This window comes from Lonchura striata, chromosome 8, assembly GCF_046129695.1.
Source record: "Lonchura striata isolate bLonStr1 chromosome 8, bLonStr1.mat, whole genome shotgun sequence".
NCBI lineage: Eukaryota > Metazoa > Chordata > Aves > Passeriformes > Estrildidae > Lonchura > Lonchura striata.
In genome coordinates, this window is record NC_134610.1 from 3,442,997 (window position 1) to 3,515,085 (window position 72,089).

The following is a 72,089-nucleotide window of genomic DNA, read 5'->3' on the forward strand; positions in this document are numbered from 1 at the left end:
ATGAGTCACTCTGCTTGGAAACCTTTATATATTAAGAAAAAAAAAATCCCCAATCAAAAAAAAAACCCACATGTTAAAAGTATCTTAGCCAAGCATGTTATTTCTGTTAAATATATAACAAAACACAACCGTCCTCAAGGTAAATATCCCCTGTTTTATTACTTTAGATCACTTTTCAGTGCTGTAATCATGTCATTAGGATTGCAGTTACTGGCTCCAGAAGAAATAACCACCTAACTATAAAATTCTGGTTTCCCAGTCTATTTTGAGGGGACAAGCAGAGGTCAGTGGGTCTGAACCCCTACCACTGAAACCAATGGCAGTAAGTTCAAGTCTCCTGCTTCATGGGGTGTCCCAGGGAGAATATTTCTTTTTTTTTTCTTTTTTTTTTCTTTTTCAGCTGCAGTTTCTAGCAGATGTTCAGGCAGCTCATGTCATTCTTCTGAACTGAATTAGAGAGCTGTGTCAGGAAAAAAAAGTGTGGACAGTCTGTGTCACCCATAGATGCACCAGGAACACTCTGCTGGCACCACTGGGGGCTTCCATATTTTTGGTGTTTTCTTTTGCAGCTAAAAAAAAAAAAAATTGAAATGGGGGAAAAGCAAAGTTTATTCCTTTGCCTTATAGGTGGAATTTGAACAATAAATCATTGAAATCAGTCTTCTACAGGTCTGTGTGAGGCCACCACAGTGATTCCGAGGATCTTAGCTTTTCCTTTGAGACTTTTTTACCTTACTGTGCAATATCCTTGAGGATAAGAGCTCAAAACCTTTGTTTTCAGCCTATTATAGCTAGAACAGGCTTGCATTGTGGGAATTGCTTATTTCATATTTCATAACATATCGTAATGCGTTATGCTTTATTTTCACTACCTCTGGAGCCAAGAAAGTTGCATCTGTCATTAACTTCTGCAAAAAATAAGATAGGGGAGACCAAAGGACAACAAAAGATGATTTCACACTGAGAGGCCTCTTCCTGCAGCAACAGCATTCATCAAAAATGGTAATAGCAGGTGGCAGCAAGACACAAATGTCCTTAAACTACCTTTATGCATCTCTATGCTGTTTTCTTGTCCCATCCTGCAGTCAAGATTTGGACCTGCCCTGTGGGAAGGTCCCTTCCCACATGGTCCAGAGGGGCAAAATCTGCATCAACAGGTGCTAAATAACATGTCCAGAGACCAAATCAGCCCAGCATAACCCCAAGAGATGCTGAAAGCTACTTTTAATCCCAGGCACCTCAGCTCCTGCTGGGCCTGACCTACCATGGGTGTGCAGATGAGGACTCCAGTGGCCCTTAAATAATGAATTTATCTATTCTTTTTTAAGAGCAAGATTTGGGGTATTCTTCCATCCCCTTTCAAGATGATTTTTTAGCACTCCAGTGTATATTTGCTGTGTTTCCTGAGGTCAAATCAGTGGCAGCTTTAATTGCACTTACAAGGAATGCTGCTAAAATGGGCACAGAGTCCTAAACTCAATGTTTTCTTCATTATTTTGCAACTTTGGGAGCCTGCCAACATCGTTGCGAGATTTGGCATGTACTTACCTGGAAAGAATGAGGCTTAATATTTCATTTGAGCTTTGCAAGGGTTTCTCCTCTCGCCAAGAAAAAAAGAGCAAGCAGAGGGATCAGGAACACAGTCAAAGGGCAAGGCTGGTCCCTCTGATGCTGGCATAGATCAACACGGCTCTGCAAGGTTCTGGGGAGCTCTCCTGGAAATCAAGAGCAGCTCCACCACAAGAGGCTGCACCTTTAGCAGCTGCTTCACCACTCTGCACATTCGTGTGCACAGGGAATATTTTCACCTCCACACTCCTGAGGCTGGATTGGTAGGTCAAAGAATCATTAAGGTTGGAAAAGATCTCTAAGATCATCAAGTCCAAAAATTAAGAGGTGAGAGGTTTGTCACGCTTGGAGGTGTGAACTGCAAAGGCCAAGCTGAGAACCTCACCTGCAGTCCTAAAGCCAGATCTGTGTTTAACTCCTGCTTTAGACTTTTAATACAGAAAATAATCCTCTGACAGCTGTTACTTGGTGCTTGGAACCCACAGACTGCTTTTTGTTGATTATTTTAATGTAAATTGTTTTGACAGCCTCAAAATGGGTGGAAATGAAGGTTACCACCACCCATATCCCACAAGAGCTGCTGTCCACCAACACATCAGCAAGTTAAGGCCAGGTTGGACAGGGCTTGGAGAAACCTGTTTTAGTGGAAGGTGTCCCAGCCATGCCAGGCAGGATGGGACAAGATGAGATTTCAGGTTCCCTTTAGTAGGGAAGGGGTAAAGGTTTTCCCTTTTACTGGTTAAATGGTTTAAAACATGGGCTCCATAGGGCTGGGGCCCCTCTGGAAAATCCTGGCAATGGAGCTGGGTTTTTTGTGGGCTGGGATGGTACTTACACAATACACGTGCTGCTTGGAACCAGCTCCTGAGGAGAGCATCAGGACAGGGAGACCCACTGCAATGCAAGGAGTGGATGCTTCCTCTGTCACGGTGCTTCAGCTGTTGAACAAAAACATTTTCCTGATTAATTCCCAAAGCTGTGCTTCCCCCATCCATAATGTCTGACTTTCTCCACTCAGGATGCAAAAACTCCTGATTCGAGCTAAAATAATCTACCAGGCCTACAATTTGAGCATAGCTTATGTCAAAACCTTTCTGTGGATCTGGTCTTCCCTCTGCAGCCACCCCACTGAAAGGATTCAGCTCCTTGGGAAATGAAACACTCTTCAGTGGGAATAAGGATGTCAGGCACCGTTTCCAAAGGAGCGATGCCTCGGTATATTTTGGTTTAATATTCTTATGTCAATGACACTGGTAGGAAATGGGAAAAGGTAAAAGCTCTGTGAGGCATGTAAATCAGGAATGGGAGTGTGACAGCAGAGGCTGGCACGGCTGTCACCAGGGCCGGCAGGAAACATTCCCTAAGGACCTGAATCCCCACCAGCACTCCCGACCGAGGAGTTAAATTTTGCTGTTCGCCTCAGCGGCATAAATCCGCAGCATTTTGACTGAATCCCATAAAAGTAAATCAGCGTAAGTGAGGCCAGGCTGCAGCCCCACAATCCTGCAGGACCAACGCTGGGAACAGCGATCGCAGCTCCCGCCACGCTGGTGGCAGCGCCCGGAGCCAGCCAGGGAGCAGCTGGGAGGCAGCCAGATGGGCAATGAAAGGGGCACAGCCAGAGCCTCAAAAAAATAGCTTTTTAATCGTAGGAAATTTTTGCAAGACATAAAGTTGAATTATTTTAATTTTTTTGCTCCAGCAGCAGAAATGTAAATGCTGCCGTTTGCACAGAGAGAGTTGTTTGTTTGGTTTTTTAAGTTGTTGAGAGGCTGTGCTTAAAAAGGGATGGTATTAATCATCTCTACGTCAGGGAAGTCTAAAGGGGCACATCAGGCAGCTCCTTGGAGGAGCTGATGGGCAGGGGTCTGTTCTGCTGGCTGGTGTTTTTTTTTCAGAGCGGGTATCAAATGGGTCCACGTGGCATGAACAGAACATAGCTCCAGATGGGAGAGCAGTTCCCATCTCTTGCAGAGTAAATCTGCTGTTTGAGACTATATTCTATGACTGAAATTTTATACATATGACTTTGTTGGAGCTGGGATCTCTTCCTTTGAAAATGTGCTACAATAATAATTGCATTTACCAGTTGCCAGTCCTTCTCGCAAAACGTGTTTTTTTTTTTTTTTTTTTTTGTTCGGATTGTGAAATTAATTGTCTCTAGCTAATATAATTAAAAACAAACACTTCGGATTTCAGCAGAGGGAAAGGGGAAGGGAGAAAGAGAGGGGAAAAAAAAAAAAAAGCAAACTGCAGCCCTGATTTTTTTTTTTTCCTATTGACAAGAAGAAAGCCCTGCCATCCCTGAACTGTTTAATTATTGAAATGAACTGTAACAGCACACTGGATTGTTGCCGAGGTCACCGAGCAGTACTGGATGTCGAGAGGAAAGCAGCAGCTCCAAGAGCCCTGCAACGCCCCAGGCTCCGGGTGAAATCCCACACACTTTTTCTCAAGCATCCAGGCTCTGATAGGTAGCCTGATAGCACGGCTGCTTTGCTGCTGTTGCAGAGGTCCAACGGTGCTTGCTTGTTTTAAGACGAGCCAAACTATGCTCTGGTGGCCACCATGACGCTGTGATTCCCATGCCCTATCACATTCCTCTTTCTCAGATCCCAGGCATTTTTTTTTTTCCCCCTACGTGCAGTCCAGGATGTAGACAAATGAATTCCAAGTGACCTATGTGGGGGTGGACTCTTTGGAAACAAACAACAAAAATAAGATATCTCCTGTCCTCACTTTTTCATTTGCTCGTTCCCTGGATACAGTTTATTCGTGGCAATGAAATACACATTGTGTCTCTGGAGTTAGATCCAGCAGCAACATCTTTACCACCCCCTAACCTTGGCTTTTTTTTCTTCTTTTATTTTTTTTTTTTCTTTTCTTTTCCTGATTTCCTATTTAAGCCTTTACAAAAGACATCTTGTTTAACATTATCTGCTCCTTTGGAAGTCAGGCTGCCCTCGAAAGCCTATCATATCAAAGCTTGCTATTGATTTAAACAATGTTTTTACTGGAAAAAGTTTAGGAAACTGGAAGTTTTGTAAAAAATTTTGTATCTGCACTGACAGGAGAATCTGTTGGACAAATAATGACTGTTTGCAGGGAAAAGGAGAAACTTCTTTTGAATCTTTCACAGTTAAGAAAATCCTGTAGATACAAAAACCGCTAAAAAGAAATAAAAACTGCAGTTGAGGAATAGACAGTAAACATTTCAGATTGCTTTATGGTGCACTATTACAGGCAACTATGTTGCTTAAGTAGGCATAACATTTTTCACAGTATATATTTAAGGATTTTTTACGGGGTAGATTAACAGCAGGGATACATAGCTCTTAAAGGGAGGGCAGAAATAATTTCTGCCACTCCAGTGGCCTGATAGGTCACAAAAAAATCTTTTAAAAAAGCAAGAAAAATGCACTGCATGGTCAAGCAGGAGCAGCCTCCAGCCTACCCTGATGCTCATGGGCTGCACACAGAGCAGGAGTGACCCCTGGGACCAGTTCTGGCCCTGGAGGCTCTGGAGAGGTTTCCCAGAGTGTTGCTGGCACACCTGTGGAAGATGCAGCTCTGCAAACTGGCCAGAGCAGCACTGGGAAGAGGTTCCAGCTGTGAGGCATCGCCCCTCTCCCAGCACCAGCACTCCTGGAGCATCCACGAGCCCACTGGCACCAGCCCCTGGCTCCTGCTGTCAGTCAGCCTGTCCTCCTCACCACAGCCCACATGTCAGACCCTCTGGGCCACCACAGCCCCTGGTGGACCTCAGCTGTGCTCCAGAGTGGCTCTCAAGGACAGGGAGCCATGCAGTGCCATCCCCTTGCAGGCTGCCAACCCTGCGAGACTGAACAATGGAACAAAGAATAATGGGGAAAGAGCAGCATTGTGTTGGATTCCCCTTGGCTTCATTAAAATTAGTGATGGCCTTCAGTTCTGGGTGCTCCAGAGCTCTCCTGGCTGTGCACAAAGCAGAGATCAGAGGGGCAGCATCTGGCCTGGCAGAGGTTCTCAGCGCTTCTCCCCTGCCCCTGACTCCGTGGGCTGATGGGGGGGGTTTGCCAGTTCACAGAACCCCAGAAAGGCATGGAAAGGACCTTAAAGTCCATTTCCTTCCACCCCTTTCCATGGGCAGGGACACCTTCCACCATCCCAGGCTGCTCCAAGCCCTGTCCAGCCTGGCCTTAGGCTCTTCCAGGGATCCAGGGGCAGCCTCAGCTTCTCTGGGCACCCTGTGCCAGGGCCTGCCCACACTCCCAGCCAGGAATTCTTTTCTAACATCTGATCTAACCCTGCCCTCTGTCAGTTTAAAACCATTCCCATTTGTCCTATCGCTCCATGCCCGTGTGAAAAGTGGCTCTCCAAATATTTAGCTAATTTTTTAACAGTCCAAAGGAAATGAGAAAAAACTGATTTTTATTATCCCCCATGGAGTAACAACTTGCTCTGTTCCCCAGTTTACTTTTACCTCCTTGGAAACACACACTATTTACTCCAGATGCTCCCACCAGTGGCTGGGTCCTCATGGGACCTTCTTCACCTTCCCTGGAATATGCAGAGTTTCCACAGAGGCAGAGGAGCTGATCTTTTTGTAAATTATGTGCACTGAACTAAGCAATTTTACAGTTCATTCTCCCAGGTAGCCAGGAACCACTGTATGTCTATCTACTTAATTTGACAATTAATCTTTGGAAGGCTGGTAGTCATTTTAGATTAGCTTTTTTTATCTTAAAAAATCAGTAAGCAACTTCCTTCTGGTTAATTTTTCTTTTTATTTTTTAGTTTTTCTACATATTTCCAGTGGTCATCTTGTCTACTAAATTTGTTTATCCTTTTCCATGCATCACTTTGGGAATCAGAAGTGGGGGGAGGAGGGAGACATGCTAAGGAATTGGAAAACATCTTACATTTTTTAAGTAGGTGAGATTAAGTGTTTGCGCCATAGTTTACAATTATAATAAAATAAATCTAGAAACTATTTCATGTATGAGAGCATGTGCATTAGAAAACATATTTTTGTAACAGATAACCATCTTCTGAACACTAGAATGTTGGTAATTTGTCAGTTTTTCTTTTAATTAAAACTGTGTATATAGTTCATGCTCTGTTTGATTCAGTGTCAACATTTTGGATGGGGGCTAAAACTGATTTCCTCTTAAATCTTTGCATTTCTCAGGACAACTGATGAAGTGTGCCTCAACATTAAGCTCATAGCCCATGAGGTTTTGCCTGTTTCAAGATCAGTAAATCAAGAGACATTAGAGCAACAGCCCTGATAACACCCAAGACTTCCAACACTTCTGTAAATGCTCTCTTTACCAAAACTGCATCAATTTTTCCTGTCAGACAACCTGTTTTAATTCATTGCATCATAACCAAGCTGGTCCACTGTAAAATGAATTAAAACTATGCTAGTTAGGAATTCAATTCTGAATATGTTTCTCATTGCAACCCATGAAATGTTTAAATTTTTTTTTTTTTTTCTTAACAACAGAAAAATTTGCCTGGTGTTTCTCTAAATAATTTTTTTAAATATATGGGGTTTTTTAATTTTCAGTTTTCCTTTTTGAAAATATGAAAACGTGCATGGTCTGGGTTTGAATGGACCTTAAAAATCATCCAGTTCCACACCCTGCCATGGGCAAGGATACCTCCCACTGTCCCAGGCTGCTCCAAGCTCTATCCAACCTGGCCTGGGACACTTCCAGGGATCCACAGCTTCTCTGGGCACCTTGTGCCAGGGCCTCACCACCCTTATTGGGAATTATTTTTTCAGGATATCCAACCTAAATTTCTCCTCTTTCAGTTTGAACCCAGCACTCCTTGTCCTGTCACTACATTCCTGATGAAAAGTCCCAGATCTGGGTGAGTTTGGAGCCCAGCCCTCCTGGCTGTCACACACAGAGTGAAAATAACCACCACATTTCTTAAAAATACACCATCTCACCACATTTAGCTCCAAGCCCCAGTTCCTTCCACCTTGCCTATTTTAATAAATACTCGTGGCACTCAATAAAATTAAAACATCAGTGAGCAAAAGAGATCCATATGAATTTTCCCCCAGGGATTAGCAATGGAGAGGAAGAACATCTGGCACAGGAGAGTCGTTGCTAACTGTGCTCACTGATAGGTGAGTACAGTGATAATCTCATTTATCTGCAATGTACCTGAATGCTTCTTGGATCAAAACCTGGGAAAGGCAAAGGAAAAGACTGAAAAGTGAGAAAACCTACTCAAAAAAATGGCAACTTCCAGGTGTAGTCACGATATCAGTGAGGTGCTGGATTCCCTGGGAATTACCTCAAGACAAACACGGTGAGAATTACTTTGGAGAGGATGTGAGGAAAAGCACACCATGAGAAAGAGGAGCAGATGCATCTTTCAAGCTCAGTATTCCTCATGCCTCTAACTTTACATGCCCTTTTACTAATTTTCTACGCTGATAATCTATAGAACCTAATTACACAAAGTCTAAGAAAGCTCCTTCCACGAAAGGCATAATGCTGATATCTGAGTCACGAGCACAGTTAATGTAATCTAACACATATTGCGGGAACCTACTGCACACAGATATTACCAATTAGCACATGATTTTAACAATCAACATTCATGCAATTAATAGAACACTTCATATTCCTTCTAATTTTGAGCTCTGCATGAGCATATGTTATCATGACGGAATGTGGGATCATTTATTTATACTGGAAGCAAGGCACCACACAGAAATCAGAGATGCTGAAAGTTAGCCTGAAAGTGAAATAGGCTCAGCTTTGCATTGAGAAAAGAATATTATTAGTCTGACTTCTAAAAGTTGAACCTTTGCCTTACCTTCTTGTTGAACCTTGCTGCTGGTGAACTTCTGGAGAGGAAACTGTATCCTGATTACAGCTGGGGAATACAACAATGTGTTCTTCAGCAAGCACTTCTCTCTAAAATTGAAAGCTATGACATAATCGTTACTCAAAAAAAAGTAAATAAATATGTCTTGCTTAGATATTTATAAATATATATATATTAAAAGATAACAATAGACACCTTGTTTTCCACAATTATGTATTATTTTTCTTTACTGTGAACAGGAAAGAATCATTCTACTTATAGGACAGGTGAGGCATACAGAGATTAAACCCAGATCCCCACAGTGCTTAGCCACTCACTTACTTTGAATTCCAGCCACTCACTTACTTTGAATTCCATAGGATTTAGGAATTTAATACCTTTAGGAACCAATGCTGTCTATTTTTCTGGCAGCAGAGGAAGCAGAGAACCAAACATCTGTTCCCCAGTGATGTTGCCAGCCTACCTTACCTGTCTCTCCCCTCCTCCTTGGTGCTGACATCACTAAGAAGCAATGACACTAATTACTGAAGTCCTAGCTTGTCACTGGCTCATTAAGGAGATGAGATTCTCAGTAAAGGAGGGGTTTTTGCATGAAGGCTGCAAAGACTGACACGGCACTGCTGCAGTGGCTGGAGCTGCTGCATTCCCTGTCTGGCTCTGGGAAGGAGAACACCAAAATTCGGGGACTTTGCTCCAGAACATCTTCACATCCTCAGCTGCCTGGTTACAGAGATGTCCCTGATGTGTTTCCTGCCACTGAAGACATTCCAGGAGACCTCCCCAGCCAAGCACACCCTTCTGGAGCTCCTCCTGGGAGCTTGGGCACACACCTGTGCCAAACCAGCATCCCACCATGCCGACCTTCAGTTCAGGAAGATGTCTCCTCTGATCCCTGTCACCAGGGAGTCCCTTTCCACCTGCAGTGGAAGGTGGTGGCTGTCCCCTCGTTACCTTTCCAGTGGGTTAGGAGCAGCATTAGATCCCCTTGGGCTTCTGCTTTGGGAAGAGCCCTAAGCCCAGCACGGGGAGGCTTTTGGTGCAGGCACCAAAGCAGCTTAGACTGCAGATGTAGACTCCAAATCATTGTCTTTCCCTCTTTTGGGACAAGCTCCTGGGAGAATTTGGTTTACCAAACATCTGATGTGTATTTATCAACAGGAGAAAAGCAGCCACTCTCTGGGTATAACTGTATTTTTAAAAAATGCCAGGGGAGTATTTATGTCTCCCATTACTGCCTCCCGCCATGGAGGGAGCCTTCACAGAATCACTTTTTGGACTGTTTCAAACAAGAGCAGATTAAAGCAATCTACAAGTTGATAAAGAAAAGAGAGATTTCACCTGTGAAAACACCTCTCATATTTATCTCAAGGGCTCTCTGACCCAGTAATGGTAAAAATGTTGGTGAACCCCCTCTGAAAGTCAGTGTCTGGCTGTGCAATATCCACACTTGGAAACAAGGATGCAGTTCAGTCGCTCCAGATTTCCATGATGATCAGGGCAGATGTACAGCTACAGACAAATGAGGGGGGAAAAAAGGAGTCTCAAACTCAGTTTGTCCGAGGTAACTTCAGTGAAGGTAATAGAGCAACATCAGTGTTACTGACAGGGAGGTAAACAGAGCCTAATGGTTTTTACACTGAGTAAATGCATTAACAGTGTCCTTCCTGCCAAAAAGAAATCAAAAGATACTTTTCTTCACCAATATCTTCAGTAAACTTCCATTTTTCTTAACCATTATTTTTATTGAAGGCTTTACTGCACAAAGAATCCAGGGGGAACACGAAATCACATAATGGGGCAGGTTGGGGAATTCTCTAAAAATACGTAACCATGGCACCCTTGTCATTACCAATCAAGTGTTCTTGATAAAAAGTAAAGTAATTAGCCTTTGAGAGGAGCATAAAGCTAATTAAAAATGACAACTTAGTCATCTCAACAAACAACAGCACAGAACCAGTCCAGAGTTCTAACTATAGCACAATGTGATAACCTGACCTGCCACAACCACTTGCCTTCAACCCCTTAAAAGAAAACACAGTTTGTGAGAGGGAAACTTTGGTAACCACTTCCTTTGTTGTAAAATCTAGATTCATCTCATCTACCATCCAATATTTCTCTTTGTTCTCAGAGTTTCTAAGACAGTTTTGCCCAACTATCAGACATTTTTCCAAGTGAAATGATGGAAATTTGTGTAGTCTCCTAAAAGGAGATGACAAAATGTGAAGCACGAGCATATGCATTGTCAAAAAAATTCACAAGCTGCGAATGAGTTGAGTCTCATAACAAAGTTGCTTGCTCAGAATTTATAAATAATAACCAGAAACAAAAAGAAACCACTGGTCTCTCACTTACAGAGCAACTGGGGTTCTGTCCTCTCACAGGTGGTAATAACAAGGTTTTAGTTCAGTTCTTTGGAGCAAGAATGAGTATTTCTTCATTTCTTGTCCTACAAAAACCCTTGAGGAGGACACATTATCAGAAAATTATTACAATTACCACAATTTTTTCTTAGCAGGTGTATTTACTCACATTGCAGGTACTGAGTTGCTGTATTTTCATGGAATCATAGAATGACTTGGTTTGGAAGGAATCATGAAGATCATCCAATTCCACCCCTGCCATGGTCAGGGACACCTCCCACTGTCCCAGGCTGCTCCAAGCCCTGTCCAACCTGGTCTTGGATGCTTCCAGGGATCCAGGGACAGCCACAGCTTCTCAGGGCCTCTCCACCCTCACAGGAAGGATTTTTCCCAATCTCCCATCCATCCCTGCCTTCTGGCAGTGGGAGCCATTCCCTGAGTCCTGTCCCTCCATCCCCTGTCCCAAGTCCCTCTCCAGCTCTTCTGGAGCCCCTTCAGGCACTATTTTTAAATCTTCCCTTTTCAAACCACCAGATTCAACTAAATATTTCCTAACATAAACACACATATATATTATATATGTATAATTAAATACATTTACTGCAGCCAGCAACCTGTGGCACTACATTCCTTAGAGCTGAGAGCTCATTCTCATTAAGGATTAGAGCTCTGGAATCACAAAATCATTGAGTTCAAATCCAACATTACCCTAACAATGCTGAAGTGCCCTAACTTAAAGTGTGTGCATACAACAGTCTCCACAAAGTTTTGGCACAGCTCCTAAGCCCATACTCACAAAATTAGATTTAAAAATGATAAACCAGTGACACGCCAAGCCCAAACACTGGCTCCTCAACAGGTCCTGCTGAGCAATGCTGATACTTCATCATGCTGACAGACTTTCCTCAAGCATGCAGGAAATACAGATTTGATCCTCAAAACAAGGATTGACTGGAATAGGAAAGGAGGTAGAAGAGATTATGGTTATGTTTTGAGTATCTCACACTAATCTTTCAGTATAGTTTCAGTTCCTGCTTGCTGGGAAGGTCAGAACAGTGACTTAGAGAAGGCCTGAGGCTGCTGAGATGCAACACATCCGAAGCACCCCATGAAACAGAGATTGCAATGCAATGCAAGCAGTGAAAACTTAAGCTCCTTTGACTTGCAGCATATATGAATATATGAGAGGGTAAAATACTTACAGATGTGTATCTAGACCAAATAAGAAGGCCTTGTAGAGACAGGGAAATATGTATCTTGTGCTGCACTGCTTGCAGTCCTAGGAAAGCTTGAAGCAGAAATAAAATGTTTGCTTTTACTCTGAATAAATGCGGGATGAAAAGAAATTCTGAGCAGCCATGAACTAGATAAAGACTTTGATCCTGCTTGGTAAGACCCAGCTCAGGAAGGCCAGCTCTGGCTTAGGAAGGAGAGTCTCCCTAAGCCTCCTCCGCAGCCGGTGCAGAGCGGGATCGTCCATCCCCAGCTGGAGCAAGGAGGCACTGCTCCCTTCCAGCCCATGGAAACAGACCAACACATACAGCCTGAACATCTTAGGCTGGGATCCCAAATCTACAGATCTGCACCTCTTCAGAATTATTCACACGCCAAGCGTAACAACGTTGGACAGCCCTTCCTGAGCCCTGCTTTACGAGCTTTTCATTGAAAACCTTCTCGGGCTGAAATGTTTCCTCCAGCTCAATTCTGTATCGTGAATTCAGTGCAATTCTGAGCTATTCCAGTTTGCTTTTTCAATTCTTTAAAGTGTTTTCTCAAAGATATTTGTAAAGGCTTGTGTCTAAAAACGTTTTAAAGGCCCTAAAGGAAATGCAGTTTCTTTTCATACGCCTACAGGACAAGCAGGTGTTCTGGTCTCAGACTCTTAGATGTTATAGGACATAAGGGAAGATAAGAGAAGTGCTGCTTTTCTCTTCCTTTTCTTCTTTCCCCAAGCAAAAATTAAAGTTTTACAGGGATGAGGTAGTAATCTACCACACCTGCAAGGAGCAGACATCTACTTGATCTTTTGACACGCCATTTCCTTGTGTAGGGTGGTGGAGATGAAAATGAGGTATTTTTCTTGTTAGGAAAGCAGAAAAGAGTGAAATCACTTACTCTTGTACCTCTCCTTAGACCTATAGGCTCTAAACTTAATTCCAAGTTTAACCTGGAGAAAGAAATGGAAAAACTACTCTGTAAGGAACAGGACTGTGCTGGCAGCAGAGGGGATTCAGTGATCTAATAGTTCTTTTTCCAGCTCTGATTTCTTTGATACTATTTATAAAAATTGAAGAAAACTGATGGACCACTCCAAACAAATTGTTACCATAAACCAACAGCAATCAACAGAATTGGCCCATTAAGAGTTGTGTGGAGAGAGGGAGAGGACTAATAACGTACCTTTCCTGGTCCTGGGCTATGTTTATCTCCCATATTTATTTAAAAGCAAATCAAAATACTTTTAAACAAGTCGGCTGGTTCCAAATTTAGGAACAATTGAACAAAGAGGAATCTGCTAATTCCAGATGGAGTGCATATAGTCCCTTGGCACTTATTACTTACCAAATGTTTCAGAAAGCAAACACATGACCTAAAAGATTTTGTGAGTGTGGGGTCCTCAAAAAGCTTTTAACAAGTCATGTATTTCCAGCCATATTTACTTTACCCACACACAAAACCCCTACTTCGTTTTCCTTTCCATTTTTTTTTTCATTTTCTTTTTTTTTTTAGGCAGACAATGCTGCCTTTAAAGACTATTTATGGATGATTCAGTTATCCCATAAGGGCAGGAGCTCTAAAGGTGTCTCCTTTGAAAGGCTTCAGCTGTGGAGCATCTGCTGCCTGCCAGGGCCACCTTCCCTGCTGGGTGCAGGTGTTTTGCTAAAGTGGGATCCTCCTGCCCAACCCTGCAGGAAATGGGCACCCACAGATGGTTTCTTATCTCAAAGAGACGCAAAATATTTCTCTGTGGTGGGTTTTTTCTCCTTTTAAACCTGCTCCTTCACACACCAAAGTTGTCCTCCAACATCCTGCGAGGCAGTGCCAAGCCATGATGCACCTCCAGGCAAATTAATTGAGATTTTTTTTCTTTTTTAATGCATTTCATATTCATTGCTGAAGTGTTTAAATTAATTTCATAGGAAAATTAGTCTTACGAATGCAACTTGGAATTTTTTAGGGTATATTATATTCCGTTATTATAATTGTTTCCTCCCCAAATGAGATACTTCAGGGGAAGAATAAAGTAGAAATTCTTGATTTTTGAGGCAGTTTGATGGAAGTCAGTGATTTTTCACCAGCCCCCCCACCCCAGGAGAACAGAGGTGGCGGTGACGTTGCCAACAGTATCTGTCCCAAGCCTCTGGACCAGCATGTGCAGGTCCTTGAAGGCAAAAATCCCACCTGGGTGACTTCTTTGGGAGACCTTCACTAAACCCCTTCAGTCTGAGAGAGCAAAAAGGTTTCACTTCTGTTCTAGGTGACAATTTTCATGACACAGGCTACAAAAAATTCAATATTTCTGCTGTTCATACACTTCTGCTGGAGGGATAAGCCCCGTCCTGCAAGAGAGGCAAAATCAATGTCAGCAGAGAAAACTACTTAATAAACATTTAATTCTTCACTGAGGTGATTTTTTTTTTCTGTTCCTGCTTTCAACATTCTAACATGTCTTTTCTTAGAAACCAAGCCCCTTCCATGATTCTCAAAGGGAAAAAATCTAAAGGCAGTGAATTGTGACTACGAGACTGAAAAGAGAAATTTTTCATGATAGTATGAACAGGTAGATGTAATTTAGTCTTGAGTTTTTGATGAGTTATACCTCTTCTCTTTAAGCTTTTTCATCTTTTTTTTTTTTCCCTCTATCTCTTATTTTAATAACCTTCTTTCCAGTTATGCTGCAACCCTTTCCTTCAGGTTTCTATGGCTGTCATTTTTTCATAGCCACAGAGTCAGCCCAGAAAGAAACTGAGGGCAAAAAAGTTGTTTTCCAATTGTTATTCCAATTTGAGTAACTACAAGGTGAAATTTATCTGCTGACAAAGACTCTTTGTTCAGTAACTCTTCTCTGACTGTGTGCAGTGTGATAGTCCCTAAAGTTTCCCCACTGCAAATCCTTAAGCTGCACCAGCAAACTCAGGCAAACACGTTATTTTACATTTTTAACTGAAATGCTTTTTGTTTTTATTTTAATGAATCCCCTAACTCCAAGTTTAATTAAACTCATGTTTTTTAATTAATTACCAACAAATGCAAATAAGGCAAACTACACAAACATGTATTCACCATTCCCTGATAGATACGTGGGTGGGTTTTTTTAATCCTGAAGTGTCAGGATTTAAAAATCTCAAAGTCTTGAGGGTTGCAACCCAAAAATTCTTTTCAACTGGGGCTTTATGAGAATATTTTAGTAGTGTGTGACAGGGAGCTCATCTGCTTAAGGAAGGAGAAAGCAAACTGCAGGTTCTTTAGCTTTTACCCCTTTTATTCTTGCTAAACAACAGTGACACTCAGCAGATTTAGGCCCATGCATATATTATTATAAGGAAAAAAAAAAAGTAGAATACAAGAATTTCATAGAATCACAATTATGTTCAATTTCCTTAAATGCTGACAAGTGTTGATTCAGAATAATGTTCTCTCTAGTTATTTAAGTGCAGCTAAACCAGAAATCCTAAATGAAACACATAAGAGTTCAAGCATCAAACTCAAATGCTCAAAGCCCAGGAACCCCAAATTTAAGACATGCATTATAATCATGCTTAAAAATTAGAAACTTTCTCCTGTGAGGACAATACACAGTTGAATTACTTTTTTTAACTACATAAGTACTATTCTCAGGAGGAAAAATTTCAAGATCTCATGAAATATTACTCTGAAGAGTTGCTTAGAAATTTCTTGGCTTCTCTGATCATTTTTTCAGCCTAAACTTTGCAAAAGCAGTCTGTCCCTAATATGTGGGATTATTTAAATCATTCAAGCAAGCAGGAATATTTGTTTCTGCTCCCTTCCTGGGCTTGCCATGGATGAATTTGGCTGTGTCCACATGTCTAGTTCAGCTCGATCTCACAGTCCCAGGATGACCTGAATCCACACACAGAGATCTTGAGTTTGCTTAAATCCTGAGCTCAGTTCTTGAGCTCTGGCCCTCCTGGATCCCAGCCCAGAGTCCTGGCCCTCTAAACCCTGGACATGAAGTAAAGCCAGCACTGGAGTGCTCAGCAAGTTCCCTGGACAATGCATTTTCCCATCAGTCAGCAGGTAAGAGATGTTTTCCCAACTTGGCAAAGGGTTTTCTTATTTGCAGCAGCATTACACACCTTTGGGGAACATATTCTGCAAGTGTTTGCAAGCACTCATGTTTCCACTTTTTTTAGAGTCATTTTTAGGTTGTGCTTTGAGTTTTATACATCTCTGTACTTATATATTTTACATATTTTCATAAATTTTGTAATTTTTTATGCACATACACAACTCCCTGTATACACATCCACAGAACCTCTTCTACTTCTCCCCATCTAAAATAACAGGCAGATTTCTCCATCGATCACCATGGGCTGGAAAGAAGAGATTAAAGGACTGACACTAAGCCACCTTTACCTCCATAAAGAGGTCTTCTGCCCCCTAAGATGCCAAATGTGAATGCACAAGTTTGTGGGGCCTCTTTCCCCACCAAAAAAGGAAATAAACAACTTAAAAGGGAAACTACCAGCTTTGAGACCTGACTATATAGATAACTTCTGGGCTAGTAGGAATTTTTCCAGCTCTCTGTCCCTCTGTTTGCCCAGATGAAAAATGGGAATACACTGCCCCTAATGATCTTATGCAAAAATTTAATTATGTTTGGCTTATCTAATCGATGTATTTTGAGGAACTTGGCAAAAAGATGTCATATGTGCAAAGCTATTTGTTGTGTTTAAAGATATTTGTGCTCCCATCCTTGGGAAAATTCCTCACGTTCCCTGTCCTGCTGCACTTAGCAATGATCCTATCTTGATTGTGTTCCAGCTACCCAGTGTCAAAAATAATCAGGAATAGGCAAGATGAAGCACAAGAGTGTTCTGTGGAAGGCTGTGAATCCAGTGGCTCCTCCTTCCCCTCCTTGTCCACTCTAAACACATGCAATCCTTTGGAAACAGTAAATAAATAATTAAACCAGAAGGGCAATGTCCACTCGTCTCCTGAACAGCTCCTGTAACATGATAGTCCTTAGGCAGCCATGCAAGATTTATCATCAGAATTTCAAGGCTTGAGAAAGCCCTTAAAATATCCCCCATCCCCCCAGACAGCTCTTCCAAAAAAATGAGGAAATAAAGATCTTCCCTCTTTTGCTTTTTCCCGGTTTCCTTCCAGCCCACAGGTTGGCGAGAGGCGCGGGGACCGTCAAAACCATCTTCAGCAAAAAGGGGTTTTCCTTCCTTAAGAAATATTGCAAACAGAAGATTCCCATGTTTGAAAGGTCAGAGGAAAAAAACATAATGCACTCATGAAGAGACAACCTCATTAATCCTGTTGTTCTTGGCCCAGTCAATAGAAGAAACATAAATGCTGTCAACACTGCGCTGCTAGATAAAGGATAAAAAGTGGGAATGAAATGTTTTACTGCAAGGACCGCTCTTATGGTTTGAGAACATTTCTGGAAATAACCTGAGCTGAGAAAATGTTCCCTAGGAGGAATACATTCTGTGGGAAACTGTGTGGAAGATAAAGTTTGGTCAGTGACCTTCTCACTATCCTCTAATCACACAGCACACACTGCTCCAAAGAGAAAAAAAGGGATACTGTGCAGCTAGAGACACTTTACCTTCCCCACATTACATGAATTGAAGTGGAAAACACAAGAGTATCATAAATCTCTATTTCATGCTTTCAGATACTGTAGTGAAATAATAATCTACTGTAACTCACCGGGAAAAAAAAGTGACTTTTGGTTTAGGGCACTGCAATAACACCAACCGTGATACACCTTCGGTGAGCATAAAAACAAATGACTGGAAGTTGCTAAAAGGGGAACTTGCCTTTTCATCTGTGCAACGTTAGAAACGGAGAAAGAGCCTCACATTTCTCATCCAAGAGCAGGAATAACAGAGAGGGGGAAGGCACGAGGTGAGACCTCTCCTGTGCAGGCAGCTCCCAGGGATGAGACAGAAGAGCTCAGTTTAAACTCTCACACATTAATGCAGCAGCAGCAGCATTTCAGATACTGTATCTGTACCGACAGAGAGAGTAAATATTGGCTTATGTAGTTACTCCTGGGAAGATTAGGGAGACATCAAATATGGATGTCCCCAGCACTCCACACGCAGGGAGGGTAATGGAAAACTCCCATCTTTAGATATTTTTGGGGAATATCGCTTTTCCACTTCTTTTTTTCTTATTTTTTATTTGTCCTTTGAAAGCAGAATTACTGTAATTACTGTCTGTAAAAGGTGGTTATTTGAAGACTGGTGTTACACGCACGGAAATGTCAAAGCTTTTTTGGTTTCTGCAGCACGAATCTCGGGAATGCAGTGTGATCTTCCTGAAATGGCACTGCTGGGGTAATGCCACAGCACAGGAGTTGGGTAAATATTTTCCTTGTGCTCATCAGTTCCTGGCTGTTGACAAATACACTACCTAGAGCAGTAATGCAGGGTAATGATGTCATTACTGGGGGATAAACATCGCAGCTGTCGTGCGTGCCTATAGTTCTTGCAAAATAGAGCTGAGGGTGAATTAGTTTGTGTACTCCACATCTTTCAAATATTTCACTAATCACCATAGAAATAATGAACTAAGTCAGACACAGGCAAATCTGAAGTGCTCCAGTTCAAAATTACTGTTTTGTTTTTGTTTTGTTTTTTTTTTTTTCTTCAGAAGGCTCCTTAAAGATAAAGAGAGTGGAGTGGACAGAATGAAATAGCTTTATGTCGCTGTCCCTTGCTGGTTTCCAATGGGACATGAAACAGCAAGAGTGCAATGATATATTCTCTGATTTTACTTCCATCCATCTGGAACCAAGAACTACCAGAAGTCTGACAAGACAGCCTGATTTACAGCCAGATTTCTAGAAATGTTAATAAGAGTTCCTTATTCAAAAAGCACCTTCAAAACTTTTTAACTAGCAGGAAGAGAACCTCAGATGTCTCATCAGCCACCACAATTACTCCTGGAAAAAGACCAAGAAGTGCCCTGCAGAATTCTACTGCATGTGAATGTCTGTATGTAATCAAACCTGCATACATCAAAGCACAGAGATACCTCATCCATGTACAAGATAATGCAGGTAACTAGAGGTCAGGAAAAAACATTTTGTAAAACCTTCAAGGAATGGACAGAAAGGAGCAGCATTTTAACTGATGCTCTCTTGAGAACTTCATTCAAAATAAATTTCTGTATTTAAGTGTATTAATTTATGTATTAAGGAGATCCTTCCCTTTGCTGAGAGCTTTCCAAGTGTAAACAGAGACTCACAGAGGATGGAGCACCATTTCCAGTGCTTTGGTCAGGTACATAACAGCTGCAAAACAAGCTCAGGACCACACAGGACCTGCAGAGGCTCTGTGGGGTGGTTTATGGCAATAGCAGAAAGTCACCAGCAGAATTTTCTTGCTCCGTTTTGTGCAGTGTAACTTAATGGCATTATCGACATCTTCTGTGATATACATCCTGTGATCAGTGCAATTACTGCATGTCATCACCACTGTAAATTTACCCAGCCTGAAACCATTTTAAACTTAAACTGCATACTTAAGAACTACTATCCACCTCCTCTTTGTAAATTAGCTGTATGATTTATCTGTGGGAACCATTTCAAAAAGTATACATTCAGAAATACATATACCACATGATGTCTTTTCCATATGGCATCTCATAATTATTTTGCTGTGTGTGAACATGATGAAAACAGTTTCATAATTCTCTAAGGGTTAGGGTAAATTATTTCAATTAGACATATTTCAGAGCAAACATTACCTTAGGGTTTATTAATAATAGTACCTGAGAAGGAACAGCTGCCTTTTAAGCAGCGAGAGCTGTCAACTTCTCACTGCCCCCCTGTAGCACCCCTTTTGTGACTCTAAAAAAATGGTAGATTTTCTCATGCTTTACCTAAACAGAGAACTTGGCAGCAGAGACCTGGTTGTAATCCTCAGCAAGGGAGCTGGTGGGTGGATTTTTTTCTCTATAAACTCTTGTATAAACCACACCAGTCTCCTGGTATTTATTTTGTGTAATGTTGGAAATCATACACAGATCCAACAGGCCATGTAAAGGAGTTTTGTAACTTCCTGAAACTCTTTCAGGCAAAATCTTTTCTCCAACAGCAGTCCCAGGCTGTCAGGATAATATCGTCATTTTTAAGGGCAAGGTTCCTCAGCTATTTGTAATAGGACAGCTTTGAAAAGACAAAATGCAAATCTAAATTAGATCAGCTAATTATTAGGAATTGCTGTTGGAATTATTAAAAAGAAAATTAGCTCCATTGTCAGAGCATATGGACTGTTTTGCAAGCTTGCCTTGCAGTTTTCAGTGTTGTGTTCCTTATTTAGTTGTTTTTATATATCAAAACTAAAATTCTGGGGCTTGATGTTGAATGACCGGTTGTCTGGGAATACCCCTCTGCTCAGATCAGCCCACCTGCTTTGATGTTCCACACAAGTTCTTCTCCCTCTTTGCAAGGAACACTTTAATTCCACTCACAAATGCCTAAGGATCCATGTAAACCCCCAAATCTGAAAGGGAAGTGTGCTGAGAGCCAGCCAAGGAGCAGGCATGGAAAATCTCTGCCTCTCCTCACCCTGCCCAGCGTGCAGAGGGGTGAGTGAACTGACCCTGAATGCACAGTCACTAAAGCTGGGTTGAAAAAAGGGACAGAGTTACGTCTGCTGGCTAATAAATAATGCAGGTACAATTCACAGAGGGCTGCTGGGACCGAGCACTTGTTACAACCTGTGGGCTGCAGGAAAAGAGTCGTGGGAGCTGCAGCTCTCAGTCAGAGTGGGAGGTGAGGGCATCAGCCCTCCCCAAAATCCTGCTTATCCCAGCCTCACGCATGGAAGAGGGATGAAAGCACCCAGCACGAGAAAAGCAGAATTTTAAACTGAAATACCTCCAGTAAGAGTTGAACTTATTCAGTTTTAAAATTAGTGTGTTGAGAAATCAATTCTCACCTTGGCTGCCAGTCTTTGATCCAGCAATGCTTGTGTGCCTGTGGGGAGTGGATTCTTATTTAGTTTATCAATTCCACCACAAATATTTACACACAGACAGACAAAAATAGCACATAAAGTGAGAAAGAGCATGTACTTATATGCAGAACTGTAGGTGTTGCACATAGAATTGCAGACTGGTTTGGGTTGGAGGGCACATTTAAGATCATCCAGTCCCACCCCCTGCAGGGACACCTTCCACCACCCCAGGTTGCTCCAAGCCCCATCCAGCCTGGCCTTGGACCCTCCCAGGGATGTGCAAACCCATGAAAGCCAACTCCAGGCTATCAAAAATGCTCAGTTAGCACCCAGACAAACATGATTCTTCCACGACATCATTATCATACTTTCATCATTTCGTCTCAACCACAAGAGGAAAAAAGCATTTCCAAACAGAAAAGAAAAAACTGATAGGTAAAAGAAATTTGAGCTATAAAATATTTCTTTTTGATTCAGGTCCTAGTATTTTTGCCTGGCTCAAGTTTAGGAAGATCTATAACTTTGTTGAGTAATTTCCAAAGGCCCCTTGCCTGTGTCTTTGGTCAGGAACACCTTTAGCTCTGAAATTGCCACTTTAAATATGAGAGAAGCCATTTGCTCCTCTGCCATCTCTGGTGCAGCCAAGCCTGTGCATTTCCACAGAGGTTTTTGCCTGTCCCTTTTCCAGGGGGATCCAGGCAGGTCCCAGCCCTGCAAGAACCTTCAGCACTGGGTGCTCCATACCCAAAAGTTCTGGGCCAGACTCTCTGTGTCCTGCTCCAGTGTGTAGAAACCCATAAGAAGTGAAGGAATGGGAACTCTGAGATCTCTTTAATAAATTGAAATAAAAAAAAATTTTGTCTAATGTTTGGACTTTGAAACTGGTTTTTAGTTTGGGGAAGAATATATTCCAAATCATGGAAAGTTCTAATCTCTTTCCCCATGTCCCCAAGGAGGGCACTGACTTCTGGCCTTTGCTTTCCTCTCTACTTAATTCCTTTATTTTTTCTCCTTCACTCACTCACTCACTCCCTAACCAGACAATCTGTTACAGTTCACGTGCTGCTGTACTTTTCAGAATCCCACCCTTTTCTGGGTTCAGTTCTTTTTGGGCAGCTCTCCTGAAGCCATGAAGCTTTCACACTGGTCCTGTCTGCCAGACCTTTCCTCCCTTAACCACTTGCCAATTCATTGGCTTATTTCAATCCAATTTAACAGAGAGGTAGAAGTCCTGAAGATAATTAAATTCCTGTAACTTCTGTAAACATTGGCAGCTGGAGGCAGGTAGGGGAATGAAAAGAGGGCCTCTGCCACAGCAAAAACTGCAGTCATAGGTTTAGCTTGGATATTAGGAAAAATTTCTTCGCCAAAAGGGTTGTCCAGGGCAGTGGTGGGTTCTCCATCTCCACAAGGGATTTAACAGCCACGTGGATGTGGCACTTGGGGACATGGCCTTGTGGTGGCAGGGCTGGGGAATGGTTGGGCTCAATCATCTCAGGGAGATTTTCCAACCTAAGCATTTCTAGGAGGTTCTACAGGAACAACTCTGCTGGTCTGGGCTCAGACAAGAGGTAAAGTGAGACACAGCACCTGGGGGAAACTGAGGCACTATGGTGAAGGATGGCCATGTTCAGATCCTTCATACCAAAAGATGAAGTATCCAAATACAGAATCTGCAGTGGCAATGAGACTTCAGGAATTCTGCATCTCAGGCTACAATATTAACTTTGGTCGTCCTTCCCAGAAGTGCTGATTCTCAAGACCCAGTTTCACCTAGTTTCTGCAGAAATGTAGAAGAGTTGATGTGGTACCTGGTACTCAGGGAGGAGAATCTAATTCCAGATTCAGATTCAAAATGTTGTCCTCAGCCTGTAGTTTTTGAATCTGAAAGCTAATGACAGCAAGACAGTGAGTACTTGTATTGTTATTTGTCTTTACAACCACTTCTGGTGCAGGACATGGCTTGTGCTTCTCTCATACCTGTTCACAACATCATTGCATGAGTGACTGGGGTATAAACTCGTGCTCAGCAGTTGCACAATATCCTTTATTGGCAATGGGATTCGTCTGGGAGTCAGGAGACAAACTTCCATCTGTTAGTTGTGGGGCTGTGAAAAGTTATCCCTTTTTTTTTGTCCTTCTCTGTCCTTTTCTCTCCCACACTTTGTCTTTTTCATTAGTTGGAGCTAAAACTCCTTGAGCAGAAAGGCCTCTTTTTGCACCAGATGTTTGCATGAGCCTAACACATTGGGAGCATTTCCTAGTTCAGGTCCAGATGGGCTATTGCAAAGAAGATAATATCAAGACTAGCAAATACTAATGTTCTTATGTCTATATGACAACATCACCTTTGAAATGGGAACACTTGTCTGTATACGTTATGAGAAAACATTTTTACTTGCATATTTAGCTGTTACATTCCCACTGAAGTGCAAACATAAGATCTTAAAAGTACCTCCATCAAAATTAATGGATAGCCTGACAGAGATCAAACTTGTTTTCTGCAAAGAGATTAATAATCTTATGACATCTAAGATTTTGCCATGCCTGTCTTGTTTCTATTTCTCTTGCTCTGAGAGAAAGGCTGGATCTCTCCTGAATGTTGTCTACCACCCATGAGCTTGGCTCAAGACCCATCTGTAAATTTCATTTTCCTCTTAAACGGACAAAATTTTCCTTGACGAAGGTGATTATCAGGTATTAAAGGCTAATCTTATAATAAATTTGTGAATTAGTAAGCTTATTTCTTAACTAGTCAAAAGCAAATCCCTCTTGCTCATACCTTGTTACGCTGGCATCGTGTGCTATCGTATCTCTGGAATTTAATCATTTGTCAGGGTAAAAATATCCCAAGCAGAGATATTTGCCCACTGAAATGAGCCAGGGTGGCCAAGTTACTCCCCATAACGTGGGGTTCTTTTAAGATTTTTTTTTAAAATTTAATCCCAAAGGGCTTTTATTTTGTGTCAACTCGTACAATAAAGTTCTCTTTTATGAGGCTGACTTCGCTCATGTGTTGTTAGCGCACTTAATTAAACTCTGAAATGCTCAATTCTTTCTGGGGCCCTAATTCTGTTCTATACAAACATTGCTGTGTGCCCTCAACGAGGGAAAGTCAATGTAATTCAACACAAATTTCAAAGACCTCCGCAGAGCGTTTGTTTGTGTGTTGGGCAAAGGAGAAGGGAGGGAAGGAGTTGGATCCTGGCTTTGGAGTTGCCCCCGTTTTGAAGGTGAGGATCGTCTGAAACACTTGGACCCGCTTCTAAATCCCTCTGCAGTCTGGAAGCACGGCTTGACTCCGGTCCAGCTGTACCCAAAAGCAGGGATAAATTATGCATGTGAGGGGCTGCAACAGCCTTCACATTAAATATTGATCTGCTGGTGCTGTGCCACGCTGCGAGCCCGAGCATCTCCAGCTCCACCTGTCTGCTCCGCGGTGACGGCCGCTCCCGCAGGACCGGCTCTGGCGTGGCACACAAAGCCTCCCGTCTCAAATAGGTGGGTCCAGAGCAAATTTCCTCAGCTTAATTTATTCCACACCCTTGCTAGCATAACAAGTGTTCCTCAGCCTCTGTGGATATGTATTCGAGAGGGAGCTGTCTGTCTACATTTGATTTTACATTTCCTTCGGCTGGTTCAGAGATCCATAAGCAAAACCTGGCACCCGGGGACGTCCAAGAGGATTGTGAATTCATAAACAATAGATGGGTTACAGCCAGACATACCTTAACATTTTAATCTCTGGCAGATAGGGTTTGGATTAGTGCTTTTGGGAAGCTCTGTGTGACAGATTTATTCACCTGTATATGTATTTTACTTGACCATTTCTGAGCAGAAGGATGTCATAGGGGTGAGGAAACAAAAAGTGTCCTCCAAGGGTGGACACCTGCACCCTCCCACTGCTGGCCTGGCAGAGCTACCTTTCAGCTAGCTGGACCACTAGAGCATGTGCAACACCATTTTCAAAGGAGAGACCAGGAACATCATCCAACAAGAGTAAGGAAAAACCTCTTTCCAATCCCACCCCAGCACTTTTTGATCTCAGTCTCCTGAGTAGGGGCCATATCTTGGAAATGCCTCAGCCTAGGGGACAGACCACACCCTTACAAACCTTCCTTCCCACATCTTTCCCCCAGCCTCCAACATAAAATGGCAATTTTTTGATCTGGAGGAATTTCTACAGCCACAAACCACCTCTGACCTCTATGGGTACTGCTGCCCCAAGACATGGGCAAACTACACCCAATATGACCTGGGTTTCAGGCACCAAAAATAAAAAATATTATCCTTCCTGAGCTCTACCTCCCATCCTACAGCACTTCTCCTATCTCCAGACACAGGTCTTCGAGATCCATCAAAATATTGGAGGCAGATTCTTCTCCAGCCCACTTGCTTGTCTCATTCACTTGTCAATGTGCTCCTTGTAAAGGTGCTGACATTTGTCTGAGACATCAAAACTGTAAGACTGAATCAGATCTGTGAAGAATACAAATAACTGTGTGTTAAGTAATTTTCTTAACATGAAATAACTGTAAGCAGTTTTCCCAGCATTCATGCATTCCATCCAAATTTCTAAGTTATTGTGAGTCATCAAAACCATTTCCAATTATTTTATTAGATGCTCCAAACAAGAATCTGAGCAGCCTGACCACATGAAAAGCTGGAAGGGTTAAAGTAGGGAACTTAATAGCTCACTTTAGTTAAACATTTCCGGTTAAGCCACATATTGAAGTTTTTCCACACCTGAAAACATAGAATCTTTCTGAAAATTACTTAGTAAAGAATTAGTGTGGCATGCCCATTGACTAGGTATTCCAACCAGATGGAAAACTCTTACATGCTCAGCCTTTACTGGATTTCCTTTCTTTCTTTTTTTTTTTTTTTTTTTTTTCCTAATTGTAACAAAGCCAAGAAGGCATAAAATTGGAGAAAACAATGCAATAAGGAAAAAAATAGGAGAATCATACCTTCTTATTATTTTTACAGGAAGACTTGAGTTTAAATCAAGGAGGAGGAGACTCAGCTCAAATGACATTTCCACACAACCAGTACATCCTCTCCTATCTGCTGCACTGAGCTGGGTTCAAGATAGCTGAATAGCAATAACTACCAGGCCAGTTGTGGATCTGACATTCAGAATTAAGCAGATGGCAAGCACAAAAATACAGTCTGGGTTAAATACTGACCACATTTGCCAGAGGAACAGACAGAGAAACCCCAGCCACATCCAGATCATAGGCAGAGCACATCCAGATCTACCAAAACAGTGAGAGCAGAATTCAGTATAAATTATTCTGTGCTAATAGTACACGGACATCTGACAGTATTTTTCTTTTCATGCCCTGCTTTTTTTTTTTTTTTTTTTTTTCCCCTTCAAAAGGATGGAATTTCACTCTGTACCGGACAGTTTGGCCAAGAGTTTTTTCCCAAATGGATGCAATCCCCTTTCTGATGTGAGTGCCTAACACCAGTCTCCTGCCACTCCATCCAGCCACGCTGCTGGGTAGGAGGTGATATTTAAAGCCATGCCAAGGGAACACAACAGGGGATAGGCAGAGCACAGGCAACAGAAGGAGGATTTTGCAAGAGCTCGCTGGGTCATGATAAACTCCTTCTCTGGCCACATCCAGTGTCCAGCCCGTATGTCTGAATATCTTTGCTGGAAAGCCTTTGTTATTTGTTTGGAAATTTACTGTGGCTGGGGTTTAACTCTGTGTTTTGGAGCTGTTCTTTCATTGATATCGGGCGCTTCATCCTCCATAAACAACAGTGAAAGGAGGACAGCGAGGCAGGTGATCAACACCACTGGATGACCCGGTCTCTATAAGAATGTTACTTATACATTCAAAAATTTCTGCTGAAGAAGAGAAAGCAAGTGCACAAGAGCTGCATTTATGAGGTTAAGAGAATCCTACCTTTGGCTAAGCATCAGTAAAAGCCTCGCAGAGAAACTTCTTTGTTTCTGGCACAAATAAATATTTATTATTGCACTGGGGAAAAAAGTGCTCTCACAAAGCCTAACTATTTTAATAAAAAATTTAATATGTTTATTTCTTCCAGACAGGAGATAAAAAGCTGTCAGAGAAATAATGGTTTAAATTACAGTGAGATGTTTCTTTGCCTAATCTTTCTCTTTCTTCTTTCCCAAAAATCTACGTGGCATGCTCAGAAATTTTATTTTTAGTGAGAAATGTCAAGGAAACACTTTATAGTAAGTGGCTGCTCTCTATTAATTCTTTTGTTATTAAATGTGGGAACATTAATTACCATTAATCATTTTGGCTCTAGTATAGATTTCCCACAATAAATTCTTTAAACACATATACAAACCCTATAATCTAATCAAGTAATTTTCTTCTACCTACTTGGAAGGGAGAAAACAGCAAGAGTGTTATTGTTACTTCTATTTTTTTTAATTCTGAGGAGGCGGAGGAGAAACTGGCAATGGGACCTCTATTGGAACAGAGAAAAACCCAATAACTATTCCTACAGGCAGTGTATGTGCTTCTCAATAATAATCATGCCTTAGTAGAGGTAAAGTGCCTTAATAAAATGCAAAGAAATTCAGCAAGCAAGAGATTTATGCAGCTCTAAGTCATCAAGGAAATATATTTCTCTGCAAAAGCAAAGATAATAATGAAACTTTGTTTTTCCTTGAGAAAATAAAAAGTAATACTTGAATTAATTCTGCAGCAATTAACAAGATGCTTCCTAATGTAGCTGTGATACAGCCCAGTACTGACAATAAAGTTCACATTTAGTGATGTAAACATAAGTTTATTGAGATAAAGAAGAAATGTAAAGTTACAAATACAGGTTGCTGTTGTCCAGGTAGTCACGGGAGCTGTGCTCCCTTGTTTTTCACAGGGTAACACTGGGCTGCTGAACTCCTTTTAAACCTGCCATCACCAGATTCCCAGATTTTCACACTGGCAGGTGCATTTTTTAAACCACAGCGGGTAATTCTGCACAATAACATTGTCATTACTGTTCAGAAGCCCTAATTTGAATAAACATGATGAATGAATACACTGCATTTCTCAGAACAAACAAGCTGCAACCTCCAGCTTAAGCACAGAAGCCACGGTGTGACTGATTAAGTATGGATGCTGCTTGCCAAATCTCACTTTCACTTTTAAACTTGTAATTGTTCTCAGAATGAAGTTTCCATAATGAACAGTTAAAGCCATTTACCTCAAATATTGATTTACAGCTGGAGTCTTTGCATTAGAAAGTGTCTTAGGTACTTTGGGCTGTTACCACCAGTCAAGGTCTGTGCGGGCAGAGGAGAATAACTCCATGAGGATTCCCTTCACTGGGATGTGATCCACAGGTTACACTCCAAAATCCACAGTCATTCATCCAAAATCCAGCAGCTAAATAATACAGCCACATCCCAGCAGCTCCTCAACTCCTTTCAGCTCATGTTAAACTCTTTAATCCATCCTTGCAGAAATTTAACAGACAGGTTTTAGTCTCTCCACTCATGCCTTTTCCCACTCCAGATACTGGTTCTGCCTCTAAGCTTCATCTTTTCTGGAGTATCTGATCTCCTTCACAAATTTCCTTTTGTTCCCTAGGACTCTGGTGTCCTTTCAGTCTTCTTTCAAGGTATTCTAGACACACAACATTTAATATAAAACTCAGCCTTCTAAGAAAAGGCCTTTTAGTCAAACCTTACTTCTCTCTTTTTTACTTTTTCTTCCAGAAACTCCCTGAACTGATATAACACTTCACAGCTGGGTCAATTTCTATATCATATCCTATTTCCTTTCCTAAATCTGTTGCCTTTACAGACTGCAAACCACTTCTTCCAGCAGGCAGCTCAAAAGTATTTTCAAGTAACCTGCAGCTGCTGAGCTGCTTCAGGGGGTCTAGACCATCTATGTGAGATGATACACGGATGTTCCCACTCTTTCCTTAATAAAATCCTCTAGAGGGGAAATAATGAGGGTCATCACAGGTTATATGAATTCCTTACTGATGGAAATAAATTCAAAAAGAGTAATTACTCCAGTAGTTCCCAGAGAATCTTTGTGGAGAGCATCAACAGAGGTGCAATCCTGGTCACCGGAACAGCCTGCCCAGGGCAGTGGTGGACACCCATCCCTGGAGGGATCTAAAAGCTGTGTGGATATGGCCCCAGGGGACATGGCTCAGTGGTGGCCTTGGCATTGCTGAGGAATGGTTGGACTCTACGACCTTCGAGGGCTTTTCCAACCCTAATATAACAATAAACCCCACGATTTTCCAAAGCACTGCTGGGAAAACCTGACTTCCCATCTGCTCGGCAGAGAAATCACACCGAGGCCCCTCCAGTAACGTGCCGGAGCGTGGATCTAAAAAGGCAGGAACGTGAAAAACCTCCTTTTCACCCCGTCCATCCACCAGCAGAGCTGAGGGTTACCTACTTTCCCCCAGGAGTCCCTGTGCCTGCGAGGAGCACAGGCACAAAGGCAGGGAGTGCACGGCGCTACCTCACACACATCGTTTGAGAACGTTTTAGCACCCAAGGACCCGGCATCCCACGGCTTTCCCTCCTCCCAGGATGCCATGGAGTTATTGACATTGACAGAACCAGGTTAACAGAGACTAAAGGAACACTACAAATTCCTGCCCCTAGCAGGAGGGATTGAATAAATGCTTTTTTTTTTTCCCCTTTCTGCTTGTTTTTTTGTTTTGTTTTGTTTCTCCTGGTGTAAAAGTTCTCAAGCTCTGGACAACAACAGGTAGCATTACAGGTTGTCTCCCACCATGCTGAAAATGTGCTTTGCATTTTTCACCCCTATCAGGTAGCCTGGACCCTTCTCAAAATGACTCAGTAAAGAGGAAAAATCTGAGGTATCATTTTCTTCAGCTGTATAAGCCCCAGAATTTCGAGAAAGTATAAGCTGAAATCACATATCATACCTGTGTTATAAGAAAAAGAATGAAATAAAATCCAGATTTTGAAAATAAATACAGTTTTCTTAATTTATCAATTTATCACAATTTATGCCACAGATACTGAAAACTATCTTTGTCTCAATACTAGTCAGACATATCCAGAAAACAAAAAAAATAAAAGAGCTGTAATATTTACCAGCACTGCATTTTTAGTAAATTTAGTCATCTTTTTCAAATCTTTTTCAGTAGATTATTGTCACTTTCTGAGGAAAAAAAAAAGAGAAAATAAAAATGAAAAATCCAAACATTTCCAGTTTCTGCTGTAGAAAAGACAAAATGCCTGTGACTTAGAGAACCTGTCACAAGTTATAAGCGTAAATAGCACAGTTTTATATCTTTGGGAATAACTTCAAATACACAGAACACCCCCCTGGTTTTAATCTTATTTTTTCCCTTAATAATTGACCTACATAAGCAACCAAATCCTTGGTAGATTGTAGTGGCATAATTTAAATTTCTCTTACGTGTACTGTAGAGTTGTCACTGAGGTCTCTAACCAATCATTATGGAAGACTGAGGGCTGGAGTGATGCTTTGGTTGCCGCAGTATTTAGGGGGGGAAAGAAAAAAAAGGGAAAGCAGTAAAAAAAAAACCCAACCAAACCCTCTAGAAATGAACAACCTGGTGGAGGTTTCAATCCATTAGCAGCATTGAGCTTGCCAGTTCTGTACTGCAGCATTTGACAAGGCTCTGAGCCAGAGATTAAGGCACGTCTCCTGAGGAAGGAAAAGAACAGGAGCTTCCACACTTCATTAAGGATATGTTTTATTTGCAAACTGCCAACCCACAGAGTGGCACTGACTTTTGGGTCATGGAAAAGGTTGCAGTTGTGCACTTGAGCCGTGCCAAGCTGACTTGGATAATACTCCTAAAAAAGCAAATCAAAGAAAAAATGATAAGGAAAATAGGGAAATCCACTATTGCAAACCACCTAAAATAGGACTTGAAATGTAGCTGTGCTCCAGTCAGGATTTTCCTCCTCAAAAACTGTGTTAAAGCAGGACAAGAGCCCAAAACAACAGGGAGAGGTTAACTACAAAATGCATATTTAGGCTGTATGTTTTTTTTATAATTTAAATATACATTCTCAGATTTATTTCACAGTGATTGCTATAAAAAATGCTAATATCCCTATAGAATTGAGCCTTATCTCTATTTGATGCTTCGCCAAAGACTGTACTAACATTCCACAACTGTACACTTTTTTTTTTTTTTTTTTTTTTTGCTAAGCTATTGTTGTTTTTTTTCCCGGCTTGTTTTTCAAAATCCAAATAGAAGTACGTAGTTTATATGGTTTAGAGCATAAATCATAAATCACTTGTCATAAAGGGCCAGTTCTTGGAGTCTTTATTTGTTGTTTTCACTGGCAATTTCCCAATCATTTTCACAAGGAACAGCATTTGAATAAAGACAAAGTTGCCAGTAAAGGTAAATTTCCTCTATTCCAGGAAAAAAAGCTTTAACAATAATATTCTGGGTTAGGTTCCAGATCCTCTGCACTGACATCAACAGGATAATTTGAAATGAAAGGTGCTCACTGGCTAAAGGTAAGAAAGAAGAGTGCCCATGGGACCATCACTGGGAAGCTTGCCTAAGAAGACATAAATAATATTTCTGGAATGTCCATGACCTATTTCCTTGGATTTGAAACCTCCAATAGTGATCACCAACAAAGCTGTGATTTGCTCTGCCTGTGCACCCACCTGCTCCAGTTACAAACACCCCTGCAGACACTGCAAAAGTGGCAGAGGTGAAGGTGTGGCTCTACCAAGACCAAAGCTTATGTTTCTGTATCACCTTTGGTGCCTAAAGAAACCAAAGCAGTTATTTTTAACCTTTAGCTGAAAGAAAACCATTTATGACAGTAAATGCTTTTGCTGTGTGTCCTTCAATACTTAAGAAAATATGAATTTGATTATCTATTGCTGCACAGAGCAGCAGTAATTTTTAAGGTACTTCGAGCTCAATCACCTTGGTGGAATTTCTCTTTCTCTTTTTTTTTTTTTTTTTTTTTTTTTTTTTTTTTTTTTTTAAATGCATGCAGATCTGAGGGTATTTTCATTTAACGGGTCCCCACATGCATTTAGCAACCACAGTTGACTGGTGGTTCTCCCCTGTTGAGCTTCCTGATTTTCCCCATTTCACCACTTTTAATGACATTTTCAGCTAGAACTGGTACTTTCTGTGTAGCCCAAAATGACAAGATGTCATGGGAGCCATAACTGGCAGCAAAAGCAGCTCACTGGCTCAGCCCAGGCAAAAGCTCAGGGTAACATCTTTAATGAGATCAATGGAATTTTTGCATTGCCTCTCCTCTCTGTTAGAGTCATGCAGAGCAGGGAAAGTCAACAGCTGCAAAGATATTGGTCTTTTTTGGTCTTCTCCATTCAGGATAACCAAATTTGTGACTTTTGAAGGAACAGTTAAACTATTTCTAAAGCTGAAGTGGATAAAATCATCAGCCAAAATGAAATGTTCACCCAGAGCAGAATCATGGCATCTCCTCAGTCTTAGGAGCTGAGAGAGAATCAGTGATTGGGAAAAATATCAAAAGCTTACAAGAGAGAACTTTTGAACTATTGGCCAATTTTGCTTTGCTCCTATAATCTTTCTTCACTTGCCATGTTCCACTTGCATGGAAAAAAAAAAAAGAACAAACAACTAACAACAAAAACACCAAACCTATAACCATTAGTTAGCTCTGTGGTGAGGTGTTTGTCTGCCAACCTGAGGTCAGAAGCAGAGCTGGGATCCCAAAAACGATGCTTTGTATTATAGCATTGTATTTTTGATGCGGTATTTGCGAGTCAATTACTGTTTCCATTATAAACCCTGTTTTCCAAGGGCTTATACCTCAACCATTTTCATTTTCATCATGCTGAACTTGGCATACGAGCATTATGGGTTCACAATATTTAAATAAACCAAATGAGGTTGGCCCATTTTTAGATACAGAGTAGTCAGAAACTGTTTGTCAGTTGGTTTTCATTTTTATTCTTTGAATTTCACAAACTGAACTGCAGTTTCCCTTTTAGAACTACATTACTTCAGAGAATTAGTCTCTGTGGCTGTGTCTGATACCTCTCAGCACTTCTAAAAAAATTTTTAATTGCATTTTTCTTGTAAATAAAAAAGCCTTTTGACAAAATTCTCCCTTTAAGAGCTGATTTTCTTTGTGTAATTTCAGATGCCGAGGCTCCCAAGCCATATGTCCCTACAGAGGCTGGTGCACATCAAGCCACTTTTACAGCTGAGAGGTGGATTTTAGCCCAGTAGCTTACCTCATTTTGGAAAACAGGGGGCAATGCATCAATTCAGAGGTCAACATCTCCAGTCATAATCTTTCCGGTGACTTCAGAAAGCTTTGGACCTGAGAGACCTGGAGGAATTGTCTCACCATTTCCCCCACCAATGACTCAAGGTTGACTGTGCAACGTGGGGCAGAGGGAGGGCTGTCTCCTGGGCCAGGTGAAGCCCAAAACAGTGTACCCTTGATAGAAACCAAAATCCAGATGGCCACTGGCTGCTGAGCCCTCCATCTGGGGCTGCGTGTCACTCAGTAATTGCACACAGCAGATGCTAATTGCTTAAAAGCTACTTCAGCTTAGAAAACTCACTTTGCCAAGGCCACAACGAATATTTTTCTTTGACTTCAATTTCCATGCATTCCTTCCACCTGAATTTCCTGCATTTTTTTCTATTAATTGAAGATAGCTGGAATCACAGGGCAGTGACACAAAAGTTTCACAATTTGGCTGTAGAACTGTTGGACTGACTCATAATCTGTTCATCCCTGTGAACGCCTATTTCTGGAGAAAAGGTTTGTCTCATCTGAAGTGCAAAGAATTCAAACTTCATTCTTACTAGAAAGGTTTCTGGTATTTTTCACCAACAGAACAGCTCTTAGTCTAAAATCAGAGCAGAGTTTGCTCTCTATGAGCCAGATCTCTACTTTAAGTTGACCAATAAAACCTTTAACTTCTAAAACACAATTCCACATACTTTTTTTACAAATCATTCTTAGAGTACACCGGTAAGATCTACGAGTTGGATCCCACTAATTTGCTTCATTGGGAAAATGAATCATAGCAAAGTTGTGATTCACCCAGAGCCACTCAGAGGATCAGGGTCAGAGACAGGAGGAGAAAAAACATTCCAATTCCCACTGCTCTGGGTTGCTTTCCCAACACAGAAACTGAGCAGAAAGCAATTCGATTCTAGTCCAAACTTTGCCATTGGCAATCGATTTCAATAAGTTCTAGGACAAACCACTACTTCTCACTCATTCTGGAGCAAGTCACACAATTTTGTCACCTCTCCTTACATCCCCCATCACAGCAAGGTGAGGCACAATGCCAGTAGGCAACACGGAGATCCATCACTGCTACAGTTTACATCATACTGTCAGGTGGATCAAATTTTTCCCACGTGTGATTGACAGGATGCTTTTCAGGGGTGGAATGCAGAGTTTTGGGTTGCCATCTTTCCTTTCACCATCTGTGTAGGATCACCATGGGCTGTATGCGCAGAGAGTGCTCGCCCAGATCATGTTTTTGTGAACACTGACAAGAACAACTTTCTTGAAAGCTATCAAAGGCATCCTCATTATCCTTTATGGGCTGTGTAGAAAATGTCTCCACTATTAGACATTTAACTGGAGTGCAGCAGAATGATTTTGCTGGCCCCCTCCAGTTCTTCGGGTAAAAGCTCTGTTCATAATCAGTTTCTGCTTTTTTTAATGACCCTCAAGAGGTCCCTTCTGGTACACTTCAGTTCCCTTTCTAGTGTCCCATTGATTTTACAGACTTTAGGAACTTGCTCTTAACCTTCTGCTTTTTCCCTGGATCACTGCTGAATGATTAGGCACTACACAGCCCTTTGTTACCCAGTACACTGAGAGTGATATCTGGAGAATTAAAACACCAGTTACAATAACATTTGCTGGGGAAAGAGACTGTTCTTCTCTCAGGGCTATTGACCCCATTTATGTGCATGATTTTCTAAGAGGACAAGAATGACTTCAGACTAAGGGAAAAAATACAGGACGGTCTGCTTGAGTACAAGATTGAAATCCACTCAAGAGGCTATGCTTGTACTCTGAATTTCAGCAGCAGAAGTGAAAGCATTTAGTGTTGGGAAGGATAGGCCAGAGCCTGGAATATGGTGGGCAGTGTGCAAGAATAAAAAGTAGAGATTAAAGAAAAGGATTTTAAAGGATTTTCCAACTAAAGTGTTTCCAGTTATCTGATTTGATTCACATGGAGCCACAGCAGTGCCAAAAATGCATGCTTGTTGGTTTTTTTTGAAGTTGGAGAAGTTTGAGAATTACTTCTTAAGACATGCCAGGTAAATTCAAAGAGAGGGATGCTTGATGCAAGGACATCCTCCTAACCACAGAATAGCAGTGCCACAGGCTGTGATTAAATGTGCTGTTCCTCCCAGAGACACTGATCCTTCTCAGATGCTCTCATTCCACCCAAATCCTGGTGCAGGAATCATAGAATGGTTTGGGTTGGAAAGGACCTTAAAATCATCTGGTTCCAACCCCCACCATGGGCAGTGACTTTCCCATGCAATTTTAGGACTTTTTTTCTTTACCATGCCCTCCCCCAAGTTCCACATCAAACTTTCTTCAAAGTAGATCAGTTCTTTGAAAAAGATAAAGGACCGAGATCTGATATCATCCTGCAAACTTCCTCATCTCCCCACAAGATTTTCCCAGGAGGGTGAAGTTCAGGAAACTCCATTTGCATCAACAGGTTTGAGCCAGAGTGCAGAGACGGCTGCAGCCCAATTACCGCCCAACCTCGGCTGGCTGAAAGATGCTGGGAGGGGGGCAAAAATAAAAAAAAACAGCCAAGCTTAAAACCAGAGAAAGAAATCTCATCGTTGTTGTGGTTGTTGAGATGCCAGCTGAAAAGGAATCATTATAAAGAGGCTGATACTTTAGGGGGAAACAGAGGACTCACCCGAATGATCCCAGTTAAGGGCCTTAACAGAGAGGCGGCTTTTAACGCTCTTTGGAACTGGTGAGTCTCCCTGCTTGGCTGGGTTTGAATCGTGTGTTACTGCAGTAACATCTCACAAACAGGGACACCCCTCCTCTTAAAAACTGTTCGCTCCTGAAATAGCAACGCAATTTAGCAATATTTTGCATCAAGACAATTACATTGTAGTATTATTGTAGTCTTAGTACCTCATTAAAACAAAAAAATGTTAAATCCTTGTTTTGTTGAACACAAGAGATGAATAGTAAATATTGATTTAGAATGAATGCAAACATTTCCCTAGGAGTGGATAATTACAGCCTTTCTATGCAAAACACTTATATTTGAAGAAGCACTTCACTTACTTTGCCATGTGGTATACATTCTTTAGTACATTTTAAATTATACGTTGTCCTGGACAGTGTCTGCTCTATAATTTCTTGTGTCTCTACACCAGAGTCAGTATGTAATTTTAAACTGCAAACTTTCTGCCAACGAGAAGGGGAGAAGAAGCTTAACTCTTTCCCTTAGCTGGGCTCAGAAATCAGATCAGACTGCACACATAGTGTAACGACCAGCGAGCTCAGGGCTCGAGCAGCAAGGAACAAGTTTGGAGTAGCTGGAATTTAACAAAGATGCTGCTCCCAGCAGCCTTCGTTTTCACAAGGCATTTTCTGATTACATCCGAGGCTCCATGTGCTCCAGTTTCCAGCCAGACAAGGAGTCCAAAAGTTTGAACAAAAAAACTCGACTTCCAGAGAATTCACAAATGAGCAGAACACGTGAAAAAGAGCACTGAAGTTAAGCACATTTGAATGTGTATCTCAAGGAAATCTAATCTAAAAAAATTTATTCTACTTATTTTGGCATTCAGATGGGCAGTTCCTTTGCAGACTGACATGGGAGAGGCTCAGCTCTTTCTAAGGAGGGTCAGGCATCCATATGGTGCTTCGTGAAAGTAGAGGACAGAGCTAATACTCCAAAACCTATAGCTCTTGACATGTATATCTATGAGGTTGAAAAGCTGGAATATAAATTCATAATTAGGCAACAAGAATGTGAACACAATATGCCCCTAGTAACTTGAGAGATTAATCCAAATTAGTTATGAATTTTGTTATCTTATATAACCACAAGCACCCTCACTGCATATATTTCATGGACCAAGTTTTCCAAACCTGGGACCATGCACCTAAATGATTTTTTTTTCATAAATATTCAAGCCCTCATCTCCTCATCCCAAAACAGAGACAAGCTTAAATGGATATTTAAACTCATCCTAGTTTAAGCAGCATTTAAGGATGCATTTAGAGCCCCTAGACACATCATGCAAGGAAAGGGCTCTGTGTGCTGCTGGATGCAGAAACTTCAGGCCCCACAGAAGATTAGAGACTGTGGTTAATTCGCTGTAGTAATGAGCAGAGCAATGGTACTCAAAGGAAGAGCAAACAAACGTTGAATGTGATTCCAGACATTGACCACAAATTGCATTGAGTAACCCAGCACAGCCCTGGCAGGAGGCTCTGACATGTGCCATATACTCTGGATATCTCCAACTTTTTCTGGAAAACTTACAGAGCTGCCTGTATCTACAGGACAAGAGGAAACTGCCTCAGGCTGTGCCAGGGGAGGTTCGGGTGGAACATTGGGAAGAATTTCTTCACTGAAAGGGTGGTCAAGCTGCACAGGAGATGGTGGAGTCACCATCCCTGGAGATGTCTGAGGAATGACTGGATGTGGCACTCAGTGCTCTGGTTTAATTAATGAGGTGGAGATCAGTCAGATGCTGAATGCAGGGATGCTAGAGGTCTTTTCCAAAATTAATTATTTTACGTTCTATGATTCTGCAGGTCTTACATGCACACATGTACACTGGTACACTCATGTTTGCTCGCAAAGCACATCCCAGTGTTACTCCTGTTGGATTTTTAGCCAGGGAACCCACTGAGTATCCACTACAGTACAAAAGAGTTAAATACAGGTTTAAGAAAATATTGTTGTATTAGGGCAGAGGTGGAGAGAGGGGAAAGAAACTAGATAAACTTGAAATAAAATATTTCAAAATAATTCCCTGGACTGGGGAAAAGGGGAGAATGAACAAAAGAAAAAAAAAAAAAAAAAAAAAGGAGCATATCAAAATACAGCAAGTTCTAAACAGAAACAGCAAAAGGTTGCTGGGAAAAACAATGAAATGCTGATGCCCCTTATTTTCTCCAAGATCTTTCTCATGAGCCTCACACTTCACCCACCACCAAACCCTATCCACACCGAAGTTTTATCCAGCAGCTGATCATAAGGAGATATATTTCCCTAACGTGTGCTTCCTTAGGCACAGCTTTGTACTTCCCAAGAAGCTTAGCAGAGCATTAAGGCAAGAGACTTCGATCCTGTGGGCAAAGTTATGCGTCTACAAGGAAAATATTCAACCTCTCCACTTGGCACCTACCCCTGTGCTATTTGAAGGCAACCCCATCTCCATAGCAGCACCCAGGATATTCCTGCTCAGAGGGAGTGAGGAACCTTCCACTGGAATTTACTGGCTTTAAAATTGCCTCTTCCCTTTGCCCCCTATTCCATGGATTTTCATAACCACAGGGGGAAAGATGACACGAGATAAAAATAAATGCGGCCAATGTGGATCCGAAATCAAGGGGAAAGTGTCAGGGCAGTGTTTTGCTTTGGGTTTTAGTGGAGACAAAATAACTGAAACTACTAGGAAAGATAACGTATGACTAAGAAAATTCCCTGAGCAATCAGAGGATGTGTTTTCAGCTTTTTCACATTCTAGTTTTATTTTCTCACAGCAATGAAATAGGATGAGATTGGAGTCCCATGACCAAGCTGGCGCAATCCACGCACCCTACCTGGATAATCACGGACTGTAAATCACCATTTTATAAGAATTTAACTTTTCAGCTTCCAACATAATCAAACGTGGTGGCGAGGGGGGCCACTAATCATGACAAAAAATATACTTCAGCTTCTTTCTTGAAGTGCCAACTCCAATAAGTTCTCCGAGCGAAATTAAATGCATGCTCTTATTCCAAACCACAGTTTCCCCCTGGGATGGCCCGATCTCAAGTGGCGGCTGAAAGGCCAGTTGAACCACAGCCCAGGGTTACACCCATTTTTGCAGTTTTTTTTAACTACTGCATGTAGTATAAATTGTATCCCAGCCCACTCAGTGACTGTGCTTTCCAGCATTGGTAATAAAAAAAGATGTCTTCATAGTTTCCACATTCCAGCACTAACGAGTGGGCCAGTCCATATCTTCCCTCGGTTTCTCACAGTTTTGTGTTTGTTTGTTTTAAAGGCTTCTCTGCAAAGCTAAGGGCAGGAAAGAAAGAAAGATCTGGTGTGTGGCGTGACGGTTGGCGCCGAGTCTGAGAACAGTAACAAAGAGTCGTTTTAGAGTAGAAATTAAAGTGGAAAAGACCCATTAGTCCATGTGCTGCGTGTCCCTGCCAGTGCGAGCTCCACGGAGCGATGCTTTTCCGCAGGCTCAGCACCGAGCTCCCCGCTCCTGCCACCGACGCCGAAATCGCGACATTTCAGTGCGAAACGCAGCCCTCGCCGTGCCAAACCCTCAGAGAGGGCGTTCCACCTCCTGAAGCCTCCCAGAGACCGAGCATCTCCTCTCCAATGCAGGGGGCTGGGAGGACCCTGGCCTGGCCTGTCCTCCAGCAAAGGAGCCGGTCGTGGTGTCGGCGTGCCAGCTGCTGCCCTGCCACCACACCGGCCAAAGCAAACATCACACCATGCAAATTTATAACAAAAAGTGGAGCAGAGGCCAAGCACAATGCCCTCCTGGTGGGAGGAAGTGTGGAGACAAGACTTTTCCTTTTTTTTTTTCCTCCCCTTTCCTCTTGGAAGGGAGGAGAAATGTTTTTTGGCTCCTCACTGTGAAATGCAGCAGTGGCAGGGGAAAGGGAACAAATCCAGGCACTGGCTTCTGCAGATATCGATCTCTGTGCACTCTGAAGTGGATTGTGACCTTTGGCAACCTCACCCCCAGCCAGAGAGCAGGGTCAGGGAAGACTATCTGAGATGGAAATAGCCATTTTAGTCACTTTTTAACCTTGCAGTCCCTCAGCGGGGTATGAAATCCTGGAGATCATGCAAGTTCTTCAACACAAGGCAAGTGCTGCAGCAGGGTGGGCAAATTGGAAGGAAAGAGTGGAGTGGGGTCAAGTTTTTCCATCCCAGCTCCCAGATCATCTCCAGAAAGCTGATGGCATGTAGGGGAGTTAGAAAGGGTGAAGTCCTTTGCCTGTGGCATGAGTCAAATGTAGAGGCAAAAGAGAAGAGTGGAAGCACGAATGGGTTCACACTATTGCAAAAAAAAAAAAAAAAAAAAAGAAGAGTAATTTTATGCTTTAACAATACTGGCACTCAGGAAAGATGCAGTTCTTGAAAGCTGTCATGTGTTTGGGACTCCAGTATTCCCCTCCAGACACATCCATCCTCCATTCACAGGACTGATGGCCAACTCATTCAGAGCTAATTCGGTGCATTCCTGATCCCTGGGACCCGCTCTGCGTGTGCAGAAGAACTTCTCACAATGCAGGCAGTTGATCTGCACACACTGCAGGCTTTGTCCAGGACTTCTCCATGTCAGGCATCCAAACTGGAGCTGCTGAAGTCCGGAAACAGCCCAGACAAATAGCAAAAACACTATTTCTCTGTGTGCAGAATATTTTTAAGCAGAATAAGGGCACTTGGATTATGCCGGCTGTGTAGGGGAACAACCTTAAAAAGTCCACTATGAGAATGTAAGCACTCAGCAGACAGGCCAGCCAGGGAACAAGCCTCTGTATCAAATGATAATCAAGGCTAGGAGAAGGAAATCCAAATTTCCTAAGCACGGAGAGGGCTCACAGGGCTGGTGGAGACGGTACTTACCACACGAAAGTGTTAACAAGCAGTGAAAGAACTGAAGCGCATCTAATTAAAAATGCATACCAAGGCATAAAGACAGAGTATAAGAGTAAACAAATGGCAGAGACCAGATTTGTTTGCAATAAATGAAGAGGAAAACACCACACAATGCAAACTCATCCAGCACAGAGGATACAGAGGGAGGCAGGCAGGGAAAGGCACCACTCTGCAAAAACCTCCCAGAGCAAAGTACAAGGCAAGAGAAAAGCACGTGGTGCACTCAAGCATGGATGAGGGGCGACAAAAGGCTGGAACTAGCTCCAAGACACCATCCCTGGTAGGAATATTTGCCGTTTCCAAACAGGTACCACACTGCAATATGGTTAAACCAAAGGATGCTGCCAAGCAGAGCTCCAGCTCAGCATATGAACAGGCCACCGCGGGACACAAAACAAAACAAGGCCTTATGGGAAAGTGTACATTTTAGTATTTCTGCTGTAAAATATCCAGAAATAGGCAGGAAGATACTGATTTTGTTGAGGAGGTTGGGGATGTCATGAAAGAGTCACTTCTGTTTTACTGGCTGGATGCACAGAGTTTGTGGATATTTATATGAGTGGCACTGCCCCATCTGCATTGGATTTTCAGAAACAAAAAATACCTTCAAATTTTAGAATTATTTGAGTTGGAAGGGACCTTAAAGCTCATCTGTTCCCACATTTGCCATGGATGGACACATCTTCCACTATCCCAGGTTGCTCCAAGCCCCATCCAATCTGGCCTTGCACACTACCAGGGATCCAGGGGCAGCCACAGCTTCTCTGGGCACCCTGTGCCAGGACCTGCCCACCCTCACAGAGAAGATGTACCATTAGAAGAGCTCTTGCATCCAGGAAATACTGACACCATCCACTGTTGGTGTGTTCATCATTCCTGATTCTGCGCAACACTGGAAAACAGAGCCCAGACACTCTGCCAAGACTTGCTATGTCACACCTTAACCACAAGAAAAACATGGGCTTCCAGGGCCAGCAGGAGCTCAGGCCCATTGGCAGCAGCTTCTCCTGTCTTTCCTCACCCCACAGTGACAAGACCACCTTCCTTTATTCAATGATTTTCTCTCTTTGGGTCCTGCAGCACTGAACAATGGTGGTCACACCATTTCCCAGAAGCAGTGCTTGCTTGATTGCTGCAGAGCACTGTCATCTGTTTGTTTTTTCAACACATGGTAGGCCACTGCCTTCATCCCCTTGGGATTCCCAGCCAAGCGCAGTTCCCATCCAAATGGGGATAAAAGTTCAATTTTATTTCACGGTTTTGTCTTCCTTACAACAAATCTTTCCTGACAGTGTTTTCTGACTGCTAAACTGTTCCGTTTTGAGCAATTGATCTAAAACATCTGTCTTTGAGATTAAAAGCCACATTGAAGGGATACTGCGATGCTATTCCAAAGGTGTGGAAGTTTTTGACCACCAAACCAGTAAGCAACAGGAGGGAACTTTTAGGAAAACTCACGCACCTCACCACTTGGGTTTGCAGCATGCATCTTTCCCCAGAAAGTTTTGCCAACTGCCACATAATACAGGAAGTCGTGCTTCAAAATATTTAAGGTTGCATTTCTCACTATTTCCTCCTTATCGTTTATAAGACCCACATTTTAAAATGTCAGCCTACATATGGGAATGTTTAATCTCAAGGATGCTGATTCTTTGGGAAACTTGTTTAATCTTCTCCTAAAGTTGGGGGATTTGTTGGGGTTTTTTATCCCCCCTTTGCTTCTCTCTTCTCTTAATGTTTCGCTTCTGTTTAGGCTGTACCTTGTTTTTTAGCTGCTTTTAAACCCCCCAGCCTCAAGCTGTTCTTCCCATAAAGAGGACTTATATACACCTTTTGTAATACAACTGAAGGCAGGAATATTACATTCCCCTGATATTTCCGTTTTCCAAGAAATACAACAAAATGATAAACCAGCAAATTTAACTCAGAACATTTAAACTGTGAAAGTTTGTGTGCAATGTATGCATGGTGTTAATTCTGCAATGGGCCTGAATGCCAGTCCCAATGTTTGGCATTAAATTTTAGTTTAAATTCCATTACTTCCGCTTGCCCGTTACTGCATTTATTTTTAGTGTGTGTGTTCCTTACTGCCAATTGAAATTCATTTAATGTTAGGCACACAACAGTGTTTCAATACCTTTCTGTTATTTGGCTCTATAATTAGCTTTCCAAAATATGATTTATTTTATTTTAGTTAAGTTTTGGCAAGAAAGCAGGGGGCATGGGGGGTTCTTCAAGAACAAATTTACTACTGGCAACACTGTTATGAAGGGCATGGAGACCAGCATCAGAAATCCATCTTACTCACAGAAAGAGCAAATCCACTGGGGATTAAGTGTAGCCCCTCTCCACCCTCCCTTTCCCTGTCCCCCTTGGCTACCCTCCATTTACCAGCTCAGACATGGAACTAGGACTTATTCCTTGATTCAGAAAAAGGAGCTATTAGAAGGCAACACCAGTTCCGAGTGTGCTGGACCCCGTCCAGGCAAAATTTGTTCATTTCTTAATAATAACAACATCACATCCTTCTAGGTCATTAATAAATAAAGGGTTTGGAGGGGCAATAAAAGGATTTTTCTTTTTTCATTTACTAAATGAAACTATTGCTATAAAGGCCCTACATAATTCGCAGTAACCTGTGGTATCATAATAAACTGTATTCTTTGGCCCCGAGCTCATACAGTGCTTAAGAATATGTTTAACTGAGGCAGTGAATATGACTCCCATTTAGAAAAATAAAAAGAGATATTTCCCTGCCTTTCAGGAGAACATATGTGCCAACATTTAGATATTTGGGCACCTGTGCACCTTGACTCCTGGAAACAACCACAGTGAGGTCAGTGACAACCAAAAGTACCAGATTCTGCTTATTGAAGAAGATATTTTATGCAAAGTTTTCTTCAGCAAGCTCCTAATCACATGAGGAATGGACTTGAGATACCTTCCCCCAAAACACCAGTGGACAAAAAGAAGCAGCCACCTTTGACAAGTGTTTTAGACTTTCTCCTTCGGGCTAAAGGATCTGTCTGTGTGGATGGGAGCAGTCCTGGGCAGCAAACAAAAAGCCAGTATCACACAAAGAAATCCATCAGCAGCTCCAAAAGCTATAATGAAATAAGTTCTATTTGCTATCATGAAACTGAAAATTTATATAATGAAGAGTATGTATGTGTGTATACACACACACACACACACACATATATATATATATATATATATATAGGCTGAGCATCAACAGATACCCATCTCACATACCAATGCTGTTGTCTAGAACAGATCCTTTCAGAGTAGATTGTTTTCTGGGAATAATGTTCTATATCTTCTGATAAGGACCTTTGAAGGCCATCTAGTCCAAAATCCTTCCAACAAACAGGGACATCTTTAACGAGACCAGGAGCAGGGCAGCCAACCACTTCTCAGGACAACCTTCTTCACTGTTTTATCTCCCTTATTAAAACTTCCTTATTTCCAAGCTAATCCAACCCCCTTTCGTCCCCCTATCACAACAGGCCCTGCTAAAAATTTGCTCCCATCTTTCTTACAGGGGAAAATATGCACAGTCTTGACCTTTTGGTGTCTGGCAGCCTGAGGATATGGTGGACCCCATGTTGATCCTGAGGTGCCTGCTCTTCCCTTTGTTTCTTCCTCTAATGGTGCACTAATGAGTGCAATTATGTGCCTTTTGGATTATTAATCTACACACAAGAATGCAGTCCTGAACCTTCAGAAAAAGCCATCCCACTCATAGTTTTAAGATACAACATGACCCTGATGAGTCCTGCCCTGCATCCAGCTCATCAGACCCTCCAGGTAGAGGTGAGGTTTCAGGGTGGCAGTGTGGCTGTGGAATGAGGTCAGCTGCTGCCTCTCCCAGTCTCACCTTTCCTGTGTGGAAAACAGGATGTCACTCAGTGATGTCTCATGCCTTTCCCCCAGTCAGACTGAGAAATGGGGACACTGCACATCCTCTTACACCACTCAGCTGCAAAACTGGTGTGGGGCTTTGAATAATTAACAGCAACGACCAGCCGTGGCTGCTTACAGGAGTCATCAAGAGAGATTAGCTGGAAGCAAGTACTGATGCTCTTAAACTTCTTATGTCTACAGATGGCCTTGTTTTTTTCCCTCCTGTTTCATTTAGCACCAAATTCTCCAGGTGCTTACAGGGCAGAGCTGTACCAGGGGCTGGTCCCCACTGCAGCTCTGCTCCCCACGTTGGCATAACTGCCCCAGCTCGATGCCATCAAGTTCAAATTCCCTGGATTTTGTTTGCTGTGCCATAAAAAGAACATGGTAGCTGCAGTTCATCATGCTAAATCATTTTAGCACCTCCTTTACCCTACACAGACTTCCAGTGCTGAGAGCACATTTGTATTTTTCTCCTGCTACTTTGGATTTGTACAAAAAATGCCCCAATTTCCATTTATTTGTGACAGAATATTGCCTGTCTTCTTGTTTTATCTTTTCAGCTTAAGAAAAATAACATAGGACATGATCACCACTAACAAGACAGCACGTTCTATATAACTTCTCCTGCTGTGTTGTTTTATTTACTAGCTTTCAAATCCCTAACCTTCCTCTCTCCAACTTCCTTTTAAATGAAAGGATCCTCTTGTCTCTGTGAAGTTCTTATCATCTGCACTGGTTTGCGTGTTAAAGTTTCAGCATCCATTTAATCAGTGATGGTTATTCTGCCTAATGACTCCTATACCCCTGCTAATACTCTTTTATCTGGCTCTAATATTTTAAGATCTTGTCTAATATTAATGCTAAATGCTAATATTAAAGATTTGCTACTAATATTTTAAGCTCTTTCTGGCAGTGTACTAATGTTTGGGGAGGTTCTTGGGAGTTCATTGTATTGGAATGGATACCACTGGATAAATTCTAACAGCCCTTAGGAGTATAGCATAGAAATCTAGGCAAAATAACTGGAATAGAGGGACAGGTTTTAGCAATTTATTTATGGAGTATCCTGCCAGCAACGAGCTCAGAATCAGGTTGAAAATGTATGTGTGTGTGGGCATGTGAGTGTGTGTATCTCTGCATCTCTCCAATAAACCAGGATAGGGAAAAATAACCCAAATAAATCAGGATAGAGGAAAAAAAAAAAACATTGTGAGGCAGGGGTGGGGGACACCTGCAGCCTCTCCCCCACTGGGTTCCAGGCAGTGCTGCCACTCCAGGTGATGCTGCAGGGACAGGGAAGGAGGTGGCTGCTGTCCCACAGTAATCCCAGCCCTGCATGACAATTCCTTCAGTATTGCTACTTCACCAAGTTTTTCTATATATCTACAGACAGACACGTTTATCTCTTGGCAATAGAACATCCTAAAGGTTTACAGAGGACTAGGAAAAAAAATATTTTAAAAAAAATTAAACTAAAACCTCCCTAAACCTCCCTTATTTCAATATCAGTTTATTGACACGAACCTCTGCCACAAGCAAAGGGAGAACAGAATCCACTCTGCCTCTGAAGAACAACCTCCTCCACTAAAAATAAAATACAGTGCAGCATTTATTTCACCACGGTTTAAGAGTTAATGAAAGATTTGCACCTGTACAGCTGTTGCAGACTGAAACGAGCTTGTGGAGAGAATGTGTTTTCTGGTTGAGACAGTTGTAAATGCCTTGAGTAAAAACACTGAGGACTGCTAATGGATAGGTTTATTTTAAAGCATGCCATCTGCTATCAATCATAGAGAAGTATAGGAAGCAAGTTTGGCTGTGCTCCCTCCTTGTGAGCCTGATAAAGATAGGGCTGTGGTACTCTGGAACATTTAGTACTCAAGAGAATAAAACATCAAACCTACTCAGCAGCTCCACTAACAATAATAAAAATGCCTCTGCCTAAAGGTGACATTCTGAATTTACGATTATTTGTGTCTATAAAGTGTATTCTTTGGCTCCTGACTCATTCTGACTGTCTCACTACAAGAACAATACATTAAGCCTGCCTGAAGTAAATGGAAATCCTATCCTTTTATTAAACCAGCAGCCAGTACCTGAGATGTTCTTATGCCCTGTAGGACCCAAAGAAGGTTTTCTGCTCTGAGTGTTAATTCTTTTGGTAGGATTAAAGTCAACTGCAGAGAAAATGCTTATTTTGTGCACTCAGAACTAAGCCCTTCTCCAGGTAAATGTACTTTTAAAACAATAAGAATAACAACAAGAAAACCCAAGGCAGATTCTGAATATTCAAATACACCAAGCAAAGGCTGCAAAAACTGCAATTTACCCCAATAGCTCATATTTTATGCTACTTAGCATCTGAGGCAGGAAAAGCTTACACTCTGACAACCTGCCCAGGAAAACCCTGCACAAAACTCCCAAAAGGTGTGTGCCAATCTTCCTCCCTAGCTCTGAACTTCACATCTGCTGAAATTCTCCAGAACTGAATCCAGGGAATTTTTTTTTAATATATTTTTTTCTCTTTTATTTTTTTTTTTTTCCTACCCTGCATTTTCCCCAGAAAAGGCAATTGGAGGATGCAGAGCTACTTCCCCGAGATACACAAGCATTTGGTTAACTTCAGAGGTATGAATCATTCCCCTGGCTAACACCACATCCCTCTTCTCTCATTCACTCTGGTACCCCACTGATCAGGGGCTTTTGAGCCTGCCTGCTTAAAAATAATTAAATATATAACACTTCTTGGCAAATTCACCAGATATAAAAAACACTTAGCAATGGAGCACACCGGATCTGATCACACTGGCCTCCTATCACCTATCTGCAGATTAACAAAATTCCCTTGCAAGCCTGTTGCTCATTGGAAAGCATTGCTGTGGAAGCTTGGGGAAAACCCACCTGGTGATCAAGCTCATGAGCCTAATTAAAGTTAGTAGAGGAATTAAAAGTGGGAAAAAAAAAAAAATTAGAACAGCAGCATAGAAAAAAAAAATTAAAAAAAGGAGTAAGCACTAGGAAATAGGGAAAAGATAAAAAGCAATGGGAAAAGTGAGCTTTCCTTTGAAGTCTGCTCTGGAAAGGGACGGTGATTTCTGTCAATGCCCCCCACATCCTGAATTCTTTATACAGCAGGCCATACATCCAAGGAGAAAATCTGAAAGTGGAGGTTTAGACTTACAAAGCACAAAATATTAAATCAAGGCTGATTTTGGGCAGTATTTGCCATTTTGGACCTCAAGAGCTTCACTGTTTTTAAAGTCCATTGTCAAATGACCACTGGTTTCAAAAGATATCTTAATCCCTTTGTCTGAGGAGCAAAAGAACTGAGAAATAAGTTTCTAGGGGAGGATCAAAACTAGTATATACTTGGAATGAGTAAGATGAAAGATTATGAAAAAAGAATTATGAGACTATAGAGACAGAGGAAAACCACAAAGATAGAGAAGATTGTTCTACAGGGAAGTGAATAAACTCTGAGCATGTTGGGAGCAGTCTGCATGGTCACTTGGCTGCAGAAACACAGAAATACTGGAAACAATGCAGGAATATAGGAAAGCAAAGCTCAAGTAACAGGAAAAACTGGAAAACAGGCAGTTATCAAAAATTCCATGCTCAGCAACACCTGGGGAATAAATCCCTGTAGGTACTTCTCACCTCTAAGAAAGGAATTACAAATTACTCCCTATCAAGAGCAACACCCCAACTCATAAGGAAATAAATAAAAATTACCATCTCTTTACTGAGCTCTGTACCAAAACCAGTCTGTTCCATGCTCCAAGAGGGACAGCGAGTCACACAAGGGCACATCATAACACCAAAGTCACAGACCAGTCACAAACATTAAAACCTCCAGCAAAAAGAGTTCACCAAAACTCCAGCTGATCAAAAAATTACTATAGCATTGAAACTTTCACAGAGACCTAGTGTTTTCTCAAAAAATGTCATTGCCAGGATTTTAAGTCTGGGATGAGGGGCTTGGATAGCCAGAGGAAAGACAGAGGAAGCCAATCCAGACTCACCCATAGCCTGATGAACACGCCCAGGGATGGCGGGAGGTCCAGGTCCAAATCCCAACTCTGAAGACATTCCCAACATTGCTGACAACATCCAGAAGGAAAGATGTGTTCCATAGCCTTGCTCCACGACATTATGCAGGGAAAAAAAAAAAAAAAATTCTCAAAGTTTTCTTTTTTTCTGTCTCACAAGAAATGGAAACAAATTTAAAAGCTTGAAAATTTTTCATGGCATAGACTCCTGTCTGTGGCCAGCCCTAGCCCCATGCTGCCCAGAGGTTCACAGGCACCCTGCTCCTACCAGAGCTCTCATGGTGAACTCCCCATCTTGTGCACAAACTTAACAGGATCATTTTAGACTCGCACAGAACATTTTCCTGTGAAAGCTCGCAGGCTCGGAGCAGCTTGTCACCAGAGTTCAAGTCCCTGGCACACAGTTCATTGCAGCTCTAATGAAAAAGCACAATGATGGAGCCTGCGTTGCTAAGATTAGACATTAGTGGCTGTATCAAGAAGAGAAATACCTGCAGATTAGCAGAGCAATTTGCTGCTCTAAATCTGAACCTTCTAATCTCTTTTTTTTTAAAGTAAGTAGCAGCCCATGAACATGGGAGCAGAATTAAAACTGCATTTACTAAGTGATTTCTAAAATACTTCAGCATGTGTTTTAGAAAACTGACAAGTCATTAAAATATAGTTAATAAACATTATTCAGAACTCGTTGCTTTAGATTAACACTGCTTCAAAATCACAGGCATTGATTGGTTCATTGCACTGCTGCAAGAGGAACGCTGGCTGTTGTCCATTCCCTGTAGAAGGAAACATGATGGTCAGCTCGGAGTTTACCTTGCATCTGTATTTTCTAACTGTAAAAATATTTCAGAAATATTTGCAAGAGGCTTTAAATTTGGTATCCTGGCCACTGAGGGCATGCACAGAGACTGTAATCACAGGTAAAAAACATGGAAAGATTGAAGGGTGGCAACAGACTGAGATAGTTGGGGTTGTTCAGCCTGGAGAAGAGGTTTTGGGAAGACCTTAGAGCCACTTCAAGTGCTTAAAGGGGTTTCAGGAGAACTAGAAAGGGATTTTGCGCAAGGGGGAATAGCTTTAAGCTGAAGAAGAGTAGATTTAAATTAGATTTTAGGAGGAAATTTTCCCTGTGAGTATGGTGACACCCTCTCACAGGGTGCCCGGAGAAGCTGTGGCTGTCCCTGGATCCCTGGAAGTGTCCAAGGCCAGATTGGATGGGGCTTGGAGCAGCCTGGGATAATGGGAATTGTCCCTGGCAGGAAGGCTGGAATAAGATGAACTTTAAGGTCCCTTCCAACCCAAAGCATTCTATGATTCTAAGAACACTAAAACAGGAGCAGAGATAGCAGCACCATTTTCAGTGACCAATTCAAAGGAACCTGAAGTCATGAGCCATTTTTGATCAAACGTAGGTGAGAACCATCATGCACAGCTTTCACTGATGACAACATTTTAAAATTTATTGTGTGACTGTCAAGAAATTTTCTCTTTTAGAAGCTCTGACTTGAGCCAACTGGAGCTGACTGATTTTCTTATTTCATGAAACCGTCATCAGCTCAGATACTTTGGGAGAAACAAACTCAGGCACAGCTCTCAACTCTGGACCATTGCTGGTGACCCAAAGCCACCAGATGAGCTCCACCATCAAGTGCCCTCCCTGCTGCAGAGGACAGCAAGCTGGTTTTGATGTTGTTTGCTGATATTTTTAAGAAAAGGGAAGGGTTTAGTGAGGTATTGGTATTTTGAGAAGAGGTTGATCAAACTCTCTAAGACAGCCCCTCATCCTGTTTTAATTTTTTTATCCAAGTACTGCAGGTCAAACTCCAACAGAAGAGAGCTGAAACTGAGAAGAGAGACAATGCATCTTAAAAATGAAAACATTGCTATTCAGAGTTGACACAGTAATGCAGCTAAAGGGAAAAAAATCATGGCTCAGTAAGAATTCTGCCTATCTAACTTAAGCTAAGATAAATATTTGCAAATGCTCTTAATGACCATTTTTAATCACTTGCAGGGTTTAGTGGAAGCTTTCTTTTGTTTTGTTGTTTTTTTTTTTTTTCTAATAATAAACTACTTCATATTCAGAAATGTCTGTAACCTGGTGAATGGTTTTGATTTATGACATCTCTCAGACATGAGAATTCTGGTTTTGAAAGCTGAAACATGAGAGAGATCCAGATCCTCCAAATGATTTTATTTTTCATTCTTTTAAAATTACTTGGAGTGCAAAGTCTTTCACCATTTCATATTGCTACTTATAAGGAAAAAAGAATAACACCTTTCACCTACTAAGATCATTTGAGTGATACCAGCAAATTTCTGCTTTGAAGGTCCTTATGGGTGTGATTAAACCCATTTTACCTTCCTTGATCCAGGGTGCCATTTTTCTGGGGCCACAAATCTCCATGAAACTCTACAAACCTATTCATTTCCTCCCTTCACCATTGTGGCTTGGGCATCCTTGTTCCATGGGGCTGAGCAGAGGAAGTGGTGGAGTCACGGAGTATCCCAGATCAGAAAGGATCCACCAGGATCATCGAGTCCAGCATCAGGAAGCTTTAGCAGAAAGAGAATCTGAGAGAGATGTCACACACATGTGGGGGCTGAGATTGGAGCAAGGGTGAAGGGTGACTCCTCCAGTGACACATCTCGATGCAGCAGGGATATTCTGAGGATGTGGGAAGCTGCTCTGAAGAACACAAAGGAAACTGCCTCTTTGAAAAGAAAAAAAAGAAAAAAAAAAGAAATAAAGGAGAAAACCAAATCTTTAAGAAAGTCAGAAGTGCAGCTCAAGGTCTTGTTTTCCTTAGCCCAGTGGTGAAGGAAAATTGTTGTCAGAAGCACAAGTATTTAAACAGCCTCTGACAGCAAGGAAGCAAACGACTACTTCTGCCAGTGACCGAGGAGAGCTCAGCTGATTCACATCCAGCCCGGATCTGGGAACACTCTCTGGAGCAAAAAATCCCTCTCCTCAGCCTCTACAGTGCCTGTCTCATCAGCCACGGACCAAACCTCAAAGCTCCTGATGCCATGAGAGTGTTCCCACTGGGCTCTGGGCTGCCTGGTCCCCAGGTGGAGGGTGGCAGCGGGACCCACTCGCCGTGGGGCTGAGCCACGGTCCCGTGGCATCTTCTGCCCCGCTCCTTCCAGCACTTCCCAACAAGCCAAGGGTGCACAAACATGTGAAAATATTCCTCGCCCACTCCCAGCCACGTTGAAAAGAAACCTGTTGTGGTTAAATGACTCGGTCAGTTCTTCAGGGATTTTCCAAGGTTTCCTATAAAAAGAAATCTGTGGGAAATGAATGATTGCATAATCGCTAACACATGCCAATTCATCTAAGCCTATTATCTTTTATGGCATTTTGTACTCTATTGTCCTTACTCTGGTGAGTTTCTCTCTTACAATTCTTTTCTTTATTAAATTATTTGCACATTTTGCTCTCTCCGACCCTTTTGCATCAGTGGGATACTTAGCATCTCCATAAGGAAAGAAGTCAAAGACAAATGGTCCCACTACTTTTTCTCACATCATATTTTTCCCACCTTCACAGGAATATCTCAACAACAATCCCAGTGAGAATGTGAAAGGCCTGTTCAAGTGAGAAGCTGGGTCTTGGTGCCACAAAAAATAATTTTTTTCTTAAGCAATATGCATTTTTACAGGGGTTTTCTAAGGTCCCTGACAGAAATGACCAGTATTCATAGTTTTAAAATTGCATAGTCCTTTGAAAATGCTGCAAGTTGCCTACAGGTCATAATTTCTTAGAAACAAACCCCAAGTGTCTTGGAAGTCTTAATTACACTGCATTTCAATTGGATTTAGGCTGCTAAACCACAGGTTTTAATAGGAATTTCAGATCTTTAAAAACCTTTTGATTTTCAACTTTAAGACCCTGACACTGCCTGAAAGCTAACTAGACATTCACCTTTAGAATTAATATTTAATCATGTTTTGAGTGGGGTTTTTTCACTTTTGGGTTGGTTTTTTTTTTCAATTTTGAACTCTTCCCAAGGACAACAGGTCTATAAATGAACGAATCATGGCTAAGCACTCACCTCTCCACAAGGTGTATCCTCTGGCATCATTGCATTTTTAAATAAGGGAAAAGTGGAGATTTTAAATCTCCTGTGTGATTGAGGAGATACAAGGCCTTTTTTCCTAAAATCCCAGATATTGAGAGGAATTATCACTGATGACTACTAACCACAGAGCTCTAGGACCTGGGAAGAGCCCTGATCAGCTGCAATAATCTTTAAATTAAACTAAGAGGTAACCCCCCATAATCTTAACGGGAGAGAGGAGACTGCACAGCAATAATGGGCTCTAGGGACATTCAGGCAGAGAATAAATGAGCTACAGGTTCACTGAGCAAGGCCCCTAACCCAAAACATGAGGTGGGATAGCCAAGCTTTGGTTATACCACTCATCTCTGCATTGAAAATCCAGTTCTTAGAGCAGATCTGTGTGAATTTTCCCCAGAAATTCAGCAGGAAAACAGGAGGGTTGGGGAGAGACCTCAATTCTTCATCTCCCAGAGCAGGGCAACTGCACCTTAGGGAAAGAAGCAGAATTGGCCTGGATGTGAGATGGGAGGTTAATGGGGACCAGATCTGGGGGTGCTGAAGACAGGGAAGAAGAGGAGCAATGATCAAATAGTGAATAACAGTGCAAACAGGGGAATGCTGTGCTGTTACACAACATCCTCCCAACCATGCAAACACTCCGTGTTCCTGCAGCAACTCAAACAAAAAGCAGCTCTGTCCACTCTTTTTGCCATTCTTGAGATAAAAATGTCTTAGACTCCATCTCCCTTTGAAGAGGGACAGCCAGCAAGTCCCCAGTTTCCTGACAAGTTTTACCAACTCTAGGAAGCCAACCGGATCTACTCTTAATTTACCTCTGACTCCCAGCAAGCAAGGGTAGAAAAGTTTTATATCAAGAGCCGAAATATGTGAGGCCAACAAAGTCTCTATGAATCAGATCAGCTTTCCAGAAAAAAATAAGGTTATATCCATTGCCCACAAGAGCAGGTTTTCACAGACAGAAATACCCATTTTGGTTCTCCTATACTATTTTAGGTGTTCCTTTGACATGTACATTTCTGAAACCAAATTGAATTTTCTTTTCATCAGAAATAATTTGCAAGACTATTTGGCAACATTCACACCGTGCAAGTGTTTTCTTGTTGTCAAGGGCTCCTGAGGATCTCCAGCACCTGTCATCCTCTGCCAGCATCAGCCTTTCCATATGGGCAGGTCTCCAGAAAAGATTATGGGCAGTGTAAAATCCACCCATCTTAAATCACCATTTCTCTGATGTACATCAGGGGTTCAGAGAGGAGAGTCCATTCAATTTTGTTGCTCCTTTCTTCATTTTCCCTTCAAAAACAGATTCACTAATATTTCTGTCAGTCTTGTAAGATCTGCTCTGTTTGGTTTTTTTTCTATTAGCTGACTATCCAGTCCATTGGTAACATTTTAACGCACTTTATCAGCCTATATAATTTTATAATCATTTTGTTGTTTTCACTAAAAAAAAAATGTAACTAGTCAGACACCTAATGCTACTTAAGTGCAAATAAATTTTTTTGTGGTTGAATAATAACATCTGTTTTGATTTTCCAGCCACAAAAGTGCGTTTTATCTGGCCTTCCTTTATTTGAACTTTTCACATCTGCTCAGGCCTGCTTCCCATAAACTAAATACCAGATCCTTTCACAATGAAGGAAATTTACCTGCATCAGTTGTTGTCCAAGCTCCAAAGACCTCTTTATAAAAATGTCAAAAGTTTATAAATGCAATCTCAGTGCACTGTGTATTTATTAAACATTGGTATTTATTTTCTCCATTACAAATGGTTGATACTTACAGACCTAATCCTGAAAAACTTATTTTGTGAATGAAATAATTTAAGTTTATGAAATAAAGTATGTTGTGGGCTGGTGCCCCCTGTTCTACACAATATTTAGAGATAAACTTGTCACAATGCTCTATGTCATCAGCTACAAATTCAATCAGAAATTATAGGGATGGTCAGATGCACTGTGCTTTCAGCAAATAAAAATAGTAATGAGGGGAAATTCATAAGGCAATTTCAGGGTTATCTACAAAGATTTGGTAGTGAATTTTGAATTTTTGCTTATTCTGGTCTCTTCAGAGGTGAACCAAGGCAGGAAGGATAACAATGCTAATCAAAACCAATTTTTTTTTAGAGTAGATATTTATTTTCTAATTGTAGTTCACATCCCAAAAGTTAAATATGTTTCGCTAAAGGGGAAGAATTAAAGTGAATGCTGAGAAACTTCAACTGAAGCAAAATAGGCTGAGGGGTTGGAAAATACATCCTGGGTATCAGATGAACCTTAAGGATCATTCTTTGAACTCAGAGCTAAGGAGAATTCTTCTCTGCTGATGTGACCAGGAAGATATGCAAAAAAAGCACTCCCTCATCAGCCTCTTCATAATATCTGCATTTATTCAGTATTTCTTGCCACTGATAGAGAGATGTCTCTTGAGAACTCCTATGTCCCTGGGCCCCGTGCAGCTGTGTCTGCAGCAAAACTGCAATATTGGGCCACTTTCCACAGGCAGAAAACTCAGAAATGTCTCTGCAGAGCAGAGGAGAGAGCACTGATTGCAAAGCTGAGAATGCAGGTTTTCCTTCTCTCAGCACACCAGGAGCATCTCTTCTCTTCAAACTCTCCTACTGTCACAGGGAAGAGACAGAATTTCATTCTTTTGTTGTTTTGAATCTTTAGCAAATCTTGGGGCCTGAGATTTGGCAGTCTCATCAAATACAGCTTTATCAACCCAAAACACCCACCAGCAGCAGTGTCTTAAATAGACACCAGATAGAAAAGTGCAAGGAGGACCACAGTGGTTTTGGGAAATGTTGGAGGGGAAAGGCAATATCCATGCACTGCCCTTGATTTACACCTTGCTTTTTTTCCATCTGCACAAAGGATTGAAACTGCGTCATGATGGAACAGTTGTGAGAATCACAAAGAATTTAACAAGTCAAAAATGGATTAAAAAGCACTTTATGGCTTGTTAAAGAAATCCCCCTGTTCCTCAGAAGCATTTTTAGCATCTTATTAGTGGTATTTGATCTGACTAACATATTGACTCGTCATTTGAATAGGAGATGAATCCTTTTTGATGGACCACAAAGGGAGTATAAATTCAAATGAGGCACTTCTCCAAATTTTTATTTTAGCATAACCCCAAAGAGCCCATAACATCTGTATAGGTTTTTTCTGTGCCCCACAAAAGACTATCCTAATGATCTTTTAAATCATGGGTTTTTTTATTTTCTTTAGAAGTGATCATTGCATATATATTTAAATCAAATAATAATGAGTTGGAAGTTCTCTTTTACCTGTTTTCTGGAATGCCATGCATTAATTTCACTTAAGAAAATACTCTAAACCAATATAACATTTTTTTTAAAACAATCTGTCATGGAATTTGTACTTTAGCATGAGTTGAATTCATCATCAATCTCATACAAAGTAGTTCAGAACTTGACAAATGAAAAGCACAAAACATATCAGAGAAATATGCAAAAAGCCTCATGCCTTTCAATCAATCTCTGATCTGAAATTATTTTGATCTATCCAATTTATATTGTTTAGGGCAATTTCAGTGTCACCGAGACAGACACTGCTATGGAGTTAGTTGGCAGACCCACTATTGGCATCCCTTTGGCAAAAGCCAGAAAAATTGCTCCTAGTCATTTTTTGGAGCAATTTTATACCATCTAAGAATTTGCACTTAGGAATAAGTTGGAGACCTCCAGCTCATTTTGAAAACAGTAATTTATAGCTACACAGACATTATGATTTTACAGTGTTTTGATAGTTACGCCTTCACTATCCACATGGAACATTTAAAAACGGATTAGAAGCCATTAATCTTGGAAATATGAGGGATTTGTAGCCTGAAGAGGAACTCAGAGCATTTGCAGCCTAAGTCTCTTTCTGCACCTAGGTGTATGTTGTTATTAAGGTATTTTATCCTCTTCTAGAACAAGTCAAGAATTATATTGAGGCAAACCTTTTGTGGTAAAAGTCCTCGATAACAAATCAGGGATCTCAATACTTTCTCACAGATACTCTTATTGACCTTGGACAAGTATTTAAGCTGGAAACCATTTTAGGCAGTTCCTGTCTCTTGTTACAATCTCCAGTAGCACTCAGTCAATCGGATCCCCATATGCAATTTCATCCTTTAGGCGCAACAATAATCACAGCCTTCCACTTCACTAAAAGTCTTTGATTTTAAAATTGAAATACCTTAGAGATAGGTCAAATCAAGTCCTTGTATTTTCCACACCTATGCCTTGAAATGGGGGGAGATCCACTCAATCCAGATCTCTGCAGCAGGCTGTTAATTCTTCCAAAGCTTGACCTCAAATGCTGCGTTCAGCTATTCCTAAACTCTGATAAACGTCAGGTCCAAATCCAAATCTGGAACCCAAATTTGTGGTATGGGCCCATCTGTACTTGAAAGAAACATTAAAAAAAAAAAAGTGGAAAGCTAAGATCATGAATATTTCTATTTGAATACTGCATACAACAGATTTATGAACTTAAGCAGTTACTTTTTTTCTTTGCGAAATCAAAACTACCACAGGATTTCCCGTCCATATATACCATATGCTTTTTCCAACTTTGTTTAAAATTCTTAGTGTCCCAATATGCTGAAGCTTCTGAGCACTACTGAGGTGTTGCGGGATTTTTTTTGCAAGCTTTATCAACTTTGCAAACTACACTGTAGCCAAGGATTAATTTTTGTATAGGAAAAATGAATTTTATCTATTTATTTCTGCAATATGTAATGAATGGTGAAAGCATCATATGCAATGGAGCCCTTCAGGGGAACAGCCTGAAATAGGATTAATTCTCCTAAATGACAAGAGTGTTTATTTCAGTGTAACTGACTGTATACATTGGGTCAAAGAGATGCAAAACCGAGTCCTGCCAGCACATGCCTTGCAGGATCTTCTGAGTACAATCTTCATTCAGAGCCCAGTCAGAAGCATGACAAGTGAGACACCAACAACACTAAAGGAAACTTATAAATGTTTGCAAATTTGTTTTATGGATTAATGACCCTGCACATAAGAATTGACATTTCCAGGACAAATCACTTCTTTATCCTACTGGTATTTCAGCAGTTTTTGCTTATGCCAAAGCAGAGGCGAATTTTTCCTTCTTCAGATCAAACGGGATCTAAAATCTGGGAAGATTTAACAGTAAAATAAAAACAATGGGGATGTAAATGTTAACCATCTGCATTTGTCGCTGCTACTTCTTATGATGTGATATCTCCATCAATGGCATTATATTTTTACTTTTGTTATCTCTCATAACTTTTCATTCTATTATGGTTAATCATTGATAAACAAACACTTTGACTTATCAAGTGGCAATCATCTTGTCTAAATTTAACTGTGTAAAAGTCAAACACCTACTCCAAGATACTCGTGAAGGCTCCTTCTATAGATAGTGGTGACAGATTGGCATTTTCAGAGAGAGACTTATCCTACCTGTCTTACACACTTGTTTTAAGATGGAATTAATCACTCTGTGGAAGTACTTTCTTCTTTTTCTTTCCTTGGACTGACTTTAGTAAAAAAGCAGCACACAAGTTTTGTTAACAAAAAAAAAAAAAAAAAAAAAAAAAAAAAAAAAAAAAACACAAGAGATTATTTCAGGTCTCAAACTTGAATCCACAGAGGCATTTAGCCTCAAAAAGCACAGTTTCTCTAGGATGTAGAAAGTTTCTTCCTAAAGGCAGATGAGAAGAAGAAGGTGGAGAGAGACAGGAGCACAACCTTTATAATTATATTTATCACCTGCCTTGACTCCCTGCCTTTAGGGCTGGTGAGAAACAATGCTAAGAAGGACCAAGACACAAGGGAATAGCAGATGTACTTTACTCTGTATTGTTTTACCAAAGACACCATGGGGACTGTCATAGTTTCCCTCTGGATGGGATTCCAGTGACAGAAAGGTTTTCCAGGCTTTGGCAAGAGAAAAGGGCTGGCCAACAGCTATTCTGCTTCAGCAGAAGCAAAGCAAAACCAGCATCTCCCCTTTTCAGGGATCAGCTCCAGCTCAGCACAGGGAGGGACCACACACCAACCATGGCTTCAGGACATGAGCCTTAGGAGGCAATGCAACGGAAACTTCTAATACCCTTCACATCATTCAAATGAAAAGATGCTGATGCTGAAGAGGGGAGAAACATTCTTCCTGGCATCTCTCCATTTGAAATTCTGCTACAGTGACAGTATCTGGATTAGACTCCAGGACAGTATTTCTGAAACAGCAGGAACCCTGCTTACTGCATCAGTTTTAAATTATAAGCCTTCCAAAGATGTCAACACCACTTTCCTGGAGACTTTCCTGAAACTAAAACACTGATCTTTTCCCCTGAGCCTTCGCAGAGTCCTATGGATCCATCGCCCAGTGTCACCATTTGTATCGTGATTTGCCCATGCTGGGTCACTGCTACTACTTCATTTCTGCTCTATAGTCAGCCTGGCTCTTTGATGTTACTCAGTCACTATTTCCTTTCCCTTTACTTTTATCTCTGTCCTGGCATTCTTCCTTTAAGCATCCTCTCTACCAGATGGTCTCCATCTCTCCTTCAGAAGTGCCCAAAATATTCCTACTGCCTCCTCTTGATCTTCCCCCAGCAGCAAACCTCTTCATCCTACAGAGCTCAAATACCAATGGATTTCTCCTCCTTGCTGCTTCTTTCTTGCACTTTGAAAAGGAATTCACTGGAAGCAGCTAACCTCCAATCCTCATTATGCACGATGCACTCATTTATAAGAGTTTACCCAGGAGAAAAATTCAGACGAGATATAGGCTGCTACAATTGCGTTTTTTCAAGTGGAAGCACATCTGATGTCTGCGTGCCGAACTGGAGCTCCTGTTTTTAAAACAGGAGCTCCAACTTTTGCATTTGGAAATCCATATGGATCCTTTAATCTGAAGGTCAAAACAGCTTTTATGAAAGATACTGAAAACAATGATTCTTTATATTCGCCAGCATAATTATATAAAGATGATTCAATATCGTAGTATCATCAGAGGATTCAGAAAAGTCTCTGTGTTATGTATTTTTAAGATGGGGTTTAGATGGCGTAAGATGAGGCTTCAGAAGTTTACAGAGAGGAAAAAAAAAATCTTGTCACAATTTATATCTTCCTAATAGGTCACTGAAACTCTGAGGATAACAATTGCTTTTACTTGCAGTTGGCAGTGCACTGTAATCAAGAATAAAGCTCTAGATATTTTTGTGGAAGTACAAACACTTACTAAAATGCAGCAGCATAATAATGTATTATATATTATACAAATACAGCGAGGTGGGATTTGCGTTTGTCTCTTTGCAAGAGAAGAAAGAACTCCGAAATGACCTTCTGTTCATAAGTTTCTTTGAAAAAGGCTTGGCCTGAAACCACTTCACTACTATTGATATAGCCTGTTTCTGTACATAAATCTTAAATGTAAGCACAGCTTCAAAAAATAACTAAGCAATCACAAAGCTTTACTTTTCAGATTCAATTCCCTTCAAATCCTTTACTGAAGTCCCCTTGGCACTGTCACTTCAAAATCAGGATAATGCTGCATAGTGTTTCTCAGTTTCAGTAAAACAAAAGCCTTATTGAATAAATATGTGTGAAAATGTTGCAAACAGAACCATCTCAGCAGCCACCACCTGACCAGGCTGTGGTGACCCTCCCTGGTGAGCTGTGTGGGCTCAGTGCTCGACTTCTTGGCTTATCCCAGCACTGTTAAATTCCACTGTCTTTGTCCTTAAAACTGTAGCAAAACTCACATTTTCCTTGCAGAAACCTAAGAGCAGGCTTTAGACATCAAGGAACAGCAAGGTGACCTAGGATTTCCATATGCAGGAAGCTGCTGATCAAATGGTATATCCTTTTTTTAATCTGCTTCTTGGATAGTGAATATAGAGGAAACCTTGTGGTTCTGCTAATCCCTTAACTCTGGGTTTGCAAGGAGAGCTCACAACATTATCCCATCTCGGAAACGTAAAGGCAGAGTAAAATATCCAGTATTTACTATCTCATGCCTCGTTCTGCTCTAAAAAAGGAGGACTCAGGAAGGTTTTTCCTTTTTTTACGCATCATCTTCTGCATATCCTACATTTCCCTGTAGTTAAAATATTAGCTCAAGCCCACAGAACCTGCTATTGCAGCAAGACAGCCTCACATGCCAATGTCCCAGTGATCAGGTTTCAGGGCTGTTAGCTCAGGTATCCAAATCCCTGAAACCAGAGTCACCCAGCAATTAATTCCTGACTTTTGGGCCCTCCTTGTTGGCAGGAGGCACACAAGTAGTGCTGTTTTACAGATGACTGCACCAAAAAGCCACAAATCAGGACAAAGTCCACTGAATTAGATTTGATTGTCCTTTCAAAAAGGTTCTCCTATTAATTTGCTGCAATTTGTGTTTCATTTGTTATCAAAGAGCCTCAATAGTCCTCAGAAGCACAAAAAATCTCACAAGAAAACGTAGCAGGTGAGGTAACAGGGTTTTTTTTTCTCTTGTGGAAGGGTCATTTCAACATGTTTGCTCTAAAAAGCAAGAATTATTGTCAATTCTATTTCTGACTCATTAATGCTAGTTAAAAAATAATTACAAAGCAATTATTGAAAAGCAACTTCTAAAGCTGCAGGATAAGAAACAACAAACAGGCTGTTTATAACAAGTACAAAGAACCATTGTAAAGTTAAACCTGTAGAGTTTTAAGTACCAAAAACTGAGAAAGACACCAAATATTCAGAAAATATCCTGGTTCTCTCTGAAGACTAGAAATATCCAGCAGGAGTGACAGCACAAACTGGTATCTGGGTTGAGGTACTGCAATTTTATCTCACCAGAACATGAGCTTTGCCCAACCCCCTGGCACTCCTGTGTCTGTGAAGCCAATGCTGATTTTCCCCTCAATCCTTCCATTTCTAAACCTCTCATTTCCACAACCCCAGCCAGCAATGAGCAGTGCCCAGATCAGGTGTGCAGAGCCCAGGGAAGTGGCCTTGACACGGGCCAGGGTGAGGAGGGCAGCCTTCACTTAATAGTGGGACAGCTACAAAAACCTGATGCTTCACACTTCACACCGTGATGGGAAGCAGATGTCCGAGTCCTTGCTGTTAGAAAGGGCAGATTAAAAAACTAAAAAAAAAAAAAAAAAGGTAAAAAAAAGAACAGTGAATAAATGCTACAAATTGAGGTAGGGTCAGCTCTGTAATGTAGCAGATCAGGCTAGACAGAGGCAGAAATAATTTTCTTGCAGATTAGAAGCAGATAAATGAGAGAGAGAAAGAAGAAAAACATGCAGTAGAGAAAGGAAGATAAGAAAGAAGCTGTTCATCTTATGTATGGGAACCAACTGCTGCATATGTATTTCCTATGCAGTTTTAGTAACTATCCCCAAGATGTTAATCTGAAACACTTTGCAGGAAGTGGACCATCTATTTAATTTTAAATGTTGCTTGGAACACTGCAGGATTTTCAAATAATTCAGTTAAAGCACTGGACACTCAAATCTGCTCAGCAAAAAGGGTCCGGCCAGGATTTTGAATTTCACATATAGATATCTTACTTCGGAAAATATGCATTTAAGCATTCAAGCTGAGTTGTTTATACTTGCATTTAAGCATTTTTTCTAAGATAACTGTTTACTGACAACATCAAATATAAATTACACATGCACGACTGAGGGCATGCAGTCATCCACCACAATTAGTGAGGGTGCCACATACTAAGCCCAAAAGTAGAGAGCATTTCCAATGGAATTAATAGAAAAATAAACAACCTGTAAACCAAGGTGAATTCTTGTTCATAAATTAACACGGAACAACCCAGTGGGAAAAGTGACGTGCAGTTTTCACACATGGCAGAAGTTTGCTGGTGGTTGTGTCCATTAAAGGTGAAGGCTGTGTTACCAACAAGCACGTTTTCATCTGGCTTTAGACTTAGAAATAACAGTAAAAATCAAACACAAACAGTTATTTTCTTCCTTTTGGGATTTGGCACATGTGCTAGAACAGACCTAGATGGAAACTTCTAAAATAAATTAAGGAATGTACTTGTCAGTCTATTAATCAAAGTTTACCTGCTTCACATTACACGGAGACAAATTAAACAAGCTACCACGGTACTCGGAAAACATCTGCTAACAAAGTCAGAAGTAATGATAAACAAACTTGAGTTCCCTTTGTGGTTGATTTCCATCCAGCTGCATTTAATTATAAAAGAGCTATCAAAGAAAGCTCCCCATTAGCAGCTAATTCAGAATGACTTCAGAAGAAAATCCCAGAGCCTCCAGGTGATATCTCTCCAACAACTTTCTCATCTCTGCAAGTGATTGAGAAGAGCTGAATTAGACCAGTTTAGTGATCAGTCCTCCTGCTAACTGCCAGAGTAGAATGAAGATGATATATCTTTGCAGTGACTGCCTGTTTTCAAAGTAGGACCTATAAGATGTAGCAGACTCTTCCTTGCAAGTAATCTCTGCCAAAAGTGTCGGTGCCAGCCAGAAATACAGAGATAACCCTGAAAATTGCTGTATGCATTTTCTAAAGCAGAGCAGCTGCTGATATCAGGCAGAAAGGGAGAAAATTTGTCGCTACAAGTTTTTTAATAAAGTTTCTTTCACTTGGGTATTTTCCGCAGAGAAATCAAAGATATGGGCATTTTTAAATATCTAAGTCTGGTTTATAGCAATTGGGAATTTTTGTGTCGATGTAGTGTATAGTCCCAGACTCATGCTCTGAACCAGATGGCAAGAGCCTTATTACAGTTTTTACTCCTTTTTAAATTAATTATAAATTAATAAAGTTATTAAAATATAGCAGCCACTCTTAAAAAACTTTTAAAATAATGAAAAAAGCAAATACATCAGGCTTTCCCTGTAATTTCTTAAATCGAGAAATTTTGGTAATTTTATAGATAGACAACCCAAGCTAAAAAAGTGAGAGATTTTCAATGCACCAAGATTTATCAGGAATTTTTGTAAAATTCCATGAAGACCAGCCCAAAAGAGCTCTGTGTACACAGCTCAGTAATGCACAAGCAACTTGTAACATGTTCCAACTGGGAGCTTTGGACAACAATGCTTGATGAACCATTGAAAGATTTTTTTCTTTTATTTTGCTCTGTATTCTTATTCTTTCCGTACAAGCCAGCAGTGGGTAATTCTTCCCTGAAAGCTCACTGCTGCCTGGCCAGCAAGCAAATATGAAATCAAAAACCCCGTGTGCCAGATCTGCACAGCTGTATTTGTGCTGCCGCGGCTCCCGGAGGAGCGCACACCACATGTCGGTTCCTTGACTTGGGGTGGGTTGGTGAGGTGTAAGTTAAAAGGGCAGCTGTACACTCCGGGAAATTTTCCAGATTCATTTTCTACCAATTGCTTTAACAACGCCACAAGCCACGCTGGGTTGGGATGCTGGGTAGCACAGGTAAGAAACAGGAAGATTTTTGCTACAGCTTATTCTTGATCTGATCCCCTAGCTCTCTTGAAAAATCTCTAGGATCTTTATAGAAGAGTTTTCCCTGCAAGAATAAAGGAGTTGGCTCTGATTGCTGCTATTCTAAGAGGTTAAGGGAAGAAAAGACATTATTATATATCCACATGGTAATCGACCAAGGTTTCGTGTAACTGTTGCTCTTGATGTGGTTCTTCCAGCCTCTTCCAGAAAAGAGTTTATTGATGTACCTGGCCTAGAAGTTGGAAAGCCAAAGGAAGAAAATGATAACACAGTTTAACAAACCCTTTGTTTACGTAAACATCCATCCACAATCTGTGTCTGGTGGGGTGAACATACGGCTTTAATTTTACCCTTGGCACACAGATCAAACAATGTTGCCAATATCTATTGTTCTCCTCATAACAATATGCCTGGTGGTTTCAACATATCCTCTCCATTAGCTGGCTTCAGATCAAGCATTGCTGTGTATGTGCTTGTGTCTCCATAAAACTGGAATATGGATCTCTTTTTTTTTTTTGCCTTCTTTGTACCAAATGTGTAAGAAGGAACACAGTTGAGAATGGTGGTCAACTGTCCCCGTGAGTCATGAGAACAGCTCGCTTCGGAACGCGCGGTGGAGCAGGCACCGGGTGGGAAGGAGGGGTTGGATTGGATTTGAAAAGCCATGGCCATGCAGCTTAGGCTTTTCAAAAACCAGAGGAAGTGGTGAGTCAGATCCTTATCCCATTTTATTTGGGCTTTAGCAAACCTAACTGGATTTGGTCCATCTCTGATCTACATAAGTCCTGCTCTGGAGCATGGAGATACCACAGGTGGCTAGGAAAAGGGTGATTGGAGCTGCTTTTCCTTGGATTTTCCCTCTCCTTTCTATTTTTCAGTTTCCCTTACTTTACATTTTCTGCAGAAGGCCACAATAATGTTTTTTCCTTTTAGAAATTTCCAGGTTCTACAGAGGCAGAGCAACAGAGGAGATTGGGATCTGGGGAATGCCACAAGAAGAAACTTCCAGTGGACTCCCCAAGCCAGGGTAGCTTGTCAACTCCATGCTAATCTTCTCAGCCTCTGGATCAGCAGCACTGCTTTCTTATGCTTCCAGCAGCAATCAAACTTGACATTTCTCCTCTATATTGTGCTGTGTTTCAGCCCATACTTCCAAATGTTTGATCCAAAATTCACTCCAGTCAGTGGAAAGAATCTCGTTGCCTGGAATATATTTGGGTCTGGCACCTTCTTTCCACTTGATCACTAATGCCTGATTCATAAATCAGTGAGAAAAACTGATTTCTCTGGTGTCATTTTCACAGTAATGGAGACAACTTCACTGAAGAAACATTGTCACTGGTAAAGATAACAATTATATCTGGGCCACTCAGACAACATACTCTGGTGGTTTTTTTCATTCATGACATCTTGTTTTCTAAGGTTGAAGGATGATTTTAGAGAAGAAGTGGCTGAGAAGGGTTGATGGTGCCTCAACCATTTCTCCTGCCGGGGGTGGCAGTGCCCCGACACCTTTGGTTGCTCTGGAGCCCTGCATGTGGCATAAAAGGATGAGTGAAATCTTGTGGGAGCTCTGCAAGGAGGCAGCTCTGAGAGATAACACAGTGGTGATCAGCACCACCAAAAATAGGGCTCTGCAGGCCTTTTTTTTCCCATGCTCTCATGACACTCCTCCTCACTGGAAGTAGTAATTCTGAAAAGCTTCAGGGTTTATTCAGTATTTCTGTTTTCCTCCTGCTGCATCATTTCTCCCTTTCCTGTTTCTCCCCAGTTTTGATGTTTTACCTTCTGAATGTGCTGAGCCCATGCCCAGTATTTGAATTATTTCACTGACCCTGCATGCCAGCACAGATACATATCTTTTAGGTTTACTTTTATCTATCCTAATTTCATTTCCCCCTCACAATTTGGAAGCAGAGAGCAACTGCAAGGCTTCCTGTGCATCCCAGGCTACGATTTAAGGAGTTTAAGGAGAATTAAGCTTGGTGCTGCTCGTGCTCTCATATATATTCAAGCACAGCTTTTGGTCTCCTCGCCACACATGTGCTTCAGCCTGTTCTCGACTGTCACAGTGATAAGATTTCTATATAAACTCATTCATTAAGACTATCAGACTGTAATTATCTCTGCTGTGCAGAATGAATGCAGGTTTCCCCTGTAATGGCATGGCAAGAGAAGGAGAAGAGGGGGTAGAAGAGCACTCCTTTTTATTTTCTTTTTTTTTTTTTTTTTTTTTTTTTTTTGGAATGACTGTTTTGTGCTGAAAGCCATGGCAGTTTTGGCATTACTGGAAAACCTAAAAGTAACATCCAAGTCCTAACCCTTAGTTGCTGATTCCATCAGGATGCAGAATCTTTGCCTGAATGAATCAGGTAGTCTCTATAATACGGATACATATTTTTGGATCAAACCAAAACTAGGGAGTTATTTCCCCTAAAAACACCTGTGGGAGGTGGGGACCCTGGGAGTCAGCAGGAGAACAGACTCCTGTATAATTCAGGACTTATGTGGAGAGAAAAACAGTGTATTAACTTTGAAATTGTCTAATACCACGGATTTATTTACTATAGAATTAATTACCTTGCTTGAAGTAATTAATTGCCTTACTTGAAGTGGCACTCATTGACACATGATATTTTGTCTAATTCTCTACTGTGCCTAAAAATGCAATATATTGTAATATAAATTGTAGATGTTATTGCTTTAAACACCAATTTATCAAGGGGTTTGACAAATGTAACCATACACTGATAACCCTTTTTTGTCAGTATTTTATGTTAGGACTTTGTCAATTTTACTATCAGTTTGATTTCATTCTGAAATAGCAAATTGTCATCATAAAAATACTTCTGTCTTAACCCATACAATTTAAAAAAATGTTTAATCCACCTCATCCATTGCCACATAGGCATAGAACATAATTTGAGTTTAGATGTAGTGAAAATTGCACAGCTCAACACAAACACATGGGTCAAGAATCAGTATTACTACCGAGTTACTACAGGGTTATGTTGGATTTGGTTCTCCTATCTGTGCCCAGCATACCCTTAGCAGTTGGGATAGATTTGAGGAATGGAAAGAGATTTCTGACCAAACATCCCTGATGGTGAACTCCAAAAAGTCCTGCTAGTCAGGGAATTAAAGCAGTATTAAGCCAAACCGAAGCACATGCTGGCATATAATTAACAGAGCATTGTCAAAGAGAGCTCATGGTTTAATTTTAGTGGGGAAAATATGGTATCTCAGATACCATGATATGGGTGTTTGTTCACAGCCACTGTACCTGTCAACTATTATTATCCTGATGCTGCCGTGTTCCCTGAACTGTTTTGATTTCTTAACAAGAAGAGAATTTTCTCTGATGTGCCATCTGTAAGGCACAGTTTACCAAAGGAAAACTTTATCTCAAATTTTTAATAATTTTCTGTCAATTCCAATAAAATCAGATATATTTTTATAATACTTACAAAATAATAGCAAATGTGACTCACCACATGTGCCACTATTTCATTTGATATCCTCCTTCTCCCACTGACTTTTCTTTCCAGCACAAAATGCAATTTAAATGTCAACTTGAACTAAAAAAAGTTATATTCCTGGGGAGATTACTGGTATCTCATACAACATGAAATAATTCTATTTCTTTCCACTACTTTACCTGTTTTCTTCTATTTTAGTCTCTCATTGTGAAGGTTCTAAAATTAAAAAATGGTGGAAGGGATGAAATAATGCACTTTTTGTTTACATATAAGTGACAGGACAAGTCATAGAATTATAGAATGGTTTGGGTTGGAAGGGACCTTAAAAATCATCCAATTCCACTCCCTGCCATGGGCAGGCACAATTTCCACTATTCCAGGCTGCTCCAAGCTCTATCCAGCCTGGCCTTGGGTACTTTCGGGGATCCAGGGGCAGCCACAGCTCCTCTGAACAATTTTTTCCAAGGCCTCACCACTTAATTTCTTCATAATATATAATCTAAATAGAGAAAAAAATGCTTAAAATCAAATGTGGACAGAGAATGTCCACACATGAGGTGCAGGTCTTCTTTGCTCTGTCTAGAGATGCTGTTGTTGGGAAATCCATTCAGCATTGTGAGAGTATTCACATTTTTATTATTTAGATTTACCTGGAGACTTTTCCTAGGAAAGTATCATTCCTACACAAAGATGTTTGCACTCTCCACAAGTTTGCTTTTCATTGAGGCAGCACCAGGGGCATTGGATACAGGACCACCAGCCTGGATTTTCCCTTCTGGGACATGGCACAGGAGATTTCTCCAGCTCAAGCTCACTGCCACACAGTCAGGAAACAGTGATGGCAACCAACTGCCCTGCCTTAATGCCAGAGTTCAAATCCCTTCTCTCACTGCTGAATTTATATAAATGTTTCACTTCCATAAAAACATCTTAATCCATAACATCAGAGAGTTGTCATGATCTTTCTTTGCTAATGGTCACTCTTCCTCTGAAATTTCTAAGGCTGCTGAATGTCATCCTCAGCTCCCTGTAACATTGCACAACAGGCATGGGAAACCTGGGAAGAACAGTTTTGCTGACATCAGTTAGACGTCAAAAAGTTTAGTGCTGAGATTTAGCTCTAATCTCTGTGTCTTAGTTCCTTAATTCCAACACTCCTAGTGCTCCCCAGTTTGTGAGAATATGCAGTAAAGACTGAGAAAACCAGCTCCTCTATTTTTTTTTTTTTTTTTTCAGTCGTAGGAGTAATTTGGACTGTTCCACTTCAGGAGAAATGAGAATTTTGATATCAAGCAAACTGAGAACTCACTACTGCCTGACTTAGAAAAGATGGAGATGGTTCAGCATAAATGAAAATTAGAGGTTCAATACGTCAAAGACACCAGAAGTACCACAAAATGTAGGAGGCAGACTCGGGTTCAAAACTCACCTGTAATTGCCAAGCAATTCCTCCAAGAGAAGAGTTCTTGGTCAACCTGCCTGGGCCTTTCATCCAGTCTGAATACAGTTTTCTTACAGACACAAAAGGTTCAGCTGTGCCACAGATTTTCAGGATATTGATGGTGTCTGCAGCAATGGACAAGACCTGCATCAAGAAATGTTCACCACGAGAGTTATACAATTATTTTCTAATGAAATTGTTGAAAACTGGGAGTAGAGACAAGTTCTGTATACTCACACTGACTTCGAGGTCCATTTGCAGCCATGAAAACTTTCCTTTCTTTTTCTGGAATTCTGTGCATCATTCACATTGTCACCTAACTTTTGAAGCAAACAGGTGATGACATTTTTAGCTCTCAGCTTTGTTTCCCCCCTGCAGTAAAAACCCATCCTTTGCAGAGAATGGGGGATGATCTTTCAGGAAAAAAATCCCAGGCTTTAGGATGCATTTTATTACTCATTTTCTGACTCAGTTTAATGAAGATAGATATATCTAAGGTATAGGTAAATAGATATATCTTCCCAAGAGGAAAGGTCTCCTGCAGCCTCTGTATATTCCAGAGATTTGTAGAGTTGCTCTGCTCCACGGATGGATGAAGAGCACCTCACACTGCCTGTATTTACCTCTCAGAGGTGTTGGAGGCTGTAATTAATTACTGTTTGTAGAACCCATTGAGATTGTTAGAGAAAGGCACTAGAGAGCGAGTGGTGTTATAAATTATTACACTTGAAAACGTTCAAACTCTTCAGCCTTCCACTGCTTGCCTTCTCACAAACGAAGCATTTCCCTTTCTCCTCCTGGAATCAAATTTGCCCTCTTGACATGCACAAACCATTAGAGAGGCTGTGCTTACAAGCACCTAACAGTATTTTCTCAAGTTTATTTTGACATTGACTTTTAATCAACGTGACGATGATTGAAAAAGCCAGTCCAACGTTTCACTAAAAGGAATATTAAAAGTGCATTGATTGTGTCTGCAAAGATATGCAATTAAAAAGTATAAGTGCTGTTATTTAACACTTGACTTTACTTATTTTGAACTCTTGTGGCCCTGTTGTGTACATGGTTAAATGTGCAATGCTGTGTGTTTCAAGTAACTTGGCTGTAAGCAATTTTATATTTTAATGAAAATAATTACAGTTTGAGTAATATGAAGTGTATCTGAAGTATAACCCCTGATGCTACTTCCCCAGAATTAGCTGTGATATAAATTATCATGATTTATTACGGTGACTCTGTGCTTTATGTGTTTATAGGGGATCCTGGCTAGCAATGATGATTCTTAACTAACAAAGAATTGCATTTCAAAAGCAATTTTTTCTTGGATCTCATCTGTAATTCTTCCCCAAAAGTGATATGATTTAACTGTGCTGCAGTATGTGCTATTGCAAAGATGGCATTATTGTGCTGTCATTTTGACAGCTTACTTTAATTTACACCATTTAATGGGTGAATACATTTTTTAAAAATCTGGTGTTATTCTTTCTTAATATACCATATGCCATCGATCCCACATGCACTTCTTTGCATAAGCACACCAAGTTACAGAGTGGTATAAAGCAACCTATGTGTCATGTACAACCTCTCCTTTGAGTGACACATCAGAAGCTCAGGTCCTCTCTGTTCTTCAAGGATTCTGTGGATCCTGTGACATTTCTGAGCCTCGAGCTGAAATATGTCACACGATACGTGATGTCCCCACTGGCATCTGTCCACCTCAGAGATGGGCACTTTTCAGATCCACTGTACAAAAATAAATTTCTGAATGTCATTTGCCTTGCTAAAAGCAGCAATATAGAAAGTGTAAAGATTGTTGGAATTACATTACTGCAAAGGCCAGTATCTGCAGCAGCTGGTTTCAATTCCAACCACTATTTTAAACTATTTGGTCAAACAAAATCTCTTCCAGCTCCTGACACATTTTGCCAGCTAATGGTAACTACTCATCAGCACGGGCAAAGGTTGGACAATCATTCCCTTTGTCTTCCTTTGGGGAGGGCAGCCTGATCATTCCCCTGTCTGGGGAATCTCAGGGTCACCTCCAAAGGAAGAAGAGAATACAGTGTTTTGCTCCAGGACTGTCCACACATAAATGTACACCTCAGCTCAGCAAACACCAGCTTCAGTAGGGATTTCCCATCCAGACTCCTTTACTTAGGCAGCTTTCCTAAAGGATTCAGATCCTCAGACTACCAAGGCCAGGTGGGACAGGGCTTGGAGCAGCCTGATCTGGTGGAAGGTGTCCCTGCCCACACAGGGATTGGAACAAGATAAGCTTTAAGCTCCCTTCCAACCCAAACCACTCTATGATGATATGATTTTACCCATGTTATTGCTCAGAGGATGTCACTGAGAGCAATCCCTCCTCCTCAGGATGATCTGTCACCCTGGGTTCATGTACTGTGTGAAAGCATCTCCACAGCTCCCAGGTCACACCTGGATTTTCTCTGCCTTGCTTGGTCCCATCCACAAAAACCCCTCTGTTGGTTCACCCAGCAAAGCTGCAATCCTGGCCCAGCAGTAATCTCTGAGGGCTTCAGAAAATCTGCTGTGGGACGTTATCTCAGTAGAGGAAAATTTCATTTGGGAAGCAGCCCAATTTAAGAAAACAATTTAATGACAGCGTGGAAAGCAAGCTGATGAGCTCCAAGAACTTAACTTTATTTGGTAGACTTTTGTCTGCTTTCCAAGGACACCTAAGGGTTAAATAACTTAAGACTGTAACAAAAACAACAAAAAAGACGATATCCTAGTCATTCCATTTTCCTGTTGCAAATATTATTTTTGGACAGAAATGCTGCAAATAAAAGCGCAAGACGAGCTAAAGATTTTAAGCAAGAGGTATCCAAGGTTGAAAAGGATTTTGTTGACATG

General features: G+C 41.2%; 1 long non-coding RNA gene across 1 annotated transcript; it reads right to left on the reverse strand.

The window, feature by feature from the left end:
* Positions 1-8,412: 8,412 nt before the first annotated feature.
* LOC110470605 (uncharacterized) lies at positions 8,413-49,351 on the reverse strand. The gene is made up of 3 exons (XR_002465450.2): positions 49,250-49,351; positions 48,732-48,845; positions 8,413-8,451 (listed from the first exon to the last, which is right to left on the reverse strand). It is a non-coding gene; the product is annotated as an uncharacterized LOC110470605 (long non-coding RNA).
* Between the last annotated feature and the right edge of the window lie 22,738 nt (positions 49,352-72,089).